Source organism: Macaca fascicularis, chromosome 10 (assembly GCF_037993035.2).
Source record: "Macaca fascicularis isolate 582-1 chromosome 10, T2T-MFA8v1.1".
NCBI classification, from domain to species: Eukaryota; Metazoa; Chordata; class Mammalia; order Primates; family Cercopithecidae; genus Macaca; species Macaca fascicularis.
The window spans coordinates 64,206,420-64,277,032 of NC_088384.1; the positions used below are offsets into that span (position 1 = coordinate 64,206,420).

At 47.9% G+C, this 70,613-nt stretch overlaps 4 protein-coding genes across 4 annotated transcripts; 2 read left to right on the forward strand and 2 right to left on the reverse strand.

Moving 5' to 3' along the window:
* Positions 1–17,239: 17,239 nt before the first annotated feature.
* CD93 (CD93 molecule) lies at positions 17,240–24,216 on the forward strand. Its single transcript, XM_005568189.4, has 2 exons — positions 17,240–19,302; positions 19,593–24,216. Exons 1-2 carry the CDS (start codon positions 17,372–17,374, stop codon positions 19,615–19,617), a joined length of 1,956 nt encoding a protein of 651 aa, XP_005568246.1. The 5' UTR covers positions 17,240–17,371; the 3' UTR covers positions 19,618–24,216.
* A 2,862-nt stretch (positions 24,217–27,078) lies between these two features.
* Positions 27,079–53,497, reverse strand: LOC141407776 (uncharacterized). Its single transcript, XM_074003185.1, has 3 exons — positions 53,447–53,497; positions 51,211–53,088; positions 27,079–28,786 (listed from the first exon to the last, which is right to left on the reverse strand). Exons 1-2 carry the CDS (start codon positions 53,495–53,497, stop codon positions 52,162–52,164), a joined length of 978 nt encoding a protein of 325 aa, XP_073859286.1. The 3' UTR covers positions 27,079–28,786; positions 51,211–52,161.
* A 91-nt stretch (positions 53,498–53,588) lies between these two features.
* THBD (thrombomodulin) lies at positions 53,589–57,264 on the forward strand. The gene has a single exon (XM_005568190.5). The coding sequence runs from the start codon at positions 53,644–53,646 to the stop codon at positions 55,465–55,467; it is 1,824 nt and encodes a 607-aa protein (XP_005568247.3). The 5' UTR covers positions 53,589–53,643; the 3' UTR covers positions 55,468–57,264.
* Positions 57,265–65,802: 8,538 nt separating this feature from the next.
* Positions 65,803–67,784, reverse strand: SSTR4 (somatostatin receptor 4). Its single transcript, XM_005568191.5, has one exon. It carries the CDS (start codon positions 67,682–67,684, stop codon positions 66,518–66,520), a length of 1,167 nt encoding a protein of 388 aa, XP_005568248.3. The 5' UTR covers positions 67,685–67,784; the 3' UTR covers positions 65,803–66,517.
* Positions 67,785–70,613: the final 2,829 nt, after the last annotated feature.

The following is a 70,613-nucleotide window of genomic DNA, read 5'->3' on the forward strand; positions in this document are numbered from 1 at the left end:
TAAAACATCTCGCCCCATTTTTAACTTATTCCCATCTGGCTCTAAAGACCCCTGACAGGGCCAGTGTGGGTGTCCAAGCTGGTCTTCAGCACCCTTCCCAGAACCCCAGGCCCTTATCCGGCCCTCAGCTGCCCCGTGCTTCTCTTCCATTACAGAGGTCCACCTCTGAACCTGCTAAGAGGTATCCACGCACCCTCAGTGGTGGCTGGGGCCGACAAGCCCTGCAAACCACAAAAACATCATATAAAATAATGGGAGGGCTGAGCAAACCGCAGCATGTGGACCAAACCAGCCTGCGACCTGTTTCTGTAAAGAAGGTCTTATTGGAACACAGCCATGCCCATTGCTGTACATATTGTCTATGGTTGCTTTTAAGCCTCAAATATGGACTTAAATAGTTGCAGCAGAGCCCAGTGGCCCACCAAGCTGAGAATATTTACTATATAGCCCGTTACAGGAAGTGCTGGAGATCCCTGATGTTATGATGATTATGATGCTCCTTTGCCTCTGTAGTGTGTTACATTTTAACAGAACTTTCTGGAGACAGTGTCTGCAGAGGACTGGCTGTTGTGTTGACAGTTCCAGTATCTTCTTAGGATGGTGGAGGCTGTGGTGCCCACTGCACCGCCAAAGCCCTGCTTGATGGCTTCCTGCACCTCCTTGGCACAAAGCTGGTCCCCACCCCTCCCAGTGCCCGCAGCTCTGGCCCCACTGAAGACCTCAGCCTTGCAGGGCTGGGCGATGAGCACTGGCTTTTGGTTCATGAGACCCATGAGGATGCTGGTGGCCCTTTGGATGGGTGTGACTTCCCTACAGCAAACAGGTGACAAAGCCACTTGCATCTAGTTCTTATGCAATGTATAAATAAACTTCTGCCCTGAGAATCTCTCCTGTGTTTTTTTTTAATAAATATTTGCAGATTCACATACAACTTATGAGAAATAATACAGAAAGATCCCATGTGTCCTTTACCCAGTTTTTCCTGTGATATTACCTTGTAAAGTTGTGGAACACTATCACCACTAGGAGACTGACCCTGACGCAGGGGCACAGCACATATCTATCACCATGAAGATGCCTCCTGCTGCCACACTCACTTGCCCCCTGACTCCACCTCACCTTAACCCCTGACAACCATTAGTCTGTTCTCCATTGATGGAATTTTATCATTTCAAGATTATTGCATAAATGGAAGCATACAACGTGAACCTTTGGGTATGGCTGCTCCACTCAGCATAATTCTCTGGAGATGCATCCAGGTAGATGTGTGGATCAACCTATTACTTTGTATTACTGAGTAGTAATTCAGGGTATGGATGAGCCACTTTCAACCATTTACCTGTGGAAGGATTATTGGGTTGCTTCTAGGTTTTGGCTATTGTGAATAAGGCTGTCATAGACACTCATGCACAGATGTTTGCGTGAACATGGAATTAATACAGTAAAGCCTGACAAAGAGAAGGCAAAGGACTTTGGCTGTAGATTCCCTTTTCTGGCGGACTCCATTGCTGGAGGTGCATCAGGTCAAAAAAGAACATAAGCACCTTTAGTGGATGCTCCTCCTCGTGTTCCTACTCTTTCTACTCCAGGTCTAGGTTAGGGTCCTAGCTCCTCCATCACTCCTGGCTCCCCCATCACTCCTGGCTCCTCCATCACTCCTGGCTCCTCCCCCATCACTCCTGGCTCCTCCCCAATCACTCCTGGCTACCCCCCCCATCACTCCTGGCTCCCCCATTACTCCTGGCTCCCCCATCATTCGGGGCTCCCCCATCACTCCTGGCTCCCCCATCACTCCTGCCTCCTCCATCACTCCTGGCTCCCCCATCACTCCTGGCTCCTCCATCACTCCTGGCTCCCCCATCACTCCTGGCTCCTCCATCACTCCTGGCTCCTCCCCCATCACTCCTGGCTCCTCCATCACTCCTGGCTCCTCCCCCATCACTCCTGGCTCCTCCCCCATCACTCCTGGCTCCCCCATCACTCCTAGCTCCCCCATCACTCCCAGCTTCTCCCTCATCACTCCTGGCTCCCCCATCACTCCCAGCTCCTCCCTCATCACTCCTGGCTACCCCATCACCCTGTTTCCCCCATCAGTCCTGGCTCCTCCCCCATCACTCCTGGCTCCTCCCTCATCACTCCTGGCTCCTCCCTCATCACTCCTGGCTCCTCCATCACTCCTGGCTCCACCCCCATCACTCCTGGCACCTCCCTCATCACTCCTGGCTTGTCCTCCATCACTCCTGGCTCCTCCCTCATCACTCCTGGCTCCCTTATCACTCCTGGCTCCTCCCCCATCACTCCTGGCACCTCCTTCATCACTCCTAGCTCGTCCCCCATCACTCCTGGCTCCTCCCTCATCACTCCTGGCTCCCTTATCACTCCTGGCACCTCCCTTATCACTCCTGGCTTCTCCCTCATCACTCCTGGCTCCTCCCTCATCACTCCTGGCTCCCTTATCACTCCTGGCACCTCCCTCATCACTCCTGGCTCCTCCCTCATCACTCCTGGCTCCTCCCTCATCACTTCTGGCTCCTCCCTCATCACTCCTGGCTCCCACATCATTCCTGGCTCCTCCCCCATCACTCCTGGCTCCTTCTTCACTCATGACTCTTTCAACACTCCTTACTTCTTCAACATCAGTCTTCCAGGTGTGACCTTGGCAAGGCATCAGTTTGCCTAACAGCTGAGAAAACTGCTGCTACTCATCTCACATGGAATTGTGGAAGGACCTGTCTTGCAGGTCGGTAAGAGGATTAAGGGGACAGGGTAAGGGAAAGCGTTTAGAACTCCTAGTTCCCATACATGCCCATACAAGGATGCTGTACTCAGAATGCCCTGGGCTCAGCCCAAGGCCCGGTACTCCACAGTACACAGAGATCCAGGGAGATGCAAGCTGACCGAAAAGCAGCCTCCATGAAAGATGCAGCTCTGCTCATCCCTGAGGGCAGCTCCACTCAGCACATGTGTGTTGATTCATCAGAAAGCGCCAGGCCCTGTTATTGCTGAGCAGACCATAAGGTGCACGAGACACAGCCCCTGGCTTCAAGAAGCTCGTGGTGTAGTTAAATGATCTAAAGAAGAAACATCCTTTAGGTTGCAGTTATTTAGTAACTCTTATCTCTTCTGCACAGAACTCTGGGCTGAGGGTCAAGGGCCATTCGGGCCTCCCTGAAGTGCCCTGCAGTGCCTGTGCTGTTTCTGTCCTATTCTGGGGATCTAGTGTGCAAGGCACAGTGTACAGGCAGAGCTGAGGCTTGCTCTCCCTGCACAAGGGGGGTGGTGAAGCATTGGCTGTACGTGGCAGAGAAGCTGCAGTTTCCAGATCCTCAGGCATGCTGACCACACACTGACACTTGGGGAAATAAAGCTAGTTAGAACATCTGGGACTCTTTGATTTGGCCTTGGGGAAAGGAACAAAGAACAGTGAAGATTCACGCTGTTACATCAATGTTCATGCTAGCAAGCTCTCCAGTTCTCACTTTTCAACATCAGTGTTTCTCAGGCTGGTGTAAGAATCACCCATGTGTGTGTGTGTGTGCGTGCGCGTGCATGCACAAAAAAAGCACCCCCAGCCCAGGCCTCACCCACAGCAAGTCTGATATACTTGGTCCAGAATGGGGCTTGGTACTATGGTTTGTCCCCCACCCCAGGTGACTCCCATGTATGGCTGGGATAAAGTAGTTACTGATCACTTGCTCCCTATAGCAGGCACTAGGGAGCCAGCAATAGACAAGAGAGATGAGTTTCCAGCTGTGACTCTCTCAGTTTACTGCCAAGAGATCAATTTCACATTTACAAAGTTACCACTATGCTCAGTTCTGGGAGGAAGAGGAGCAAGGTTGAGGGGTTTGCAGCTAGAGTACATACCCAGGAGGCTGGATCTACAGTGGGGAGATGGGCAAAGCTCCCCAATGCCTAATGCAGTTAAAAGAGTTCATAGTCACCTAGTCTACATGCATGTTCACAAGTGTGTGTGTGTGTGTGTGTGTGTTGGCCTTGTAGAAGGACGGGGTGGCCCACAGAACTGTGGCTGGGGAATGTGGACATGAAAATAGGAAGGACCGGCTGGGCATGGTGGCTCACGCCTATAATCCCAGCACTTTGGAAGACTGAGGTTGGCGATCAGAAGGTCAAGACATCAAGACCATCTTGGCTAACATGGTGAAACCTCGTCTCTACTAAAAATACAAAAATTAGCTGGGCTTGGTGGCATGTGCTTGTAGTCCCAGCTACTCGGGAGGCTGAGGCAGGAGAATTGCTTGAACTTGGGAGGTGGAGGTTGCAGTGAACTGAGTTCGTGTCACTGCACTCCAACCTGGCGACAGAGTGGTACTCCACCTCAAAAACAGAAAAAAAAAAAAAAAAAAAAGAAAAGACAAAAGAAAATAGGAAGGATCAAAGTCTCAGGCCTAACAGGGCTGTGTTAGAAATCTGATTTTTGGCCTAGCTCAGTGGCTCACGTCTGTAATCCCAGTATTTTGGGAGGCTGAGGCAGACGGATCATTTGAGGTCAGGAGTTTGAGACCAGCCTGATCAATATGGTGAAACGTCATCTCTACTAAAAACAGAAAAAATTAGCCAGGCATGGTAGTCCATGCCTGTAATCTCAGCTACTTGGGAGGCTGAGGCAGGAGAATTGCTTGAACCCAGGAGGTGGAGGTTGCAATGAGCCAAGATCACACCACTCACTCCAGCCTGAGCAACAGAGTGAGACTCTGTCTCAAAACAAATCTGATTTTTATCCTAAGATCAATGGCAAGCCCCAGCAGCATTTCACTGTGGTACATGTGCTTGTGGGGAAAGAAACGATTAGGCTTCTCTTTCAACATGATCTCACCTTACAGCATGGAGCATAGGGGATGAGGCTGGAGCCAGGGGCTTGTCAGGACACCAGTGCTGTGCCCACCCATGTGAGACATGGTAGAGGTGGGGCATGGGCAGGGAGAAAGAGGACTGGCCCAGGGCTTGGTGCCAGATCATCCCTAGAGGCTGGGAAGGTAGGAGAAAGGATGCTGCCTGCACGCCGTGGATCAGTGGATGGATGGTGGACTGGGGGAGGAAGTGAGAATATTTTGGGTTGGTGACTCTGAGATGTCCTGGGAAACAGCGGGCAGCTGGGTGCTCGGACTGGGAGCTGAAAGGACGGGCCTGATGTGGATAGGCATATCCATGAAACTGCGAGATGGGGCAGTAGGAGACGTGTGGGGAGTGGATGCGACTATGCAGGGGTGAGTGGGGCAGGAGAGAGATGGGGCCCAGGAAGGAACCCTAAGGAGGCCAGAGCAGGAAAGCGGCCCAGGGAATGTAGACCACCTGGTACCCACACACTGGACACTTCCAGGAGGGATGCCTGAGGGTCAGGGAGCAGAGGACTGATGGGGCCCATGTTGTTGGCCTGCGGAGGTCAGAGGAGGCTGACATGAAAGCAGCTCCGAGACACCAGAGAGGCAGAAAGGACAGACATGAATGAAGAAGTGGGGAGATGGAAAGCAGTGGGGGTGAATGCACAGTGCTGAGAGCCTGGCTGCAGCAGGAGGAGAGAACTGGGCTGTGCTGGCCTGGAGGTTGGTGGCTCCTGGACCCGTGCAAGGCTCTGGCAAAGCTGAGGCTGGACCTGTCCTGTGGCTGACCTCCCCTTCCCTGGGCTAAGGAGGGCATTAGTTTGAGTGAACTGCCTACTGTATCTGTTTCTTTAGGAATCAGGTTGCTTTATTACAGGGAGATTTCGACAGTAACCCTCAATCAGAGCAGGACTGCTTTCCAGCTGTCACCCACATCCTTGATGCTTTTATTTGATATACGAGTTGTGCAGTTTCCTAATACTACTGCACCTAATACTACTGGTTCTGCATCCCCTCCAACTGCCCATCACTTGAGGCTGAGTTGAATGGAAATGTGTTTTATTATCTTCTGTGCAATGAATTGATTTTACAGTGTGGCAACCCAACTCCTGAAAGTGGTCATCATTTTCAGTTATAATTTTTTGGCTCAGAGATAAATTATTAAAACACACTGAAATTGCTCCCGAAGATAACAGAAAGCATGCTCACTTGGTGACTTACTCAGGTAAAATGCTGGTAAGCCCTGGGCATTCTGGCTTTGCATTTCTTAGGAAACCATGCGGGACTATCTCTGTATGATGTGGCAGAGTCACGTTTTATCCTGAGTAGGCAAGAGATGCAGCCTCCTCCCCTTGTGGGTCTGAAACGGCTTCTGCAAGTTGGAGCCTGAAATGACCGAGTATCTCACCCTGCTTTTTGCTACCCACTTTGTTCCCACGGGAAAGGAAGGTGAGGGTGCCAGTGCATGGGTGTAGATGCCAGGTTTCCTGACAGCTCCAGCGTGTCTGCCTCACCCTGGCCATGCCATCTACTGCTCCTCACCTCACTGGACCCCAAGGTACGGTGCTGGCTGTTGGAGTATGAACAAGCAGACAAAGAAAAAGGCCAGTCTTCCCCAGGTGTGGCTGTCAGCCGTTCTGAGCCACCACCTGGAATATCTGCAGGTGGAAGTAGCCACGTAGCTGCCTCCCTCAGTATCAGCGCCCAGGAAGGAAGGCGACTCTTTCACCAGAAACAGCTCAGCTAGAAGACTCTTCTGTCTTCCAAGATGAGTGGGTGGGGGTGTGGGAGAGCAGAGTTTGGCCCCTAGAACTGTTATGTAGAAATGAATCTGATTCAGCAAACAGACCAAAGCTCTGCAGGCCTGAGAGGGTCTTCAAGGCCTCTGGACCAGCTCTTGTGTCAAAGAATGAAATTTTTAGGACTCAGAAGTCTGGAGAAAATGCTTTTAGCTGCAAGTAACAACCAAAGTATAACTGCTCAAACAATTAAGAATGCGAATAATTTCATATAAGAAGTCTCAGGTGGGATCATTTCAGGACTGGTGAATCCCACAGTTCCAGGAGGCTTTTGGGGACCCCAGCTCCTGCCCTCTTTTTGCCACCTTTCTGAGCCAGCTTGTCCTGACCACAGCAGCTTTGCACACCACCCCTCAGAAGACCACTCAGAGGACAGGATGGCCATTTCTCCAGTCTCTGTTTAAGAGCAAGGGAGACTTTCCCAGAAGCACCTGGAACTTTCCCTTATGCCACATGGGCCAGTCTGTGTCACGTGTCCCTCCTGAGCCAGGTGTTGGCTGGGGACAGAAATGCCATCATTGACCAGACCTGTCAGGGTTGCCCCTTGAATAGGGGAGTCTCCCAGCACATCCCAACCCTTACTAGCAACAGATGAACAGTGGAGCTGGTCTTAAGAAGAATAAGGGAGAGTAACAGTTGGAGAGTCTTCAAGAATTCACAAGATGCTGTAATTAGAAGGACCCTTCCCACTTTATAAAGAACAGAAATGTCCAATCTTTTGACTTCCCTTGGTCACACTGGGAGAAGAATTATCTTGGGCCACACATAAGATACACTAACACTAATGATAGCTGATAAGCTAAAAAAAAACTCATAATGTTTTGAGAAAGTTTATGAACCTGTGTTGGGCTGCATTCAAAGCCATCTTGGGCCGCATGGGCCCTTGGGTCGCAGGTTGGAGAAACTCGATATAGGGAGAATCCTGGATAGATCCTGGTTAACTTTCATTTGAGTAGCTGTCATGACTTTCGATAGAAGATGTATGGGTTATGGTGTTGATAGGAATTTAGTGATGTTGAGGCTCCCAGGGCTGCCGGAACCAGCCTGGTGGCACTAACGAGGAAGCTAATGCAACCGCTGATTGCCATGTTGGGCTGGGGGCCAGCATGGCAAGACACTTTGATGTTTTTTAGAAAAGCCAGAAATAGAAATCTTTCTGTAAAATCTCACGTCTTAGATATGCACAATTCACTGAAATATTTAAAACACTGTGTGGGTGTAATACTAAATGATGAAGAGCCAGACCCCAACCTGGGAGTTAGCAGCTGACCTTGTCTGGATGAAGACACTGGTATCTGGAAGCTGTCCTGAGGCTTTGCCTTTACTTTCTCCAATGACCAGACACAGCATCCAGCTTGGGAGACACCAGATGTTACAGCGGAGGACTTGAAGACCACTGCCTGTTCTCCCACACTGGGCTCAGGTCACTTTCCAACTTTTATCTTCCAGAAGGAACTGGAATGGAGGGACGAGATGAACCAGGGCTCTCGGGGCAGTAGATAGGAATGTGTCCCGCACGGAGGGGTGCTTTCCTTACAGTGCTGGAGAAAAGCAGGGCGTGGAGAGTGTGATTCATAGTTTCAGAGGAAAACCAGACAACATGCAGAACTTCTATGCGAAATGAAGCTGGATGATGAAATGCAGCCACTGGTAAAATAAAACCAGGTGAAAAAACCCCACTATGGGCAGACAGATACACACACGGGCACCTTCATCAGTGGAACAGGCCAGAAGTGGGGGTGTGGATGGACGCTCATTGGGTGAACAGCTTTCCGTGCTAGGATCTGGCATGGAGATATCAACCACACCTTCGTGTCTTGGGGGATCCAGTCATGATTTGAATGCCTAACTAGGAAGGGCTCTTCTTTGTCATTTCACCAGGGCCAGATGGGGCATGTGCCCTACCCATGCTCCTTGCTCCCCACTATTTTAGTGCACGGGGACCCGATGTCACAGCCAGCACCTACTTCGGGGCACTCTCTGGCTGCTGGGGCCATGACATAGTCATGTTCCTCCCCTCCTGCTGGTCCCCCCACTTCCTAAGAAATAGAGACATCTAGACTGAGAAACAAGGCAGGTTTACACAAAGGCAAGCTATTTGTCATTTTCAACAAAAAGGATATCAAAAAGCAGCTTTGCTTATTTCAAAATGACTGAATCAAACCCAATTCTGTCAGCTCATTCTTTATGAGCTATCAAAACCCGAACACTCTTCATCCACGTATCCAGTGAGGAAACACCATAATCGGGGTGGCATCATGGGTTGCATTCTTAGCTAGCCCTGCTCCTCTCCTTCTCTGCCCGGACTGGCTCTCACCGACGGATGACTAAGGGCCCTGCAGAATTGAATTACTCAGCTGAAGCCACAGAGCATGCGCCAGCAGTGAGAAGAGAGTTCAGAGGGTCTCTATGTCTAAAACACAGGACTTGGCTTCGGACACTTCAGGACAACAGGGGGATTTCCAGGTTTCTGTGGAGCGACTGAATCCTACCATCCAGGCACACAGGGAGCTCCACAGACAGCCCCCTGCAGAGAGGGAGACCCTGTGCTTTGCTGATGGCTCTGAATGCTTCTGGCTCCCCTCCAAAGGGGGCCCAGCTCATGCCCAGTTGGCATGTCTGTGCTTTGGAGGTCAAGGCATATGAGCCCACAGACTGGCATATTTGAGTGAGGGTTACGGAGTGAGTGCACCTGCTGTGTCCTGCACCCCAGGAAGGAGCGTTAGGTCATCAAAGCTGGGAAGTGCTCTTACAAGGAAGCTGCCTTGTGCCCACTGGGAGCTGGCAAGCCCTGAATGCCTCAGACCAACCTGAATGGCTCTAGGACGCCAGCAGCAGGGTGACGGATTGGCATAAAGATGCATGACCAATTGACCACATGGTGCTGAAACCTTCGGGCAACACCTCGATACCAGGATCCCATGGCAGGTAGGGAAAGCTCTCAGGGCTCAGGTCCTGGTGCTGGGCGTGAAAACACACACACGCCACCCTGAGCCCTACACATGTTGCCTGGTTTCTGGGATTAGGGCCACTGTCTCTCTCCTCTGATGACATCTCTCCAGCAGCATTTCCTCTCTGTGTGCAGGTGGGGTCTATCCAGCATTGCTTCATCTCTGGGTCTTTGGAAGGGTGTGGGGACCTAGGACATGCTAGACATTTCTTCCTTCTGGAGTGTTCCTGGTGACTTCCTTGCCAGAGAATCAATTAGGGCAAAAATAATAACCGTAATCATTAGAACTGTTATTCGGTAAACGTGAGACTATATTCATACCACTAATCATGGAACCATGGACTTACCATTTACTATGCAAAGTGCTTTACTGAGTCATCTCATTTAATCCTTGTGCCTCTGTGGATGTGACACCATTTACATGTAAGGAAACTGAAGCCCAGAGAGGAACAGTGTTTGCCCAGGGGCACATGGCTAGTAGGTGGCACATTTTGACTAGTGGTCAAAACTACAGAATATGGGGGTTATTATTCCCATTTTGTGCTAAGTCAGTGGAGCTGGGGGATGCCCACTGAGACCCGGCAAGGCAAAGGCAGCAGTCCTGGCCTCGGGAGACTGGGCTGAGACCGAGTGCTTCCTCCTGCTTCTGGGCAGTCTCGCTGGTTTAAAACCCTCATCCCAAGGGTGCCTGGGTGTGGTCCTAAATACACCCAGCACTGGAAAGTTCTCCACCAGTGCTTGTGAGGTTTTCCTTTCTAGTTCTAGTATATACTTCTCAAGAATCTTCAGAATTCCCCAGTCAGCTTCCCAAAGGAAACTAAATTTTCTCAGAAAAGCAGGCTTATCTATTCAACTTAAATGGCTTCTTTTCAAACAACTGTAATGTCATCATTCTCATTTTTATGAATAATTAAATCTTGGCATGTTAGGCTAAGTTAATCAATTTTATCTCTTCCAAATTATATTGTCTAAATATGGCTAAACTATGACGACAACTTACTGGAATCACCGAGGATGTTGTTAATGTCAAATGGAACCTGAAATCATCCACACCGGCCTTGTGAACATAATTTAGAGACTTGTATTTCATGCTCAGAGCCGTCCCTGGAGATTAAATGTGTGAACCGATCCTGCTGAAAACTCTGTTTCCCTCCATGATCTATCTCGTTCCAAAAGCTGGTGAGCCGGTGAGTAGCCTTTGCTTATCACGGCCAGTGTCAAGAGGTGAGCACAAGTTAACCTTAAAAACAACATTCAGCCCAGCCAAGTTTTCTGTAAATATGGTACACGATTAATTATGTCAGAAGACTATTTACTAAATGTGAAAAAATCAATAACACTCTAGGAAGAATGTTTACCCAGCCTAGGATCCAAACAAAGACTCTAAAGCCAGGGAAGTTTTTGAAAAATACAAGCTCCGTGTCTCCAGCAAACATAAGGGAGGTTTTGCTCCTTTTCATTTTTGCTTTGGCAGGGATGGGCCCTGGGGGTGTGGGCTCTGTCTCTTCTCTGGTCATTGCAATCAGAACGACATGACTTTTGTCCACTGATGGCGGCCACGTGCCAGCCCTTGCAGGAAGCACTTACCACTAGGACCTCATTTAATTTAATGCCACTGACAGGACAGTGGCATCCTGACTCTTACCCTCCCTGTTTTGTAAACTAAGAAACCAAGGCCCCAAGAAGTGAAAGTGTTGGTCCCAATCCCGAAGCCAGCAACTGGCTGAGGCCCTACTTCCAGTTGCAGGAGTAGAGTCCAGGTGGTCTCAGGCCACAGTCTCCTGGTGTGATAGGAATTCACTGTTCCTGCCGGGTGCTTTCCTGAGCTGCTTCTTTTAGGTATGCACTCTCTTAGTCCTCACAAAGCCCTGTGAGAGGTGGAGACAGCTGAGGATGTGGAGTTCCAGATAATCGTACCACATAACAGTGGACAGAGTGGTTCAGTTGTGACCTTAGTCACACAGCTTGTAAGTCACAGAGTGGGACTGTAACCCAGTGCAGACAGGTTCTATCCTTTCTCTCTCTTTTTTTTTTTTTTTTTTTTTTGAGACACGGTCTGGCTCCGTCACCCAGGCTGGAGTGCAATGGCATGATCACTGTAACCTCTGCCTCCCTGGTTCAAGTAATCCTCTTCCTACCTCAGTCTCCTGAGTAGCTAGGACTACAGGCACACGCCACCACAGTCCACTAATTTCTTCTTTCTTTCTTTCTTTCTTTCTTTCTTTCTTTCTTTCTTTCTTTCTTTCTTTCTTTCTTTCTTTCTTTCTTTCTTTCTTTTTTCTTTCTTTCTTTCCTTCTTTCCTTCTTTCTCTTTCTCTTTCTTTCTTTCTTTCTTTCTTTCTTTCTTTCTTTCTTTCTTTCGTTCGTTCGTTTGTGGAGATGGGGAGATGGGGTCTCGAACTCCTGAGCTCCAGTGATCCACCCACCTTGGCCTCCCAAACAGCTGGGATTACAGGCATGAGCTACTGCCCCCCAGCCTCTAACCCTCTCAATGCAGGACAGACTGTCAATCGATGAGCCTCCCCCGAGGGGAGACAGTGTCCTCAAGTGGCGTTGCCTGCAGCAATCCTGGCATCTTGGTGCCCAGAGTGAACCTTGTAGCACCTCTCACCTCTGTACAACACAATGACTTTCAGAAACCATCATGTCATAATCAATATTCATGATTTTTCTAGTTTTTTAAGTTTTAAAGCAAATGATTAATAGAGGACAAATTTCAATTTTACAAAAATGTTATTCAAATTCTGTTAAGCACCTCATGTATGAACTAAAATTTGTACTGACAAGCAAAAACATCAGGTCTCATAGTTTTCACTCTGTTTCTATTTTAAACTTCGGACACAAAATCCCTAAGTGGTCTCATAGAATGACAGGTGGCAGTGACTCCAGTTCTGTTTCATTCCCTTCACCATCTCTGTGCCACTGTTGCTCACTGTGAGTCTAACATATACCGTGTTGTGCCAGGAAATACGCAATGTGCTTTGTTTCCCTTTTTAATTCAATTTTTAGTTAAAAAGAATAAAAGGAAAAAGAGAGGCCAGATGCCTGAATGATCCACAAACCAACTAGTCTGCTCCCAAATAATTGAGATTAAACTGTCCCCATATTTGAGATCAGAACATTCCATTCCAGCATCATGTAAAGTAAATTTTTAAGGCAATTCAAAAAGAAAGCCCAGAGTACTCACAAAGACTGCAGAATACACAGAGAGGATGTGGAACCTTTTGCTCAGGGTACATGTCATGCTGTTAGGCTCGCCATGGTTCTAGAACACCTAACGTGGCTTCCGTCCAAAGATCTGCCGAGAAAAACTCTTTCAATCTCCTTCTGCTGATTCCTGCTGTTTTAAGTATCAGTCCTTGGAGAGGTTTGGTATAATCTGCTCTCTAAATAAAATGGGATAAATCACCATCCATGGGGAATTTAGTATGTGAGGTACAGAATTCCCTCAAAGTTTGCATTCAGACTACCTTAAATTCTTTGTAAAACTCCACCAAATCCCTCCCAGGAAAAGCAAGCTCTTCCTCTTCCCCTGAGTTTGAAGCATCATGCCCTCAGCCTCTAAGAATCCCCTGTACCGCCTCTAAGGAGCATCACCTATAGGTGGGAGCGGACACAGAAGGGCGGGGCTGGAGCTAGAGAACCCAGCTGTAAGTGTCCCGGGTGAATTAACCCACCTGGGCCCAGCAGGCAGCAGCCAAAGGGTGAAGGGACAGAGTGGAAGTCAGATGTGGGGGAGAAGGAACAGAAAACTTGCCCTGTGTCTTGGCAGTCAGCGGGTCAACTTGGGATGAAACTGTGTGTGTGCAGTTTAGACAGAGGCTTGCTTACATGTGCAGCATGTCTAGGGCTCAGCAACGGTCTCAGCGTCCACTCTCTTCCCAACTTGCTTTCTCCCTAATTCCAGAGGGGAGAGTTAAGCATGATTTCACTTTTATTAATGTTAGAGCAAGAAAGTTTCCAGAGGCCCTGTTCCCACCTCTGCATTTATAGATGAGAAGTGGGGCTGAGTTAACCAAGTTACTGAAAATAATAAAATAAAATTCAAGGACCCCCAGGGCAAGGCAGTTCTGCATTTTACATGGCCTTTCTCACTGTTGGTGCTTTACAAATACTTCCAAGGTTGATGGATAAAAAAAGAGTATATGTCTTGCTAGTTCATTTTCTTCTTTAAGATGTCATCACTTGGCTAAGTGAATAGTAATTGGTTTGAAAGTTCCCACATGGAAGATGAATAACTTACAGCTAAAGAAGATATCTTGACAAAGATCTGGGGGTCAGAGTGGCTGACATGCTGAAAGTCACTCATTTAGCCCATATCCTTAAGCACCAACTAAGTAGAATGTGAGGGAATGCTGCAGATCACAATCTACCCCTGAGGAATCCACCTCTGAGCTGCACAAACAGGGACCTAGACCATGAGAAAGGCTTCCTGCTATGAGTGGATGCCAAGGCTGCAGGATCCATTTTGCAGAATGTTAAGAAGTTACCTGCATGAAAATAAACCCTTAGAAATGCAGCTTTTCCCAGGCAGAGAACAAGATTGACCCTTGCCAAGCTCAAATGCATGGCCAGCTATGTTGTCCAGAAGCCAGGGACACCAGCCTTCCCTGGACCCCTCACAGCTGTCTACTCACCCAGCTCTGGCGGCACACTCAGCGTCCCGAGGAGGCAGGTCACAAGGACAGGGGGCTGGGAGATCCTGAGCCCCAGGAGGCAGTCCCCCATGTTCTCAGAGCCAGGTACCTCCAGCGGACACAGCCTTCCACGACCCCATCTCCCCACAGCACAAGCAGGAGCCATGCAATCCTTCTGCGTGCCCAGTGCCCTTCCCCCCACCTCGGCCCAGCCCCGAGAACATCTGACCTGGACCCTCCACAGCTCTTCAATCTTCCTTCTGTAATCTGGGGGCCAGCCTAGTCCAGGTGGTTGTCATCTGGCCTGGAAACCTGTGGCCACCTGCTGAGGGATCCCCACCCCCTGCTTGGGACCACTGGACGAAGCCCCAAGCCTTCATCACTGGGGTTCACAGGCTCCATCTTCCCCTGAATCCTCCCTCCTACTGCCTGGGCCTTGGTCTCCCGGCCCTTCACTCACTCCCTGTCCCCAGGGCTTCTGTACATGCTATACCCCCATTCCGACACCATTCCACATCTGAGCTGCAACTCCTTTAGATTCCGACTTTACTGCCTGTCTTCTGCAGAGGAGCCTCTCCTAACTCCCCTTCCCCCAGCCAGGATGCTACCCCTGTATTGACCATGACCTCCCCCCTCCCCTGTGCTGCCTGAAATAAAGCCATCAGTGCTGTGACTTGTTCGAAGTTGTCCCACTCTAACAGGCCTCAAGGATCACAGAGGCAGGGATCCCCTTCTGGAATCTAGTGCCTCGCTCAGCGCATAGCAGGGTCTTAATCAACAAATGTTTGATGGGTGGATGGACAAACAGATGGATGGATGAAGGGGCACAGGGAGGGTCCGGTGGCTTCTATGGAGAGTTCCCAAAGGGTCTCAAATATCTTTGCCAAAATGCAGGGACTTAAGGCACATTCTTAGGAGGGTATCCAGCTGGAGTCAGAGATAGCCCCTTGTCCCTTAGGGAGCCAGCGAGCTCCCAGGCCCAGGGACACCCCAACATCTCCATGGAGGCCACTGTGGTTGTTGCTGTTGCCAGGTTCACAGGTGTTCCCTGTGTTCTCCACCGTGGCGCGTCCCCTGGGGCCTTCACAGTCAGTGCAGAGCACCAAAGAGTTGCCGCTGTGTGGTGAATTCTTATAATTGTGCATTGCATCCATTTTGAATGTAATTTGGACTTTCTCCTACCAGAAGCAGGGCTTAGTCGCCCTTGACACGGTGTCCAGGGATTCACCCACTCCCGGTCCCTCATTGTGGCCAACCCAAATATCTGCCTTGTACACTCACCTCCTGTGACCACCTCCCTGTGGGACAGGCAGATACAGCCCACTTGATAGCCTCAGTGACTCCACACCCCACAGGGACTTCCCAGACATGCTGCCATGCCCACCTCTCAGCCACAGGGACCACACGGAGCCCATGTCTTGTTGCTCTAAACCCACCAGTGAGAAGTCCCCATGGGAAACCCGCTTGGGAAACGCCCTGGACCCCAATAAAGGCTTAGGTCTCAGGTCCCTCTCTCTCCCTTCACTCCCCCCCCGCCCCAAGTGAGCGTTCGTGACCCGGACATCTCCCACTTTCTGCAGGCCCCGTGAGGCGCGCTGCCGTCTCCCTGGGACACGGTGCTTCTGTTGCTTCCTGTGTCTTCTTGTGCTGCCTCCTGCGTCTCCCCCGACCCACGCCCCAACCCAACTCTCCTCCCATCAGGGCTCTCTTAGGAAGTGGCTGTCTTGATAGGAATAAACTGGACATGGGTCAGATGAGAGTCACAAGGTGTCTGTCCAGAGTAACAAGTTTTGTGTAAGAGAGACTTGTGGTCACTGGACAGGGCTAGAATTTATAGTCAGTCTCTCCAAGTGAGAGATAAAGCCTGCTACCAATGACAGGGGACTTGGAGAACAGCTGAGCCCCTCCCTCAGCTGAGATGGCGCTGAGGTGTGGTCCCCTCAGGCCCCCAGAGTGACCCGGCACCAGCTCCAGCAGCCCAGGGTCACCTTCTCAGCAAGCCATCGTGGGTTGGCTTCCTCCTTGTCTGTTTCACTTCCCCTTCCACATAAACTAGTTTCCCCAAATCCTGTCTCAGGGTCCCCTCCTGGGGGATCCCAACCAATGATCTAAGGTCTGTGGCTGCAAGAAAAGTACCCTGTGAGTCCCGGGCTTTTGCCGAGTGGCGATGTCGCGGGAGGGCCTGCCCGGGCTTGAATTCCCGCTCCCTGCCCAGATTTCCGGCCCTTGCTAGGAATCCTGAGCCAGGGGACGTGAGCCTGCAAGGCCTGCACCACAAGGCCGGACACATTTTCATTTTCTTTCTGATGCTTTTTGTGACCCTGCCACCTCACAATGCAATATTTCCACTGTGAAACCCCCAAAACTGCCAAATTTCACCCATTTTGGATTAACATTATCAAGGAGCTTGGCATTATGTTGAAAACCCAGACATTCCCACGACCCGGCTCCTATTTAAAAAATGTCTGTCTATTTAAAGTTCAGGATGGGAGGATAAAAGAGAAAAGACTCCCAAAGTCAACAGAGAACATGAGCTAGGCAAAAGGAAAGTCCAGTTTGCTTCTAAAAAAGGCTGAAAATTATAACCATCCATGGCCTTGCGTCTTAAGTCTCAGAATTTTTTTTCTTTTTTGATGGTTTGCAAACCAAAGTGGAATTTTATTATGGGTTACTAAGGGAGCTTCCTCGAGTTCCTAGCCCCCAAAGCCTCTGTGCACTCCATAGCATGCCTCCGAGGCTCCTCATGCCATGAGAAAGAGAATGGAGCCAAAATCAAGCCGGCAGTATCTCCAGGCTGTAACGTCTTCCCCACGTCGCTGAGTTTCCACAGTGCTGAGCCAGGGACCCGGCAGAGCTGCCTAGCTCCTTTTATGAACAACAGCACCGTGATGAAGGCAGCAGGAGTCAGAGAACTATTCATGGCAGGAAGCCCCAGCATCCGGTGAGAAATAAGAAGTACAACAGTACAGGATGCGCCTTGGGTCACGGGGACGTGGAAAGCCCGCAGCCTTTGTGTCCTTCTCGGGGCCAGAGTGGCTGCAGCTCACCCCTCAGCTCCCTTCGGGTCCCAGCTGGGAGCCGAGATAGAAGCTACTGTCGCTGCTGGGCTTCTCGCCTCCTGCCGAGGGGCACACGGAGACCGGGATGGCCACCTCTGTGGGCCTGCTGCTGCTGCTGCTGCTGCTCCTGAGGCAGCTCGGGGCCGGGACAGGAGCTGACACAGAGGCGGTGGTCTGCGCGGGGACCGCCTGCTATACGGCCCACTGGGGCAAGCTGAGCGCTGCCGAGGCCCAGAACCTCTGCCTCCAGAACGGGGGCAACCTGGCCACTGTGAAGAGCGAGGAGGAGGCCCAGCACGTCCAGCAAGTACTGGCGCAACTTCTGAGGCGGGAGGCAGCCCTGACGGCAAGGATGGGCAAGTTCTGGATTGGGCTCCAGCGAGAGAAGGGCAAGTGCCTGGACCCCAGTCTGCCGCTGAAGGGCTTCAGTTGGGTGGGCGGCGGGGAGGACACGCCTTACTCTAACTGGCACAAGGAGCTCCGGAACTCGTGCATCTCCAAGCGCTGTGTGTCTCTGCTGCTGGACCTGTCCCAGCCGCTCCTTCCCGGGCGCCTCCCGAAGTGGTCCGAAGGCCCCTGTGGGAGCCCAGGCTCCCCCGGAAGTAACATCGAGGGCTTCGTGTGCAAATTCAGCTTCAAAGGCATGTGCCGGCCACTGGCCCTGGGGGGCCCAGGTCAGGTGACCTACACCACCCCCTTCCAGACCACCAGTTCCTCCTTGGAGGCTGTGCCCTTTGCCTCTGCCGCCAATGTGGCCTGTGGGGAAGGGGACAAAGACGACAGTCAGAGTCATTATTTCCTATGCAAGGAGAAGGCCCCCGATGTGTTCGACTGGGGCAGCTCGGGCCCCCTCTGTGTCAGCCCCAAGTATGGCTGCAACTTCAACAATGGGGGCTGCCACCAGGACTGCTTTGAAGGCGGGGATGGCTCCTTCCTCTGCGGCTGCCGGCCAGGGTTCCGGCTGCTGGACGACCTGGTGACCTGTGCCTCACGAAACCCTTGCAGCTCTAGCCCATGTCGTGGGGGGGCCACATGCATCCCGGGACCCCATGGGAAAAACTACACGTGCCGCTGCCCCCAAGGGTACCAGCTGGACTCGAGTCAGCTGGACTGTGTGGACGTGGACGAATGCCAGGACTCCCCCTGTGCCCAGGAGTGTGTCAACACCCCTGGGAGCTTCCGCTGCGAATGCTGGGTTGGCTATGAGCCGGGCGGTCCTGGAGAGGGGGCCTGTCAGGATGTGGATGAGTGTGCCCTGGGCCGCTCGCCTTGCGCCCAGGGCTGCACCAACACAGAGGGCTCATTCCACTGTTCCTGCGAGGAGGGCTATGTCCTGGCCGGGGAGGACGGCACTCAGTGCCAGGACGTGGATGAGTGTGTGGGCCCGGGGGGCCCCCTCTGCGACAGCTTGTGCTTCAACACACAAGGGTCCTTCCGCTGTGGCTGCCTGCCAGGCTGGGTGCTGGCCCCCAATGGGGTCTCCTGCGCCATGGGGCCTGTGTCTCTGGGACCACCATCTGGGCCCCCCGATGAGGAGTACAAGGGAGAGAGAGAGGGGAGCACTGTGCCTCCCGCTGCAACAGCCAGTCCCACGAGGGGCCCGGAGGGCACCCCCAAGTCTACACCCACCACAAGGAGACCTTTGCTCTCATCTGATGCCCCCATCACCTCTGTCCCACTTGAGGTGCTGGCCCCCAGTGGGTCCCCAGGCCTCTGGAGGGAGCCCAGCATCCATCACACCACAGCTGCCTCTGGTGCCCAGGAGCCTGCAGGTGGGGACTCCTCCGTGGCCACACAAAACGACGACGGCACTGACGGGCAAAAGCTGCTTTTATTCTACATCCTAGGCACCGTGGTGGGCATCCTACTTCTGCTGGCCCTGGCTCTGGGGCTACTGGTCTATCGCAAGCGGAGAGCGAAGAGGGAGGAGAAGAAGGAGAAGCCCCAGAATGCAGCAGACAGTTACTCCTGGGTTCCAGAGCGAGCAGAGAGCAGGGCAATGGAGAACCAGTACAGGTAAAGGGGGCCCTGAGCGACTGGGGGAGGGGATGCGCAGGCAGGGGGACACTGACCACAGTACAAAGAGGTGGCAGCAGGAGCAGGCCCAGGTTCCCTGTGGGCAGACACACCCCGGTCCCGGAAGCTGACCCCTCAACCTCCCCCGACGCCAGGCACACGGGCTCCCTTAGAGCATGCTGCCCGTCTGCAGCGCGGCTGCAGGTAACCTGGGGCTCCCTCCCAAGCTCCAGACGTGCAGGTAGCAGGGGCGCCGTGGCTTCCAACACTGTCTCTTTTGTTTCCCATAGTCCGACACCTGGGACAGACTGCTGAAAGTGAGGTGGCCCTAGAGACACTAGAATCACCGGCCACCATCCTCAGAGCTTTGAACTCCCCATTCCAAAGGGGGACCCACATCTTTCTGAAAGACTGGACTGAAATCTTAGCAAACAATTGTAAGCCTTCTCCTTAAAGCTCCCTTGGAACATGCAGGTATTTTCTACGCGTGTGTGGTGTTCCTGAAGTGGAAGCTGTGCGTTGGCGTGCCGCAGTGGAGATTTTGTGACTCTGTAATGATTCTTACTCCCCCTTCCTTTTCAAATTCCAGTGTGACCAATTCCGGATCAGGGTGTGAGGAGGCCGGGGCTAAGGGGCTCCCCTGAATAGCTTCTCTGCTCACTTCGACCATCTAAGAGGAAAAGGTGGGCTGCTCATGCCGATTAGGATTGAAATGATTTGTTTCTCTTCCTGGGATGAAAACTAAGTCAATTAATTATTCAATTAGATAAGAAGATCTGATTTTTTGGTCAAAGGGAGCATGTTCAGGACTGGAAACATTTCTTTACATTTGCATTCCTGCATTTCCCCAGTCTTGCTAAATGTGAAATTGTTGACATCCTCCAGAACGTCCAGAAGTGCAATTAACCTCTTAGGTGGCAAGGAGGCAGGAAGTGCCTCTTTAGTTCTTACATTTCTAATAGTCTTGGGTTTATTTGCAAAGAGAAGCTTGAAAAGTATGAGAAAAGTTGCTTGAAGTGAGTTACAGGTATTTGTGAAGTCACATAATCTACAGGGCTAGGGCGAGAGAGGCCAGGGATTTGTTCAAAGATACTTGAATTAATTCATCTAAATGTACTGAGGTTATCACACACTTGACTACGGATATGATCCACACTAACAAGGAAACAAAATCAAGGACAACCTGTCTTTGAGCCAGGGCAGGCCTCAGACACCCTGCTTGTGGCCCCGCCTCCACTTCATGCTGCTGGGAATGCCAGTGCTCCGAGCTCAGACGGAGGAAGCCATGGCGGAAACTTCCATCGGGCTGTTTTCTAAAGGATGTGTGAACGGGAGATGATGCACTGTGTTTTGAAAGCTGTCCTTTTAAAGCATTTTAGCACAGTTCATAGTTTACAGTTGATGCAGCATCCTGAGATTTTAAATCCTGAAGTGTGGCTGGGGCACACACCAAGTAGGGAGCTAGTCAGGCAGTTTGCTTAAGGAACTTTTGTTCTGTGTCTCTCTTTTCCTTAAAATTGGGGGTAAGGAGGGAAGAAGAGGACTAACTAAAATCATTTTTATCAGCAAAAACTGCTCAAAGCCATTTACATTTATATCCTCATTTTAAAAGTCACATTTGCAAAGATTTCTCCCTATGATGATAATGTGGTTGATAGTGTGCACTCTCCTTCTCTCTCTCTTTCACACACACACACACACACACACACACACACACACACGGCACCATTCTGCCTGGGGCACTGGAACAGAGCCCTGGGGTCACCAATGGTCAGAGTCACTAGAAGTTACCTGAGTATCTCTGGGAGGCCTCACGTCTCCTGTGGGCTTTTTGCTGTCACTGTGCAGGAGAACAGACAGAGGAAATGTGTCTCCCTCCAAGGCCCCAAAGCCTCAGAGAAAGGGTGTTTCTCGTTTTGCCTTAGCAATGCATCGGTCTCCGAGGTGACACCCTGGAGCAGTTGAAAAACCACCAGGTGCAGGCCCTTAGAGTTAATACTCTTGCTAGTTTTGAAATATAGATGCTATGGTTCAGATTGTTTTTAATGGAAAACTCAAGGGGCAGGGGAGGTGAAAGGAAAGATGGAGGTTTTGTGGGGCTCAGTGGGGCATTTGGAACTTCTTTTTAAAGTCATCTCATGGTCTCCAGTTTTCAGTTGGAACTTTGGTGTTTAACACTTAAGGGAGACAAAGGCTGTGTCCATTTGGCAAAACTTCCTTGGCCACGAGACTCTAGGTGATGTGTGAAGCTGGGCAGCCTGTGGCGTGGAGAGCAGCTTTCTGTCTGGCCATTCAGAGGATTCTAAAGACATGGCTGGATGCGCTGCTGACCAACATCAGCACTTAAATAAATGCAAATACAATACTTTTCCCTCTGGGCATTGAAAATCCTTGCCCTTATCATTTGGGGTGAAGGAGGCATTTCTGTCCTTGGCTTCCCAGAGCCCCAACGCAGTCTGTGTATGAATCCTGGGGTCCAACGAGGCCTCCTATTTCCACAGCGTTCTGATTGCTCTCACAGCCCAGGCCCATTGTCTGGTCTCTGAATTTTTCTGTAGGTGACAACATGCAGCCCCATTCTCAACAACAGGGAGGACACGGACCCTCTCTGTGGAACCCGCAAGGAGAGAAATGGGTAATAAAGAATCCAGTTCCTCAAAACCTCCCCTGGCAGGGCTGGGTCCCCCTCCCGCTGGGTGGTGCTTTCTCTTGCACACCACTCCCACTGCTGGGAAGAGCCAGCAACCCAACCAGATGGCTCAGGAGGTGCGTCTGATGGAAACCACTGGGCTCAAACACGTGCTTTGTTCTCCTGTTTATTTTTGCTGTTACTTTGAGGCATGGAAATTCTTGTTTGGGGGCTCTTGGGGCTACAGTAGTGGGTAAACAAATGCCCACCAGCCAAGGGGACATTAACAAATCATCCTTATCCTGAGGGACCCAAGCTTGCTCTGGCGTGGCACAGTGGGGAATCCAAGGGTCATAGTGTGGGGAGAGGTGCACCCTGCCACCTGCTGACTTCTCACTAGACACAGTGTTTCTCTCCAGGTGACCTGTTCAGCAGCAGAACAAGCCAGGGCCGTGGGGACAGGGGGAAGGTTACACATGGAGATGGACAACAAGGCAATGAAGACTTGTCATCCAAATAGGTCAATAATTCTGGGAGACTCTTGGAAAAAACTGAATATATTGAGGACCAACTCTCTCCCTCCCCTCATCCTATGTCTCAAAGCAGACAATGTAAAGAGAGAACATGTCACACATGCAGCTCACCATACCCACTCGTTCCTGAATTTCAGGTGCTGTCACTGCTCTTTCTTTCTTCTTCGTCATTTGGGAAGGGTGATGCAGGAGGACAATTCCTACAGATAATCTGAGGAAGGCAGAAAAACCAGGGCAGGACAGTTATCGACAATGCATTAAGAGGAACTTGGTGAGCATCCTCTGTAGAGGGACTCCACCCCTGCTCAACAGCTTGGCTTCCAGGCAAGACCAGCCACATCTGGTCTCTGCCTTCGGTGGCCCACACTTCAGCATCATCGTCATTGCCACAGCATCACGATGCAACACATCTGTGTGTAGCACTATGACGTTATGTTTGGGTAATGTGGGGATGAACTGCACGAGGTTCTGATTAAGGATGTGGGGAAGTGGGCTGTGGTCACTGCCGACCTTGTAAGGCCACCTCAAGGCCTGTCTGTTGGTCAGTGGCGGAGGAGCAAAGCTTCAGGAAGGGCCAGCCTCATGTCATCTTCCCCGCAATCAGGCAGAAAAGTGGAGTCAAAAAGTCAAACCTTTATATGCATGTGTTGTGTCCATTTTGCAGGGTGAACTGAGTTTGAAAGAATTTTTTTTTCTCTTCAAATTGCTTTGTCTTTTCCATCTTCATGGGTCTTATCCCTGAGCAATATTTCGATGGATGGAGATGATCATTAGGTACTTTTGTTTCAACCTTTATTCCTATAAATATTTCTGTGAAAACTAGGAGAGCAGAGATGAGATTTGACAAAAAAAATCTGAATTAAAAATAACACTGTCTTTTTAAAACTAACATAGGAAAGCCTTTCCTATTTTTTCTCCTCTTAGCTTCTCCATTGTCTCAATCAGGGAAACAGGAAAACACGGCTTTCTAGCAGCTGCAAAATGGTTTAATGCCCCCTACATATTTCCATCACCTTGAACAATAGCTTTAGCATGGGAATCTGAGATATGATCCCAGAAAACATCTGTCCCTACTTTGGCTGCAAAACCCATGGCTTAAATCTATATGGTTTGTGCATTTTCTCAACCAAAAATGGAGGATGATAATCTGAATTCTCCGTATACTCACTAATCAAAGACACTATTTTCATAATAGATTTCTGAGACAAATACTCACTGAAGGGCTTTAAAAATAAATCGTGTTTTGGTCTGTTCTTGTAGATAAATGCCCTTCTATTTGAAGTAGAAGCTCTGGAATCCCTTTATTGCGCTGTCGCTCTTATCTGCAAGGTGGCAAGCAGTTCTTTTCAGCAGATTTTGCCCACTATTCCCCTGGGCTGAAGTTCTTTGCGTAGATTTGACTTAAACTTGAATTTGATCCTGGAAAAGCCTTGCTCTGTGATGTCAGATGTGATTGTAAATGTCAGTAATCACTTCATGAACGCAAAATGAGAATGTAAGTTTTTTTAAATGTGTGTATTTTAAATGTGTTTGACTAATTCTGAAATTATAAGATTTCTATGCAGGATTTATCTTCATCCTGTGCATGTTTCCCAGACTGTGAGGAGGGAAGGCTCAGAGATCGAGCTTTTCCTCCAAGTTCTAACAAAATGGTGCTTTGAGTGCCATCATGGGTCAACCTTTAGGAAGGTGCAGCTTTGTCGTCCTTTGAGCTTTCTGTTATGTGCCTATCCTAATAAATTCTTACATACATTGGTTGTGAACTTGTTTTAATATATTTCACGACAACTTGAAATACCTGGCAGAACTTGCTTTCAAGGTCATTACATTTATCCATCTCCGTTTTCAAAGAGTTGCTAAAAAGAAGGTACCCTGTGGCTGAGTTTCTGCACCTGCACCTGCTGGACGCGACAGGGGGCGCTGGGCTCTGCCCTCCTTCATTACCTCAGCAAATGTGTTCCCTGCCCCTCAGTGTGCTGCCCTTGGGGACATGGAATACAGAGGGCTGCACTGCGCCCAGTGTCCATGGCAGCTGAATCCACTCATCCATGGTCCCCTCATCACTCTTTAATTCCCTGCATCTTGTAAATTACATGGGTGATGCCTGGCGCAGAATTAAACATGTCCAATGGATGCGATGTGAAAATACTGTCCTATAATTATCATTGGAGCATTTATCACTACTTTGTCAGCAAAGCCCTTTCAGTTTATTTAACTAATTGGACAGGCAGATCAGATTGCTGGTTGTTTGGCTACACAAATCTCATGGTGATTCCAAGTCAGGAACAGCAGATGGTGGTCAATTCTGAGTCAGGCTGCTTTAAGATTGTGCAAAAGGCTGTGGCAAAAGCACAGGACTTAAGAAGAATAAAGGGTTCTGCTCTGTTATGCTGATGGTACAGGACAGTTGCAATAAATATCCATTATTTAGGGTTAAATGCAGCTGATCCTGTTAGAAGTCTAGTCATTCACAACATACACTTGGAAATTATTCCTCAATATGAATAACCATGGCTGTTCTCCCAACACACACACACAAACACACACATGCACGACACAGAGACATGGATCCACAAACACACACAACACACATCCATAAGACACACACCCACAAGCACACACAGTTCTATCATCCTTCTGTCTCGTACACCCGGGGCCAGTGTTTCTCAATTTAGGAAAAGCCTATGAAAGCAAACACCAACTTGTGATGGTTACTTTTCTTGGCGACTTTTGCTATCTCGTTAAAATTTCTTAAATGCTAGGTAAATCATTAGCAAACAAATGATTTGCCAAGAAAAATTATTTTGCACACATATCTATTGCACAATGCAGAGTACATTTGTGTTGCTGTCATCAGACAAAATGCAGATTAAAATGAGAGACTCAGACATGTACTACGCGCCTTCCATGGGGTTGAACATACACTGAGTGAGCCTATCAAGTTCTCGGCTGACTCTTGTGTATATTCAGTAAGAGGCGATACGGAGAGCAGAGATGATAAATTGAAAACCAGAGAAGTCACAGTCAGCCTTTCCCTGAATTATATTTGACATTACAGTTGCTTAGAAAGAGAATGACTAATGGGTTTACCCTTCAGATCCTCTGAGTGCCTCCTAACTCCCCCTTTTCAGAGGAAATTATGGACAGCTCAAGAGTGAAATAGTAAAGAAAGAGGCAGAGAGAGTAAAAGGTGTGGATCAAATGCAGTCATTTTTCCAGAATTGTGATTGACTTAAGGATGCTCAGCGTGTAGCTCAGGCACAGGCCCTCTCCTGAGTCCCCAGGGGAACCACCACCGAATTCCCGTGAGCAGTTGTCCCTCTCTGAGTTCTAGTAGTTGGATTCTATTTGAGGTTTGTCATCATTAACTTGGATGCTGATGTTCTCTTGTGGTTAAAACTGGTTCACAGAATTCAACTGAATGGAAGTAAGGAAGGCAGGGAGGAAGGGAGGGAGAGGGAGGGAGTGAGAGGGAGGGATGGAAGGAGGGAAAGAATGGGAAGGAACGAATGGGAGGGAGGGAAGGAATAAATGGGAGGGAGGGAGAAAACGAATAGGAGGGAACGAATAAATGAGAAAGAGAAGGAAGGAGACATGGGGGAGGGAAGAGAGAGAGAAAACACAAAAGTGGGTAGAGGAATGTCCCAGGTGTGGTGGTCACAATCAGGTCTCACGAAGCTGGGCTTGGAGCCTGAGAAGGAAGGGCTGAGTTTCTCAGGCCGTGCCTGTGCAAATTCCAGGCCACTTTGTTCTGCTGGCCCTGATGAGGCCCAGCACCCTCCTGTCACCTTCCTGCAAAGCCTGCCTGCCTCTGCCACTGGCCTTACACCTGTCTATATAGTTCATATCATAAGGTCTGAAGCCAAGGCCGTGACCTGTCTCTGTGGGGCTCCTCCTGTGTTCAAGTATCAAGAAATAATGAAATTTGTGAGGTGGAAGAAAATAATTGGGATGTCTACCTTCTTTCTCCAGGGTCTGGCTTTCCCAAAAAGGTTATGTCACAAATGTTTTACTTCATTGTTGAAATCGCCACCTCCCGTCCCGTGTGTGTGTCAGGGTGTCACCCGCTTGTCTGTTTTTCTTCTCATCTGTCCTACAAGTCCTCATGCTCTGGCCTTCATCCAGGCCCTCATCCCCCATGGCTGTGGCTTCGTCAGCTTCTCCTCAGATTTCCACCAGTTTTGTCTTCTATTTATAGCCACGTGGTGAAGGGACTAATATGTGTTTGGCAGATTTCATCCTTCACCAATATAAAATATATGTTTTTGAACCTTTTCACTTCAAATTATATTATATATGACTTTACAAGTGATATACCTGATTCATTCTACTGCATCTGATGAATATCTGATTGTTTTTCCCTAAATTCAGCCTTCTGGTGGCACTTCATTTTGTCACTTGTAAACAACAAAGCTGGATTTCACTTTACTTTTTTTCTTTTATTCAATCGAAAGTCTTTGTCTTTTCATGGGAGAATTCAATCTATTCACCTTCATTAAGGTTACTAATAAATTTGTGCTGACTTACTTTATGTATTCCATTTATAATGATTCATTGGGATTTCTAGTCTCTCTCTCGTCAATTATTAGATTGATTAAGTTTTCTTTGATCTACTTTTTCCCTTAATAGTTTGGAACTGATATAGACTATTTGTATTCTTCAAATAGTCTTACTTTTTCATCTCACATACTAAAGCCTATGTCTTCCTATCAATGTCCTCATGTTAATTAATAGCTATCTCCTCTCCCCTCCCCCAAAATACTCAACAATCTGTTATTTCTATTTCTTCTCCTCTCAAGTTACCTGAATTCCCACACCACTGCCCACCTGGATTACATCTGAATTTTATTTTTTGATTGTTATACATTTTTACAGTCAAAGCCTACTTAGATGCCATGAGTTTTTCTTGATTTTTTCTCATCTTCACCTCTGATTCCCAGTACCATTGGATTCAGTTCTCACGGGAGTGTTTTGTTTCGATTTGTGTCTTTTTCTGAGACGGTCATCAATGGGTAGGTTTTCTGCATGCTTGCATGACCAGAAATGCCTTTCCCTTCCACAGGTTGAATGATGCCTCACCTAGACATAGATTTCTAGGCTCTAAACTGTTGTCCCGCAGAACTCTGGACATATCCAGCCTTTCCTTTTTTGCATATGTTGTTACTGATGAGAAGCCTGATGTCAAATAATGTGTTTTCTTTCATGGACCATTTCTTTTTTCTTTTCCTTTTTTCCCCGAGTGCTTTGGTGATTTTCTTGTTCTCTGTTGAGTTCTGAGGTTTCGCTTCAGGTCACAGGTTGGGTTCTTTTCTGGTCCCGCCTGCACTAGGTGAGCTTTTCCCAACACAGGAGGGTGTTTCCTTCTAGCTGTATTTGAACCTGAGCATGTGTCTGAATGCCCTGGAACCTCCTGCAAGGCTCCTTAAAACCAAACCCCTCCCTCAGAGCTTCTGACTTGGCCGATCTGGGGTGGAGCCCAAGACTGCATTTCTGCTGATGTTGCTGGTCCAGGAACCACCCTTGGAGAACCACTGCTTCATTTGATCTCGAGTAGTCTTCTCTTATTCTTGTTAGTATATCTTGTTGTTCATTATCTTGACTCTCTTATTTTGGAAACAATTTTGGATGGTTCTTTCCTTCCTCACTTTCTACCTGTCTATCTTCTCCCAGTGGGCTATAAGGCTGGGCCTTCTCTCCAGCCCTCCCGGCGATCCTTGCTCTGCTCTACTGTTTTTCCAAAACACCAATCATCTTCCACCATGGTATATGATTTCTGTTTGTACACTATGATTATTTAGGACCTGTATTTATTTGCTAGGATGTAAGCGCCACCAGGACACTTTTTTGTCTTTTGGTCTCTGATATGCCCTAGGCGTCTAGACCAGGGTCTGGCATACTGTGGTGCTCAGTAAACACATGTGGAATGCATGACTGAGCTAGGGGTTGGAGCAGTGTATCAGGCAGGGTGGGCCAGTGCACCGTCCTGGTGGGTCTGTGTGAGCCTCGATGCTGCCCAGGGCCTCTTCCTCACCTGCCATCCAAGGCTGTGGGCTCCTTCTTTACCATCTGCTCTCCTGTCCCCCGTCTCCGGCTCATGGCACTGCCTGCACTCAAGTCTTCCCTACTGGTGATCTGAATTGTGGCTGCCATATCCATCTAGTCTGGGGCTCTGCACTCCAGCTCCCAGAAACAGAACCTGAGACAAGGACTCACCTTCCTGTGGTTCACTGGGAAGCGCAGGGGACAGTGGTAGCAGCACTGAGTGGTGACATCACTGTGGAAACCCTGGGAAATGGTGCAAAACGCTCCGGGGTCATCACATCTGAAAGCCAAGGGAGCGGTGTGTAAATACCCATTGGTAATGAGTAGAGGGCTGCCCTGGGGGGTGGTGGTATGTAATTCTAAGCACCTCCAGATGACCACACATGTGGGCAAAGTGGCCTTCAACACTTAGGAGGGGGAAACCTTCAGGTATAGGTGCAGACCCTGGCAGGAGTACTTCACCTGAGCACAGTGAAAAGTGCAAGCTCAATTTGTTGAGCACTGGCAGCCTCCAGCACACAGCTGTCCTCTAAACCCAGTGCAGACAGTCCTCCCTGCCTCTAGAGGTCATGCGTCCGTTTTTCCAGGAGGAGCTGCATCCATGGGGATGGATTTCTCTCTCAGGAGTTTCCTGCTGGCTTTCATCACTTTATTCCTTGCATGATAGGTCAGTGGCTACATGACTTGTGTCTTTGTGAGAGACTGTAAGGCACTCAAGAGTAAGGGGCACATCTGTATTGTGCCTTACTCACAGTCAAGCCTCAAAGATTTTTTAAATACAAGACCGCTGGATATATTATTTTATACCGCATATGTTATTAAAGCAATGAAGAGGAAAAAAAATCACTGACTTTTTACTATGTACCAAATGGGAAAATAGCATTTGCTATTGAGAAATGGGTAGTATTAATATCTCCATTTTATAGTTAAGGAAATTGAGGCAGAGAGAAGATGAGTGGTGAAATAGATGAATGAAATCTTATACTCTCACTCTTAATCACTAGGCTTCCCTGCCTCCCATTAGACATGAATAGGAACTGCAATTGTAAAAGTGTCAACCAGCAAAGAGTGGGGAGATGAGTGGGCCTCTCAGTCAGTTTCAGATAGGCAAAGCAGAGCGTTAAGCAATATGGGTATTTTTAACAATATGTTCAAATAAACGTACCCAGGCTTGTGTATGTACCCCCCAAACACACACATACACACACACACGCACACATGCACATACACTGGGGTAGAATTACTCAAAAGCTCTCTGATCAGAGAGACTGTGCATCCTGAGACCTGCCTTGCCTGCTCTGAGGGCAGATCCCAGGGAACGCACCCTCACGGTCCCCCCGTGTGGCCATCCCCAGTCTGCCTTGGTGAGAGCAATGTATTTGAATGCAGTGGGAGAGGAAGGGAAGTGGGAATGTGCAAACCTCCCCATGGTCCTAACCTGCTCAGAGGCCACTTCCCAACTGGAACTCTTGCACACAGTAATAGAAATATAAGCGGTACAACTTCTTCAAAAACAGATGGTTTCTTTCTTAGAAAGTTAAACATACACTTACCGTACAACCTGACAATTCTGCTCTTAGATATTTATTTAAGGGAATGAAGCCATGATCTACATTGTCTTGGCCACAGATATTCACAAGGTTTATTTATACAGCTTCGATCTGGAAACAACCCAGATATTCATCAGTAGGTGAAGACTGTGGGCCATGCACACAATGGGATATCCCCTATCAAGGAAAAGGAGAAGGTGTTTGAAATACGCAATGAGCAAGAAAGCCAGACACAAAGGAACAAAATTAGCTGGACACCGCATGATTCCATTTCTATGACATTCTAGAAGAGGTAAAACTAATCTGCAGTGATGGAAGGTAGTTCAGTGGTTATGTGAGAGTAGGGGTGAGGGTTGGGAGCAAAAGACCCTGAGGAACCTTCGTGGAATGATGGAAATACTTGTGTCTTGATTGGGCGTTGGTTACGCGAGTGTTTGCATTTGTCAAAACTCCTTAGACCATAAACAGAAAATGGGTACATTTTATTGTATGTAAATTAAACTTCAGTAAAGTTGATTTTTAAATGCTGCTAATCATTGTTATGAATTAAACAAAAGATTTATAAATTGGGACCCAAATATTTTTCTAGAAGTCGGAGACATGATTGCTTTGAACTTCATTATTTTAGTGGTATTAAAAAGTGAATGATTATTGTGGGCTGGAGTTAGTTTTGTGCTTTCTACACTTTACCCACTGCAGGTTACTTCACCAAATCCTCTGCTCAGCACTAGCGACTGCAAAGGCATCGGTCTCTGACTGTCCCCCTCTACCTCCCACCAAAGCACCACAGGGATCATGAATATCTGTAATTATACTGACCTCCATAAAAACACACACACATCACGAAGGAGCAGTCACCCTTTCTGTTCCAAGGCCACTTTCCTCTCATCAATCCTGAGTATTGACTTTTTAAACTTGCAACTTTGGTTTTTTTCTCTTACCCATTTTCCTTTGAATCATCTGACTACATTTCTTTCTTAGAGATGGCTACAGTCAAACCTTGCTTTTTGGCTGTAGGACTTTGGGCTAGAGGCCATTCAGTTTTAGGAAAGCATCTTTTACTATGGAGACAACATTTCATGTTATGTAACTTTATGAGTTAAAAAAAACCTCGGAAAATCTTATGGCAGAGACTGCAGGCACCAAGTTTGAAGTGGAATCGGTGTCAACAATAAAGTCATGGCCTTTCATTAGGAGGTTTTTCCATTGCACAGGAGAGACCAGATGCCCAGTTTGACTTCTTTGATGTTCACAGCTACTGGATTTGATGCTTAATGGGTTTGTGGCTGCAATGAAATGCCATTCATTAACTTTTGTTATGTGTTGAATGGTCTTCAGAATGAGGTATTTATCCTTTTTGAGCAAAGAAAAAAAATTCATTTGGGCCTTATAATTTCAAAATTTGGAGCCACATTGGGATGGAATTAATACATCTATTAGCTTAACGAACAGGAAACAAACCAAAAGAAGAGAAAGAGAGATAAAAGATATGTTGGGGAAATGAGGTTCATAAGATACTTTACCTGTGCTGTTTAGCCTACTAAAAATTCGTCTTGTAGGAGCACTTAGCTCTATATCTATTCATGTAAAGCAGATATGAATTTTAAATGATTACGACATGAATGCAAGAAAATCAGTATCTGTTCTAGGTATCTTATTCTGGTCCTGCTTATATCCAAATATGTTAATAAACTTATAATATTTAGCAGTAAATTTGCCTGTGCATAATAAAGCCTCGTGAACATAATGCTTATTTTTCTCTCATGACAAGAAATTCAGAGGCGGGAAAGCCAGGGCTGCTGCAGCTGCTTTCAGCTGCATTTCTTCTTTCAGTCCTCCGGCACCAGCAAGCATGTGGCTTGCATCCTCGTGCCTACAGCATGGCTGCTGTGCCTACAGGCCTCACACAAAAGTCCCGCTCACCAAGGAAGCATTTTTAATCCTTTTAAAAAAGTTGAAGTAAGATGCAGAGAAAGGTACTAATCCCAACTGTACAATTTAATGCATTTTGATAAATGTATATATCATTGTAACCATCACTTTGGTCAAGATGTGAAACTATCCATCACCCCTAGTAAGTTTTCTATGCTCCTTGCAGTCAAGTCCCACCCCAAAGACAAATACTGTTCTGCTGTCTATCACCACAGATTTGTTTGGCCTGTTTTAGAAGTTCTCATAGATAGAATCAGAGTTTATTGGGGTTAGGCCTGTTATTCGGTTCTTTTTCTACCTTTCCCACCTTCCTCCTCCACCTCCTCCTCCTTCTCTTCTTTCAGTTCTCTTTTCCTGTTTTCTTTGGGATTATTCAAGTATTCTTTTTAAATTGCTATAATTTCATTGTTGAGAAACATTAGATCTACAGATGAATTAGGTAGAAAGTACAGAAAATTCCCATATATGCCTCGTCCAATCCCATCCCATGAGATGCTTTAACAACTTGCAGTTGTGGGAGAGAAAACATAATTCCCTTTCTTTTTCTTTTTACGTTACTAGATGAGAAACTCTCCTGAAAACAAAAGTCAAGTTAACATAAGAAAAACAAGCAGAAGTTTATTAATTTATGTAGTACCCATCACACAGGAGAAGCCTTAGTCCAAAAGTATTTCTCAAGGCAGTGGCTTAGGGAGTCCTTGGTTAAATAGTATTTCAGCAAAGAGACATAAGTCCTGTGTAGTGACAAAACTAAGGGGAGAGCAGTTCTTGTCTTTTAAAAGGCAGGAAGATCTGGGAAGATAGTAAAGCCTGTTTCCAGATGTCTCTTGTGCCTGCTGATGCCCTCTCTGGGCTGAGAAGCGAGTGCTGTCTTCAGTAAGGAAAGACTTAAGTGCTGCTGTCAGCCAAACAGCGGCTGAGGCCAAGTGCTTCCCTGCACTTGTGGCGTTTGTAGCTTAACAGCCCTCAATGTTTCAGGAGAAATAATTTGGTATCCCTCATGTTGGTGTGGTACATTTGTTAAACTTGATGAGCTAATATTGACATATTATTATTAACTAAAGCCCAAAGTTTACATTAGGGTTTATTCTTAGCACATTTCATGGGTTTTGACAAATATGTAATGACTAACGATGTGTTCCACTTTCACAGTGTCATGCAGAATCGTTTCTCTGCCCTCAAAATCCTCTGTGCTCTGCCTCTTCTTCCCTCCCAACTCCCGGCAACCATGATCTTTTTACTGTCTCCATAGTTTTACCTTTTCTAGAATGTCATACCTTTGGAATCATAGAATGTGCAGCCTTCTCAGATTGGCTCTTTCACCTAGTAATATGCATTTAGGTTTCCTTTAAGCATTTTCATGGTTTGATAGCTCATTTCTTTTTTGTGCTGAATAATATTCCATTGTGTGAATAGAGCACTGTTTGTTTATCCATTCACCTTCCAAAGGACATCTTGGTTGCTCCCAAAATTTGGCAATTATGAGTAAAGCTGCTATAAATATTCATGTGCAGATGTTTGCATGGATATAATTTTTCTGCTCATTTGGGTAAATACCTAGGAGTGCAATTTCTGAATGGTAAGAGTATATTTAGATTTGTAGGAAACTGCCAGATGGTCATCCAAAGCGTCTATCATTTTGCATTCCCACCAGCAGTGAATGAGTTCCTGCTGTTCTACATCCTTGCCAACATTTGGAAGTGTCAGTGTTCCGGGTTTTAGCCATTCTAATAGGTATGTAGTGATATCTCATTGCTGTTTTAATTTGCAGCTCCCTAATGACATGTGCTATTGAGCATCTCTTCAATACTTCTTTGCCACCTGTGCCTCTTTTTTGGAGAGGTGTTCATTTAAATCCTTGGCCCATTTTTAAATTGTTTTCTTTTTATTGTTGAGTTTTAGGGTTTCTTTGTATATTTTGGATGTTAGCCCTTCATCAGATAAAGTCATGCACTGCATAATGACATTTCAATCAATGACAAACCATGTATATGAAGGTGATCCCATAAGATTATAATACTGTATTTGTACTATACTTTTTCTATGTTCAGATGTTAAGATATATGAATACTTTCCATTGTGTTACAATTGCCTCCACTGTTCAGTAGAGTAACATACTGTACAGGTTTTTAGCTTAGGAGCAATAGGCCATACCACACAGCCTAGGTGTGTAGTAGGCTATGCCATACATGCTTGTGTAAGTACTCTATGATGTTCACACAATGACATTGCCTAACGATGTATTTCTCAGATGGTATCCCCATCTGAGACTGTATATATTTCACAAATATTTTCTTCTAGTCTGTGGCTTGTCTTTTCATTGTCTCCAGAGGGTCTTTTGCAGAATAGCTGTCTTAAATTTTATGTCTATTTTACTATTGCATCTTAATTCCTCTGTTGGGTGTCAGGAGTTCAGATGAGCAGGAGAGAGACAGCTGAGCTGTCAGGTGTTGGAATAACCAATTAAAGCAACAATGAGCCAAAATGAAAGTACTGGTGAAGATTTAAATCACTTATGGCAATGGTACAAGCAAGAGTCTCAACCAGAGAAAATGCTGACCCCTCTTGTTTCTCTTTGCCCTGGGAACTGTAGTGCACCAATCCAGGGTCAGGTTGTTGGGGTCCTCTCACTATTGACCGAGTCCCAAACAAAAGGCTCCAGTGGCTTTATGGGTCCTGGGGTCAGAGGGAGGGTGAGTGGGGAAAGACCAAGAGTAGGGAAAATGTCTTTAAGCCTCTGTCCCATAAGGAGGCCTTTGGGGATCATGAATATCCATAATTATACCGACCTCCATCAAAACACACACACATAATGAAGGAGTGGTCACCCCTGTCTGTTCCAAGGCCACTTTCCTCTCATCAATCCTGAGAACTGACCTTTTAAACTTGCAACTTTGGTTTTTTTTCTTTTACCCATTTTCCTTTAAATCATCTGACTACATTTCTTTCTTAGAGATGGCCAGAGTCAAACCCTGCTTTTTGGCTGTAGGCCTTTTGGCTAGAGGCCCTTCAGTTTCTAGGAAAAGTACTTGAGCACATTCTGTGGGCCTAGCATTGTGCTAAGGACCTTCCTCCATCCTGTGCCAGCCACTATGCATTGTGCCCATTTCACAGATGGGGAAATAGAAGCTCAGAGATATTTCAGCAAATTGCTTAAAGTCACACAGCAAGCAGTTGTCAGAACCAGGAATGAAACTGAAGTGTATCTGACTCCTCAGAATCATGCTCCTATTCCAAGCTTTCCTCCAGAGAGGACAGTGGTGGGCATCATTCTGCTGGTCAGATGGGCCATGGCCGCCTCCACTGCTCCCCTCAAGGCTTTGTTTCACTATTCCCCAACTGTGACAAGGCTGAATCACTGACTGGCACAGAACACCCGTGGCATTCGCTGTGGCAGCGTCAGATCGGGATCACCGCTGGTCCTTTACAGGGCAAGTGGGTCTCCCCCACATTTGGGAAAATGCAGCTGCACAGAGGAAAGAGCCTGGACTCCACATGCAAAGTCTTTTTCCTAATATTTTGCTACAAAAATTTACAAACGGTGAACAGCTATGTGTATTCTACCTAGAATCCTATCACTTAAATTCGAACACCACCTAGATTCTACACTTCTAATATGTCACTTGACTTGCTCTGTCACATCTTCTTATCTACCCAGCCATCAATACAGCTTATTTGTGATGCATTTGAGTAAGTTGTAGGCATCAGTACACATCCCCCTAAACACGTCAACCAATTTCATTAACTAGAGGCCAATATTTGTTATGTTTTTCTTTTGAGATAAGATTTACACACAATTAAATGTGCAAATTTTAAGTGTGTCATTCCATGAGTTTTGCAAAATGCAGACATCTGTGTAACCAACATCCTGTCAAGATAAGGACATGGATCATCACCCCAGGAAGTTTCCCCATCCCCCTTCTCAATTTCACCTCCTCCCCAGCTAGAGGCAACCACTGTTCTGATTTCCCCCCATCATGGATTATTTAGCCTGTTTAAAAACGTCATATAATTCAAATCAGACAGAATATATTGTTTTATGTAAAGTTGCTTTCATGCGGTGCAATGTTTTTGAGATTTGTCTATGATGGTGTTCACTCTTAATTGCTCCTAGAATTCCCCTGCGCAGCTTCACTAACAATTGTGTATCCATTTACCTGCTGATGAACACCCAAGTGTTACCAGTTTGGGACTATTATCAATACACAGCTGTGTTTCTAAGTCTTTCCGAAGCAACATCTCATAAGACTGTTTCAACGGGGCCTTGACACATCTCAGAGGCAAACCCACACATGGTGCATAAGACTATAAAGAGCACACGTTTCTTCTTATTTGCTTCCTTTTGCTTAAATCATTTCAGGGGTTGAGATGTGGTTACGTGCTGGATGTCAGAGTTACACAGGCTTGCAGTTGAATTCTCGCTTCACTGCTGCCCCATGACCTTGGCCAGGCTAATTTTCTTAAATTGATTTCATCTTCAGTAAAATAGGGATAATAAAAATAATTTGTTGTGAGTATTCCATGTAGTGTGCTTACTATCCTTAATGTGGCACCTAGCACAAAGTAAACAGTCGGAAAATGGCATGGATGAACAAAAAATGACATGCAACCACGTTCCAATAAATAGCCAAAAAATGCAAATGCTGGCACCAAGAAATGTGGTGGAGATTCTAGAGCTTTCCCTTAGACATCTACAGAATAACTGCTTTCATGTTTTATAACTCATCCAAGGAAAGTGGGTCTCTGTATCTTGCTGAAAATGAAAATAATTTTCCAAAACACCTCCAGTTGTCCAGCACGTGGACTATGTATTTACTGTCTTCAAAGGAAACTTTGCTATTTGCCTTGGGGGGTAATACATGGTAACATGAGTTTGGTCAGCCTGGGAATAGCATTCTTGGAAAAGGCATGCTATTGTAGATCTAGCTAAAAATAAGGATCTGAAGAAGAATGAGTTTGAAGGTCACTATTGCCATGAACTCTACATACACACCTCATTTTATCAGAAAATTCAGAGCTTAGGTGACCATACTGTTGATACAAAGCTTCAAGGCAAACAAATCCACATCCAGCTCAGGCTTCACAGGCACTGTGCTATCCACTGTGCTTTCTTTTAAAGGGATACAACATGTGGGTAGCAGAACCTAAAAAGTGTTTTCTTTTAATAACATTATTGGTGCTGGACACTTTTATTACTCGGTACTCTGATGGGTGATGTTCCTGATAACGGGAGTTTTCTTTTCCTTCCATTAGATTGCAAAAGCAAATAAAATCCCTCCGAACATGAAAGATTGTTACTCCTTATGGTGCTTTCCTGCTTCTAATCATTTCTTTTCACCATAAACATTGTTTAAGTTTGACAATAGGGCTTTGTGTGCACTCTGAAACTGAAGGAGGAACTGACAGCAGCTTTTTACATTTTCTGTTTCAGGTTATAACAGGGTTCAAGATGTGTACTTTCATGGAAAATGATGTTTCCATCTTTTCAATGGTAGTTTGGTTCAAAGGGGTGGATCAAGAACAAGGAACATTAATTGGTAAAGAGAAAGAAAAAAGAGTGACCAATAAAGAATCCCCTGATCACTGTGTGGGCTGCAAACAGCTGGGATGAGACCACCCATCCTGCTGTGTCCGAGGCTCCGTGATCATGGAGGCACGGTATAAACCCAGTCTGCAGGGAGCGGCACGTGCACACGTCTTTAATTTCCATTTCCTCATTCTCCTCTCTTATACTCTACTGCTCAACATGGAAAAAAAAAAAAAAAGAGTGTGAGATATTGATAATAAACCTATCCTTTCAAGCTTAGGTTCACAGCCCCAACAATCAGAGTTCTTAAAGTTCTTGCTGCTAAATCCAGGTGAGTTTTGTTTAAATGACCAAGAACTGATGCGATTCTCTACTGTGAGGACGAGAGTGCCAGAAATACAAAAGACCAAGACATTCTTGATGAAGAGGATTTATTACATCATCAGGGCCATCTACCCTAGGAATCAGCAAACAGGACTATAGTTTTAGTGAGATTTTAAAAATTTAATAAAAATCAGAAATGAGTTTCTTAAGTGGAAACACTAAGCTCAGTTCAGTGAGAGATGGTTGACAGTTTTAACTCATTTCATTCACAAGCCATTAAGATTTCATAAGACGCAGCCCAAATGCTGTATTTGCTCATGTGCTAAACCAGAAATGCTAGGGCAATTCTGTCAAAGGATTTTTTTCCCTTTGGTTTTATTATTAATTCTTTATTGTCCTTTGACTCCATGACTTCAGCCTGGTTGGCCCAGTGCAATCACAGGTTCCTTGAAAGATGGAATATCAACGCAGAAGGGTTAGAGATGTGACACAGAAGCAGAGGTCAGAGAGAGAGGTGAGACAATGCTATGTATGCTCTTGGCTTTGAAGATGGAGCTAGGAGCCTCAGGTCAAGAAATAAAGGTGATCTCTGGAACAGATAAGGAAAGGATCCTCCCCCATATTCTCCAGAAGGAGAGCAGCCCTGATGGTGCTCCAAGTTTGGACTTCTTACCTCCAGAACTCTAAGATGATAGGTTTGTGTTGTTTTTAACCACAGCAGCAATGGAAAACTAATATACTCCATCATGGAAAATGCTAAGCTGCTCACTACAAATGACAGATATTTAAAGTTTTTTCAAAGTATAACAATTCTGTAATATAAAAGTAATGACATTCTCACTGAAGAGCAGTCAGAACAAGTGTATGCAAAATGGTGTGTAAATGAGTGAATGTCTATAGGATGGTGACCACAACCCCATTTGCCAGCTTTGTATGAGCTACCAATTTTTGAGATGGAAACACCTTCATAGCAGAACAAAATGACCTGGTTAACTTACTAAAGATGAAAGTTGTTTTTCCTGCCTTGGGAGCTGGGGAGTCTAGAGTGTTGAGGAATGTCAAACACAGACTCATGACTTAATCAGAAGCTGCATGATACCGAATACGAAGAATCCAGTAGGCCTGGTCTCAGCCAAGCCAACTCTGAGATCTGTGGTTCTACTGGGGAGTAAGGTGGAAGCTTTTTTCTCTTTAACTGAAAGAATAGAACCACATTTTTCTCTCTCCTTGTAATACAAAGCCTGTGGTCATTTCAGTCCTTACTCTGCCTTATACAACTTCTTAAATACTCGCTGTATTTTGCTTCTCCTTTGTCTTCTCTTCCTTCTTAACACCCTCTCTTTCACTCACCATAATTGCACAACAGTGATAAGAAACATCCACAATGTACAGAAACAAGACATAAAGGGTTCTTCCCACCGTTGTCTCTTGCATTTGAATACAATGCTTCTTAGTGGTTGGGTTTTTTTTTCTTCTCTCTATAGATCTTCTTTGAAGTAGAGAAAGTTTTCATAAGTAAGGACTGCATCTTCCAAAATTTTTTCTTTTTGAATGGATTTAGGGCAGAGTTTCGAAAACTATGGCCTGCAGGCCCACTCTGGCCCACTGCCCGTTTCTGTATGGTCCGTGAGCTAAAAAGGTTTTTTTTGTTTTTTTTTTTTTTTTTAATGGTCAGAAAAAAAATCAAAAGAAGAAAAATATTTCATGGCATGTAAAATTATGAAAATTTCAAAGTCTGTAAACAAAATTTTATTGGACCACAGCCACATCCATTCATTTATATACGGTCTGCTGCTCCTGTTTCAGCAGCACAGACCAAATGGCCTGCAAAACTTAAAGCACTTATTATCTGTTCCTTCGCAGAAAACAGTATGAGGTTGACAGTCTCATTGGGCTATGAATTCTTAATACTTTTAGCATATTGGATTCCTTCAGTCTTCCTCCTTTCCATCCTATTGCATGACTTTCAGCTTCATGATAACAATGCCCTCTACACCTCTTGTCTTTGTGTAAAAATTCTACAAATTACATTTATCTTGGCTTGAAGGTGGAGTTCCACTGCCCCATCAGGATAAGATTTGTGATACCTGTGCCCATGCAGGTAGAAACTGTAGATTCAGGGTCCAAGGAAGAGTTGGTAGAGCCGGGACCCAAGATGGAAAGCCCAGGAGGAAGAGATGGGGTGGTGAGGATGTGAGCAGAGCCTCAGAGGCCACTTCATTCATGCCTCACATACAATGAGCCAGTGTTTCTCAGACCTGTGCATCAGAACGCTCTGGAGAGCTTGCTAAAACCCAGATGGCTAGGCTCAATCCCCAAAGTTTCTGATTCAGGTTTGAATTAGGGCCCAGGAATCTGCCTTTCTGACAAGGTGGTAAGTGATACATGTGTTCACAGAGAGAAGATAAAAACTGATGCTGACCATCTTGGCCACTCCTTTTTCATACTCCTAGAGAGGATCATTGAAACTGTGGTGGAAGGTAGGGGAAGGCAGGTAGAATCCTGTGCACGTTGGTCTCATTGAGGCCGCCGGGTTGCCCAAGAGAGTGTGTGTGCAGCAAATTCCCCAACACCCTTCCCCCCAAGACGTTGCCAACAGGCAGATTCTGATGCAGAAGGTCAAGGGTGGGGTCAGAAGTTGTACATTTCTCTCTCTCTCTCTCTTTCTTTCTTTCCTCTTTTTGACACGGAGTCTCGCTCTGTTGCCCAGGCTGGAATGCAGTGCCTCGATCTCAGCTCACTGTAGGCTCCACCTCCCAGGTTCACATCATTCTCCCGCCTCAGCCTCCTGACTAGCTGGGACTATAGGCGCTTGCCACCACACTCGGCTAATTTTTTGTATTTTTTTTTTTTTTTTTGAGTAGAGACAGGGTTTCACTGTGTTACCCAGGATGGTCTCGATCTCCTGACCTCGTGATCCGCCCGCCTTGGCCTCCCAGAGTGCTAGGATTACAGGCGTGAGCCACCGCGCCCGGCTGGTTGTGCATTTCTAACAAGCTTCCAGGTGCAGTGACACTGCTGGTCTGGGACCACACACTGAGGGGCAAGGCTGCAGGGGACTGCCTTGGTTTTCATACCCTTCTTCTTCCTCAGCCTGTATCACAGCAGGAACATCCTGTTTTCAATGCCAGCTGCCCTTCAGTCCACCAGAGGCAGTGGTGCTCCAACATTCTGGGGCCGTGTCCACAACTTTATCATTTCTACTGAGCCCGGGGGACTGACTCATTTAAATGACATTTTCAACTCTTTGGAAAAATGTTGGGCCAGAAGTGGAAACAGCAGCAAACACTTTCTGGGAAACAGGAAGCCAAATATTTTGTTCTCGACAACTATTTTCCCCCCAGATTCAGAGCCTGCTTATTTCCCAAAGAAATAAAACTTTTAGATAGCAGGATAAAATATGAAAATGATGTCTATGCTCAAGACCACAGGATGAGAGCAGAAAGAGCGCACACCAGGAGAAAATAGAGGGCTATAAAGTGTCTCTGGCATATTTCAAGTTCTGAATTTACTTATTATCAGCTGTTTGTGTTTATCCTGCTTGCAGTAGAACCAGCTGGAGTTTTAAATGTGAACCGTAGGTGATGCTGCCAAAATTATCCCAGGCAGCTGTTGGCTCCATGCTTCTTCAGTGGCCAGCTGGTTGTCAGAAACATAAATGTAACTACCGGTCCCAAGGAGGAAGCAGTCTGCCCTATTGTCTGCGGAGAGCAGACAATGCGTCCCACTGCCCTTCTTTCCTGCAGGCCCTTTAAGGGACCCGGAGAGCTCCCTCTTGCCGTATGTCCCAAAAGTCCTTTCCAAAGGAAAATAAACCCCAAAGAGGCATTTTTGCCAGTGCCTTGCTGGGATCTGGCTTCGGAATTGTTCCCAGTCAGAAAAGTCTTCTCAATGATTTGGACGTAGACTGAATGTTTCCCAATCCCTCCTTCTACTTTTGAGCACCCATGATGGGTGGGTCAGCTATGGGTGGAGGTAAGTGGGGTCTGAGGCACCCCCAGTGAGAAGAGCCACTCCCTTCCTCTTCTCCCAGTCACTGCCAGGCCTGTGGGTAGAAGAGAGATTTCTGAATGATGGGATGAAATATTGGCCGCCCTTACTTTGGAGTAAAGCCCTCTCCAGCACTCCGCTCTCTGTGATATCTTCACTCCTGGAAGGCTGTTCCGCCCAAGCTGAAGATGTCCCCAGACAGTTTACCCAGAGCTGTCAAGCCATTCTGCGGGCTTGTTCTCAGCCACCAGAAGTCTGGAGTAGCTAGTCTGCAGTTTTCAGTCCTGAGGGAGCTAGATATTGATGAAAATAAGATGTTTGCCTGCACCAGCTTCTGCAAATTACTGAAAGATCTCCGTTCAAATTTATCCAATAATGACTTGGTCAGTTAACGGCGGTTTCAATACTCATTGTTCTCATCACTAAGTTTTGGGGAGGTTTGCTACTGGCAGTAATAACCGATTTTGTGGGGCTCCACCAGCCCTGCTGCTTTCACACAACAAAGGCAGAGTTCAGTGGTTATGACAGAGGCTGAAAGGCCTGCAGCTGAAATGTTTACTCTCTGGCACTTGACAGACACTGCGTGCCAACCTTGCTCTGGGGGATCCACAGAATTCCTCCAGATATCTGGGTCTTAGCAGGTACTTTTGTTTATCTGTCCTTCCACAACTCAAACCAAGAAGCCGAAGATTTAGCGTCTCAGTAGTCCACTGGTAATAACATAGAGTGGGTTGGGATGGCTCTCTACTACACAGCCTGGCTGAATCCATGTGATAAAGTCTGTCCTTTTGTGAAATGTGTTTTTGGGGAAACACTCACTGAACTCAGAGGGTGCAAAGATCCCAGCCTTCTCAAGATGACAGGAGCGGCTCTTTCAGGCAGCAGCCTTTTATTAAGTTCTTGAAAATTAGTGAGCTACAAGGGAGTCAGAATAGCTTCTGTTTTGCAAGAGACTGCAAAAACGTGATTGTGTATTACCAGCCAAATTACTTGAACTGACTAGTTTTCAATTATCAAAAAATAATTTTACCTTTTTTTTAATGGAATGGAGACTTTAACTTATAAAATAAATGCATGTAGAAAATATAAGAAAGACAAGAAAGTAAAAACCGTTCTGCTTCAACCCAGAGATAATGATGTTACCAGCAGCAAATCTGTATGGGTCTGGAGCAGCCTCAATTCTTGCCTCCTCAGAAGAAAGAGTTCAGCTGAGAGGCAGAAGGAGAGACTGAGGCAAGCTTTAGAACAGGAGTGAAAGTTTATTACAGAGCTTTAGAGCAGGAAAGAAACAAGGAAAGTACACTCGGAAAGAAGGCCAAGTGGCCAACTTGAAACACAAGTGCGTGGTTTGACTTTTTGACTTGGGGTTTTATGTGTTGGCATACTTCTGGGGCCTTGCATCCTTTCTCCTCTGATTATTCCCTTGGGGTAGGCGGTCCACATGCTCAGTGGCCTGCCAGCACTAGGGAGGGGAGCATGCACGGTTTGTTTACTGGAGTTGTACACATGCTCACTTCAGGCATTCATCCCTTGCCAGTCAAATGTCCCTAGAAGGTCATATGCCAATTAAACTCTGTCATTTTGCATCTTAATGCACAAGCTTGAGCCCACTCACCCAACTCCTGAGACCTTATCTGGAAGCTGCAGGTCCCCAGTTTCAGGTTTTTTTCTATCGATAGGGAGACTGCTTTCCCTGGGACTGGCTACAATAAATTATTATTAAAGAAAGACAGTTAACAACTGCCTGACCATCACCTGATGGTTGCCTGACATTCCTGGTGGTGGAGGAGCCCTCTCCTGCCCTGCTTAGGCCTGACTAGCTACCTACTGTAACAATTATGTATATATCTCCTATACCATAAGTAGTATTTCTTTCTATATTAGCTGTGTTTACTGCCATAGCTTTCCATCCACTGGATCTATCAGTTATAATTTGATAATAAGTATATTAAATATACTTATTGTGCTAACAAAATGTTCAGATCTTTAATTTTCACAAAAGATTAAAGGCAAGCACTAAATATTTGCAGTTACATTAATGATAGATATTTTCATTGCTCAATTTCTCACATTTAATACATTTAAATAATATATTAAAATATACTTCTGTAAAATAACATTAAAATATATAGTTCCAAGTATCTTATTTTCCTGCCTAAATAAGTTTTGTTCTCTGCACATGCTCACTTTTAAGACTTTTGTCCTGCATACATTTAAGGCCTGAGCTTATCCCACAGGAAATGTGCGCCAGCAGCCGAAGCATAGTTGACGTTTCTCAAATAACAATTGTGGATTTTTTGGCTTCCTTGTGAGGACTGTCTTCAAGGACAGTGTTTCTGAGTGTAAGAGCATTTCTTTCAAATATGCATTGTTTTCAATAAAAATATAATCTGCTGTGAATAAATATTTTGTAGAAAATAAAGGGAGAGGCTAACATGGCACAAATGCACCTTGACACAACAACCTTCTAGAGGCTTCTACTTGACTGACTGAGATAATACTGTGTTCTTTCAAGTGAATAGTTCTTCATTTGGGGGTTTCATCAACTTGAATGGAGAAAACATTACTTCTATATTTTCACTAATCTGCACCTGAAACACCATATCCTTTCCTTCCAAAAAGAAAGAAAAGAAAAGGCAAGGTAAATACCAAGAGTAGTGTTAGCAGGACCTGAGACTGTCATCACTATAAATCACAGACACTTCATTCCACATTACAGTTGTTGCAGATCTCTCAAAATATTGTTTACATTGATCACCACTTTGAAATTATAGCACTTAAGTGATGTACCAAGAGAACTTGTGTTTTAAAATATCCCAAAAGAAGCACTTATATTTGATATCACATATTTGCTTCTTTTTGAGATTTTGATATTTCATTTTAATATGAGTGGATTCCTTTGTAATTCCGTGTGTTTTATTTGACACATTTATTTAAAATATTATTCTAGAAAGGGGTCTGTGGGCTTCAACCAACTGCCGGAGGACCCATGGCCCAAATGCCTGTTCATCTCTTGCTCACCACCTATTGGCCTAAGCAGAGATTACTAGGTCCAGCCAGATACATGTTCCAGAAGGAGACATTGCCCAGCAGGCAGCCTCTGGGGCTCTCTTGCTATTTTCTCTGGTCCTCCACTTTTCTCAGAAAACACCTCTTGAGAGGAGGAGCTATATCAGGACACCTGAGTGAGAAGACCCAGGTAGTGTCCCATGAATCTGCTACACAAAATTCTCTTTGGTCCCAAAGTGGGCCACCCTGGATGACTGATCCCAAACAGATCACTGGGCATATGCGAGCTTCCTTTGGCTCCGTGGAAATCCACTAGATGATAGATCCAAAGCTCTGTGTCAAGGTAGACAGCTATTGATATTTTATCCTCCCTCATACAGTAAGTCCCCGGCTGCAGGAAAAGGTTCAGAGGTGCACCGGCAGTTCTCATGTCCTATCACTTAAGCTCTCATGCTTCATTCACTGGGGGAACGTATGTTCTTCTTAAAAAGAGCTATACTGAGATATAATCCACACATCATATAGTTTACCCCTTTAAAATGTGTAATTCAATGGCTTTTAGCATATGCATAGTTTTGCAAATTAATTCTAGAACATTTTAATCACCCCAGAAAGAAATCCTGCAATCATTTGCAGTCTTTTCCTAATTCCCCCTTACTCCCAATCCCTAGGCAAACAGTAATGGACTCTTCATCTCTCTAGATTTGTTAATTCTGGACATTTCATGGAAATGGAATCATACAATATGTGGCCTTCTGGGACTGGCTTATTTTATTTAGCATAATATTTGCAAGATTGTGCATGAATCAGTACTTCCTGTCTTTTTGTTGCCAAATAACATTTCATTATATGAACAAGACATGCCACATTTCATTCATTCATTCAACAGCTAATGGATATTTGGGTTCTTTCTACTCTTTGGCTATGAAGAATAATGCTACCGGGGCCAGGCGCAGCGGCTCATGCCTATAATCCTAGCACTTTGGCAGGCTGAGGTGGGCAGATTACAAGGTCAAGAGATTGAGATCATCCTGGCCAACATGGTGAAACCCCGTCTCTACTAAAAATATAAAAATTAGTCGGGTGTGGTGGCGTGCAACTGTAGTCTCAGCTACTCAGGAGGCTGAAGCAGGAGAATCGCTTGAACCCAGGAGGCAGAGGTTGCAATGAGCTGAGATTGCACCATTGCACTCCTGCCTGGCGACAGAGTGAGACTCCATCTAAAAAAATATATATGTTTTAATTTTTCTTGAGTATGTATACCTAGGAGTAGAATTACTACATCGTATGGTAACTGTTGTTTAACATTTTGGGGAACTGCCAAAAACTGCTTTCTAAAGTGGTTGCACCACTAAATATCTCCATCGGCACTATCTGAGGGTTCTTCTCTGTCTTTTGATTGTAGCCATCCTGGTGATTGTGTATTGGTATCTCGTTGTGATTTTGATTTGCATTCCCCTAATGGCTAATGATGTTCAGCATCTTTCCATGTGCACAGGATCTCTGTCTTCTCACTCAGGTGTCCTGATGTATTGGCCATTTATATACCTTCTTTTGAGATATATCTATCCAGATTTTTGCCAACATTTTAATTGGGTTGTCTTTAATTATTGACTTGTAATAGTTCCTTATATATTCTAGAGAGACCTTATCAGGTATATAATTTGTAAATGTCTCCTACCATTCTGTCTCCACTTTTTTTTTGAAGCATAAAAGTTTTAAATTTTGATAATGTCCAACTTATCTACATTTTCTTGGATTGCTTGTGCTTTTTGTACCATATTTAAGAAACCAGTGCCTTATTGAAGGCCACAGAGATTTACACCTATATTTTATTCTAAGGAGTTTCTAGTTTTAGTCTTACATTTAAGTGTTTTGACCATTTTTAGTTAATTTTTTATTTGATGTGAGGTAGAGGTCCTACCCTACCACATGTAGATATGCAGTTGTTCCAGAATCATTTGTGGAAGAGACTGTTCTTTCAATTGCCTTGGCACTTTTGTGGAAATCAATTAACCACAAATGTGAGGGTTATTTTTAGATTCTCAATTCTATTTCGTTGATTCATGTCTGTCTTTATCCCAGCACCATATTGGTTTGGTTCTGGTGCTTTGTGGCAAGTTTTGAAATCAGGAAGTAAGCATTCATATTTTTTTCTTTTCCAAGTTTTCTTTGGCTTTTTGGAATCCCTTGAATGTCCATGTGAATGCTAGGATAAATACGTAAATTTCTGCAAAGAAAAAGTCTGAGATTTTGACAGGGATTGCATCAAATTTGTAGATAAATTGTGAGGATATTTCCACCTTAATCACATTAAGTCTTCCAATTCATGAGCATGGGGTGTCTTTCCATTTATTTAAGCCTTTTAAAGTTTCTTTCAGCAATGTTTTGTAGTTTTAAGAGCAAATGTTTTGCATTTATTTTGTTACATCTATCCCCAAGTATGTTATTCTTTTTGATGCTATTATAAATGGAATTGTTTTCATAATTTTCACTTTTTCATTGTTATACAGAAATACAATTTCTTTTTATGTATTGATCTTGTATCCTGCAACTGCTGAACTCCTTTATTAGTTCTTAGTTTTTTAAAAAAAAAGTGTTTTCCTTAGGATTTTCCGTATACAAAAAAGATAATATCATCCACAAATATAGATAGTTTTATTTGTTCCTTTCCAGCCTGGACTTTTAAATTTCCTTTTCATAGCTAACTGTTCTGGAATCACCAGCATAATGTTAAACGGAAGTGGTAAGAGCAGCCATTCTTGTTTTGTTCCTGACCTTAGGGAGGAGGCTTTCCATGTTTTACCGTTGAGTATGATATTAGCAGTATGGTTTTTTGGATATGCAACATATTTTCTTTTACAAGTAACAGACAAATAAAGTTTATTCTGAAGAATGGACCAACAAAGAATTGTCCACTTTTACCCTATTTCTTTAAGAAAGCCTGAGTAAGTGCCAAAATTTAGCAAAATACTTGTTTTGCTCTAACATGCTGCAGTTATTAGACAACGTTTGCTTAACAGTTATTTGTCCATCCTTGAATTTATATACTGCTACATAGCCATAGAGACTTAATTTTTACATTTGCATTTTAGTATTTTTAGTGTATTATAAATACGACTAAGGTATGTATGGGGTCAGCACAATGCCACTGGGGCCCCCTTCTGTCTGTGGACTCCTTTTCATCTCTGTTCTAACAACATTCACATAGGTTTGCTTTCAATAAAAATGGCTGAAGTCTGTTCACTGCCCAGGTAGTTGGTCCAGCATCCTCCACAGACATCAAGCAGAAACTTCCTTCTAAAAAGCCAGACTTGGCTGGGCACAGTGGCTCATGCATGTGATCTCAGCACTTTCAGAGGCTGAGGTGGAGGATTGTTTGAGCCCAGGATTTCAAGATAAGCCTGGACAACATAGTGAGACCCCATTTCTACACATACACACAAAAGAAAAAAATCAGCTGGGTGTGGTGGCATATACCTGTAGTCCTAGCTACTCTGGAGGCTGAGATAGGAGGATCACTTGAACTGGGACGTTAAGACCGCAGTGAGCCATGATTACACTGCTGCACTCTAGTCTGGGCTACAGATTTTGAGGCTGTCTCAAAAGTCAATATCAGTCTGTAAATAAATAAAAAGTCAGACTTCCTGGATGGATACCAGTGACCACAGGGGTCTTTGATAAAGCTTTTCTTTTTTCTTTTTTTTTTTTTTTTTTTGCCAGTAGTAACAACTGTATGTGTTAAACAGCTGCTGTGTTCCAAGAAAAGTAATAGTCACTCTGTGTGCATTTTCTGTTTTGATTTTACACTAATCCTATATATTAAATATTATATTTCCAGTTTTGGGGAAAGAACACCAGAGATTGAAATAACTCAGCCAAGTTGGGCAATATGTGGCAAAACGGGGGCTCAGACATACTCTACATTGTACTTATTTCATCCTTACCATGGGCTAGTGAATCTTTGTTTCACCGCTTACAAGTGGCTTTGGAGAGTCACTAATTCTCTCTGGCCTTCGGCTTCCACACCTGGGCAATGGGGAGTCACTATGGATGTCTCTGGGGCAGATGGGAAGCCTGAGACAGGACATGCTTCAATTTCTTCCCTATGCCTCCATCCCCGATTTTTTCACAATTGCTTATTGTTATTATCTTGGCTGGAACAAATTAAATCCAACAGACATCTGGTGAGTCCCTACCATGGACAAGAAACCATGCTGGATATTGAATACAATCAGAGGAAGAATCCAAATTCTAGGGACTTGAGTGCTTTCTCTTTTGCTAAAATGTATTGTGAGTTGACTACGGCTCCTCTGTTCTAAATGCTTTACGCGTATAACCCATTTAATCTTCATCCTAACACTTTGAAGGAGGGACTATTCCCATTACACAGTCAAGGAAACTGAGCTACAAAGGGGAGAGGTTATCAGTCAAATCTTAAAACAAATAAAAACTTGTGAATGCTGGAGCTGGGTCTCCAATGCAGCCAAGTTGGCTCCAAAGTTCACACTTTTAATTCACCCTGAGACTCTGAGGGCCCCCATCCTCGTCTTTGCTGGTGAATGTGAGAAAATCACCCTGGGGAGGACAAAGAAACATCTACCACAGGTGCTCTAATAAGCCCTGGGCACTGTCTGGTTACAAAGTGTGCTGTTAGGTGCAAGGGGATACAAAGATGTGTGGGAATCTGGACTGCATCAAAAAGCGTGGTATGTGCATGATTAGGTACAGAGCAGGGAGGGAGTAGTGAGTATTAAATTGCTCAGAAAACGACCTGTCTATGGGAGTCACAGACAGATCAGTTCTGGTTGGGTTATTCAGAAAACTTGCTGATGAGGAAGCTTGAACTGGGACTTGAAAGAAGGAAAAGATTTCAGTGGCTGAAGAGCCTGGCAGACGAGAATGTCGCTGGCACAGGCAGAGATATGGACCACAGGGTGGAGGTGAGTGGACAAGGTGCTTCTCTGACAGCGAGCAGGAGCCTCCCTTGCCAGGATGTTTCCGCATTCGTGGGGACCAGTAGGACACTGGTCCTTGAAGCCTTGTGAGGTGGAAGGGGTGCAGGCTCTGGGTCCAAATTCCAGCACAGCCCCTTGCGTGCAAATTTCCTCATCTGTGGCCACAGAGTAGAGAGGCACTATCGCGAGCATCTTCAGTGCAGAGGGGAAAGAGCATAGGCTCTTCCAGTGGGCAGGTGCAGCACTGAGGCAGTATGAGGATCAGGGTGACCTCAGCCACAGTGGAGAGCTGGAGAGAAAAGCAGGAAGGAAAAGAGCTGGAGACCCAGCTGTCTTAGCATAAATTGAGAAGGCAGGAGCAGTGATCAGGGGAAACAAGACACAAAAACTGGGCAGACGATGAAGGAGAGCAGAAAGTCAAAGGCAAATGCATGGTTTAAAACCTCAGTGGACCAACTATTGATACTGGGAAAGATGGAGTAGGGGTCCCTTCTAGAATACCCCCTCCCCAATCTCCTTGGACACTGCTATCACTGCCAGGAGAACGGGTAAGTTCACCAAAAGGTGGATTGTGAAGAGATGATGAAGACCACCAGCAGAACCTTGAGAATGACCACGCTAGTGGGTGGGACAAGGGGATCCCAGGGACCTCCTCAAGGCTCACAAGAGAGGAGGGGAGGAAAACATGTGTCTCAAAAGTAATTGGAGGAGGAGCCCTGAGAATGGTGAAGGGTCACAAGTGCAAATGGCACCAAGGCTTCTAGAAAGATGGCTGAAAACAAGATTTTGGCAACAGTATTTAGGACCAGATGAGTGTTCTTCAAGAGAGGTGTTTCAGGAGTAAAGCAATGCTGCTGGTGGGCCAGAGTGAGGGTGCTGGGCCAGGAACTGGGACAAAGAGTGGGAAGTGGATGTGTTACCTGCAAAGGGGTGGGAGGGAGTGGCCCACCCTGGTGTGCAGGGGGCACAGATAGGAAGATAAGGATGGGGCAAGAACAGAGACAGGGGGCCTTCAGTCACCAGAAGGTAGTTTAAAATATGCAAAGCCTCCAAGGTGTTGGCTGGAGAGGAAAAACGAAGCGGCTGAAGGTAGGCACCAAAAGGCGAAGGTATCCTGAGGGCCAGGGGTAAAGCCCTGACAGGTGGGAAAGCCAAGTGGGTCATGTCCACCCATCCTTCTGCAGGGCAACCCAGACACTGTGGTGCCACCCATGGGGCAATGCTCTGCTCCTATCTGTTGTTGCTCTAGTTTCTTTGTAATACAGAAACATCCAACATCTGCACCTCCTCATATAGGGTTGATCCAAGTTTCACAGACATCACTGAGTTCTTAGTGGACTCAGTTACTGGGGCTGTTTTCACACTGGTTTTTTTTTTTCTTCTTTCCAAGAATGTGTAATGGGTGCAAGTGTACCTGTATAGGACGTCCAGTGAAACACTGTGGTGGTGAATCAGCTAGAATCCATCCAAGAATGCAACCAGCCTGGTGTGGGGTGAGATCGATCCTTCAGTGTCCCTCAGTCCCTTTTAGGGCTGGCAGGTTCAGAAGGGCCTTGCTCATCAGCCCCCCAGGGCCCCACTCCTTGTTTAACGCTTTGCTATCACAGTCTTGAAATCCTTGTAATTGAACAAGGGACCCCACATTTTCACTTTGCACTGGTCTCTGATTCTGTAACTGATCCGGTCCCCTCTCTTGTCTCATTCACTCTGGGAATTGTCCCCATATTCGGAGACCTTTCGGCAGTGCCTCAACGAGGTTCCTGCCCCTGAGGCTCCGCCCTCACCCCCACGGCGGCACCCCAGGCAGCCTTGCTTTTGCGTCCCGCTAGGCAAGCTGTGCACCGGAGTCACGACCCCCTGATTCAGCCCGGGCAGCCACCGCTTGCCTGCTCCCGCCGAGGACAGCCCTACTGTCCTATCTGCTGCTCTTCCCTTCCTCTTCCCAGGGAGTCCGCATCAGGGGAGGTGCAGCTGTGTGTATTCCGGGAGCTTCAGAACCCCGTATCCAGCAGCTCCTTGGTTTCTGGGAGCTGGGGCGGCCTTCCCAGCGCAGAGCTCAGCTCAGCGGGATGTTTTGAGGCTCTCTGCCCCAAGGCGCTGGGGAGTATGGGGCGGAATAGTGGTGCTAGCCCCTTTCAATTTCAGAGTGTCCACGCCCCACCCGTTTGGTCACTGCGGGTCAGTCCAGTCCAGCCGGGTCCACCCCACCGGTGCGTGTCTGTCGCACGTGCAGAGGCCATACTCTCTGTTCTTGTTTAAAGTCCGGGATCTACGGGGCCCTGGAGGCAAGAGGTGAACGCCGCGGAATCCACGCGGAACCGCCCGGGAACGCAGCTTCCAACCCCAGAGGGAGGCCTATGTGCTCCTACACCTTAACCCTTTTTAGACCGAAACTTCTCCAACTTCCTTGGCTTTGTTTAGAGCTCGACAGCGCTGCCCCCTGGCGCTCGTTGTGAGGACAGTAGAGGAGAGAGGCAAGGGTGTTTTTTTTTGTTTGTTTGTTTGTTTGTTTTTTTGAGAAGGAGTCTTGCTCTGTCCCCCAGGCTGGAGTGCAGTGGCGCGATCTCGGCTCAAGGGTGTTTTTAAACCGTTTGTCTCTCACCATTATGGGGGCGACCTGAGGGGGAGACACACTCTTCCGCATTCCCGGTAAGTGTACTACCTGATGAGGTCGAAAGCGACAGATTCCCATCTCCTCCTCCAGCCCTCCCCACCCTGCCCATCCACAGGACCGTGGCTCTTCAGTGCCCTTTGCCGAGCAAGTGATATTTCTATGCACCTCGGTATCAATTCGGCCTCTGGACGAAATGGAAACCTCCTTAGCCGACCCGGGTGGGATCCGCTGGGATCCCGCAGCGCCTCCCCCGGGGGCACTGCCAGCCACTCTGTTGAGGTGAGAGAAGCACGTCCCTCGGAAGCTGGACCGAAACTGGCCAGGATGACTTGCTCCCACGCGCCTGCTCCTACCCGGCGCCGCAGCAATCCACCTGCCACGGCCTCTGAGCGGGGTCCGGACCTCGGCGCCCTGACGGTGTCCCCGCGGCTTCCCCACCCGACGAAATGGAGTCTGGCGTTGACTCGTGCGTGCCCAGGGACTTGCGGGTCCCTGGCCAGCCACAGGGCAGAGGGCGCTGGTGTTAGGCCAGTCTTCCCCGCCCTGCCCCTTCACCCCAGCCACACCCACTGTCCTGTGAGGCCAAACGCTCCGCTGGTTTCCTGAGCCAGGCACCCAGGCCGGCGATGGGATCCAGCTGTTTCTCCTTGCGATCCTGTCTTTGGGGAAGTCCACGTCCTAGGCAGTTCCTGCCAAAGTTCCCTTGGTGCCGATCACCCCTCCCAGCGTCCTGCAGGTCCTGTGCACCATCTCCCCCACGCTCCATTCAAAGCCCTCTTCTCTGAAGTCTCCGGTTCCCAGAGCTCTGCAATCCAGGCTTTCCTTGGAAGTGGCCGTAACATATATGAAAAGAAAGAAAGGAGAACCAAGAGATGAAAGAGGTTGCACGCATGGGGGCCCGAGTGGTGGGGGCGGGGACAGTCGTGTCTCTACAGGGGTGCTGGCCTTCCCTGGCGCCTGCCCCTACCGGCCCCGCCCGAGAACTTCCCTGCGCCAGGGCAGAGTTTACTCATCCCCGCGAGGTGATCCCATGCACGAGGGCGGGCGCAGGGCGGCCAGAGAACCCAGCAATCCGAGTATGCGGCATCAGCCCTTCCCACTAGGCACTTCCTTCCTTTTCCCGAACGTCCAGGGAGGGAGGGCCGCGCACTTATAAACTCGTGCCCCGGCCGATCCTCATGTCAGAGGCTGCCTCGCAGGGGCTGCGCGCCGCGGCTAGAAGTGTCTGGGCTGATGGACAGGAGCGGCTGTCGTCATCCGCGTCCTGCGCTCCTCTGCTCCGGCACGGCCCAGTCTCAGTGCCAGCGCTTTCCTCGGCGCCTGCACGCTGTGCGCCTGGGTAACATGCTCGGGGTCCTGCTCCTTGGCGTGCTGACCCTGGCCGGCCCGGGGTTCCCCGCACCCGTAGAACCGCAGCCCGGTGGCAGCCAGTGCGTGGAGCACGACTGCTTCGCGCTCTACCCGGGCCCCGCGACTTTCCTCGATGCCAGTCAGATCTGCAATAGACTGCGGGGCCACCTAATGACAGTGCGCTCCTCAGTGGCTGCCGATGTCATTTCATTGCTACTGAGCGGCGACCGCGGCGTTAGCCGGCGCCTCTGGATCGGCCTTCAGCTGCCACCCGGCTGCGGCGACCCCAAGCCCCTCGGGCCCCTGCGCGGTTTCGAGTGGGTTACGCGAGACAACAACACCAGCTACAGCAGGTGGGCGCGGCTCGACCTCAATGGGGCTCCCCCCTGCGGCCCGTTGTGCGTCGCTGTCTCCGCTGCTGGGGCCACTGCGCCCGGCGAGCCGGTCTGGGAGGAGCAGCAGTGCGATGTGAAGGCCGATGGCTTCCTCTGCGAGTTCTACTTCCCAGCTACCTGCAGGCCCCTGGCTGTGAAGCCCGGCGCCGCGACTGCTGCTGTCTCCATCACCTACGGCACCCCGTTTGCGGCCCGCGGAGCGGACTTCCAGGCGCTGCCGGTGGGCAGCTCCGCCGCGGTGGCGCCCCTCGGCTTAGAGCTGATGTGCGCCGCGCCGCCCAAAGCGGTCCAGGGGCACTGGGCTAGGGAGGCGCCGGGCGCTTGGGACTGCAGCGTGGAGAACGGCGGCTGCGAGCACGCGTGCAGTACGATCGCAGGGGCTCCCCGCTGCCTGTGCCCAGCCGGCGCCGCCCTGCAGGCAGACGGCCGCTCCTGCACGCACTCCTGCAACAACCTCTGTGAGCACTTCTGCGTTCCCAACCCGGACAAGCCGGACTCCTACTCGTGCATGTGCGAGACGGGCTACCGGCTGGCGGCCGACCAACACCGGTGCGAGGACGTGGATGACTGCTTGCTGGTGCCCAGTCCGTGCCCACAGCGCTGTGTCAACAAACAGGGTGGCTTCGAGTGCCACTGCAAACCTGGCTACGACCTGGTGGACGGCGAGTGTGTGGAGCCCGTGGACCCGTGCTTCAAAGCCAACTGCGAGTACCAGTGCCAGCCCTTGAACCAAACAAGCTACCTCTGCGTCTGCGCGGAGGGCTTCGCGCCCATTCCCCACGAGCCGCACAGGTGTCAGATGTTTTGCAACCAGACTGCCTGTCCAGCCGACTGCGACCCCAACACCCGGGGTAACTGTGAGTGCCCTGACGGCTACATCCTGGACGACGGTTTCATGTGCTCGGACATCGACGAGTGTGAAAACGGCGGCTACTGCTCTGGGGTGTGCCTCAATCTCCCCGGTACCTTCGAGTGCATCTGCGGGCCCGACTCGGCCCGTGTCCGCCTGATTGGCAAAGACTGTGACTCCGCCGAGGTGGATGGTGGTGACGACGGCTCTGGGGAGCCCCCCCGAGGCCCGACGCCCGGCTGCACCTCGAGTCCCCCGGCCGTGGGGCGCGTGCATTCGGGCGTGCTCATAGGCATTTCCATCGCGAGCCTGTGCCTGGTGGTGGCGCTTTTGGCGCTCCTCTGCCACCTGCGCAAGAAGCAGGGCGCCGCCAGGGCCAAGATGGAGTACAAGTGCGCGGCCCCTTCCAAGGAGGTAGTGCTGCAGTCCGTGCGGACCGAGCGGAAGCCGCAGAGACTCTGAGCGGCCTCCGTCCAGGAGCCCGGCTTTGGCGTGGCCTTTCTCTCCCTCCTGGGCCTCCTCACCCCCAGCTTTGCTACCCAAAGCACCTTAGTTGGCATTACAGCTGGAGAAGACCCTCCTCGCACCCCCAAGCTGTTTTCTTCGATTCCATGGCTAACTGGGGAGGGAGTGATTAGAGAGAGGAGAATGAGCCTCGGCCTCTTCCTTGACGTCACTGGACCACTGGGCAGAGATGGCAATTTTGCAACGAAGACACAGACTGCGATGTGTCCCAGGTCCTCATCACTGGGCGCAGGAGGGTGAGCGTTATTGGTCGAGAGCCTTTTGGGCAGACCTTGACCTCGTGGGCTAGGGATGACCAAAATATTTATTTATTTTTTTAAGTATCTAGGTTTTTGTTTGTATCCTTTGTTCCTACCTGTATGTCTCCAGTATCCACTTTGCACGGCTCTCCGGTCTCTCTCTCTCTCTCTCTCCAGACTCCCACTTGTCATGTGACAGCTAAACTATCTTGGTGAATTTGTTTTTTTCCTAGCCCTCTCACATTTATGAAGCAAGCCCCATTTATTCCCCATTCTTCCTAGTTTTCTCAGCCCAGGAACTGGGCCAACTCACTTGAGTCACCCTACCTGTGCCTGACCCTACTTCTTTTGCTCTTAGCTATCTGCTCAGACAGAACGCCTATGTGAAACAGAAACAAAAACACTAAAAGTAAAAATGGTCATTTGCTTTTTCACCAGATTTGCTAATTTATCCTGAAATTTCAGGTTCCCAGAGCGAAATAATTTTAAACAAACGTTGAGATGTAACAGGTATTAAATTGATGTTGCTGGACTGTCGTAGAAATTACACCCAAAGAGGTTTTTAATCTTTATTTTTAAACAGTGAGCCTGAATTTTGTTGCTGTTTTGATTTGTACTGAAAAATGGTAATTGTTGCTAATCTTCTTATGCAGTTTCCTTTTTTGTTGTTATTACTTGTTTTTGACAGTGTTGAAAATGTTGAGAAGGTTGCTCTAGATTGAGAGAAGAGATAAGCACCTCCCAGGAAACAGTTTAAGAAAGTTTTGAACTGCAAGATTCATGTCAATTAGCAATTGACTCTCACTGTTCTTGTCACTGGTAGACCAAAATAAAACCAGCTCTACTGGTCTCGTGGAATTGGGAGCTTGGGAATAGATACTGGAGGATGCCCAATTAGGGCCTAGCCTTAATCAGGTCCTCAGAGAATTTCTACCATTTCAGAGAGGCCTTTTGGAATGTGGCCCCTGAGCAAGAATTGGAAGCTGCCCATGGGAGCTGGTTAGAAATGCAGAATCCTAGGCTCCACCCCATCTAGTTCATGAGAATCTATATTTAACAAGATCAGCAGGGGGTGTGTCTACTCAGTAATTTGAGGACAACTGTTCCAGACTGCTTCCAATTTTTCTGGAACACATTAAATATGGATCAGTTATAAGTAGCAGGCCAAGTCAGGCCCTTATTGTCAAGAAACTGAGGAATTTTCATTGTGTAGCTTTGCTCTTTGGTAGAAAAGACTAGGCACACAGCTCTAGACACTGCCACACAGGATCTGCAAGGTCTTTGGTTCAACTAAGCCAGGAATGAAATCCTGCTTCAGTATATGGAAATAAATGTATCATAGAAATGTATCTTTTGTAAGACAAAGGTTTTCCTCTTCTATTTTGTAAACTCAATATATTTGTACATAGTTATTTATTTATTGGAGAAAAACTAGAACACAGGCAAAATCCTTGCTTATGACATCACTTGTGCAAAATAAACAAATGACAGTGTGCTCTCGGGTTGTGTGTCTGTTCCCTTTTCCTCCCCCAGTGCCCTCATTGTATGTCATTAAATGGGACTCACAAACCATGCAAATGCTATGAGAAGCAGGGAGGCCTGCCCTGCACCCCAGCACTTGTGTTGTCTGGTGATGGCACCATCTCTGATTTTCAAAGCTTTTTCTAGAGGCTATGATTTTCACTGTAGAATGATTTCATACTATCTCTGTGTGCACAGATATTTATTTATTTTCCTTCTGTAACCATAACAACTTCATATATGAGGACTTGGGTCTCTGTGCTTTTAAACACATTATAGGATTATTTGTTGGAATGAATTAAATAAACCCTTCCTGGGGCATCTGGCGAATCCCAGCTGTGTGTCCTGTGTATGGTTTGGCGTTATCTCCTCTGCGAGATATCCAAATTCACTGTAGTCATGAAGGGTCTCAGTTTGTGGCTCTAATTCAAGTATTCATTTCTAAATGTCTCATCCAGTATGCAATCATTCTCATCTCTGTTGGAGATTTAAAAACTTCGCCTTTTCAATGCACACATTTCTTCGGCTCACTTTTCTAGGATGGTAGGACTGGCTGAATGCAATATGCAGGGCCCAGAAAGATTTTTTAAAGAAGAAATTAAAGTAGAGTCCAGGCAAATATTCAAATGCTTTATATATCTGGATAATGCCAAACTCGTGAGTTTTAGTTTGAGTGGTTATTGTGAAGACAGGGTTGGAGATTTTGACATCCATTGCAGATGAAGTGATGGCTGTAGTGTGTGTGCTGGGGCAGCTGCCATGCACCATGCCCTATGGAGAAAACAAGCTGAGCCATGCTCTCCCTAAGGAGTAGACTAAATCTTTGTGAAGAGCTACACAAGTGGGGGCAGGACAGGTGCAGGTAAATGGGGCTGGGAGACCAGAGAAGACAGTGATACCTTATAGTTTGCCCCTGTTACACAGCCTTCTGTTTTTCAAAAGGGTCTGCTCCTAGTCACTGTCAAATCGACTTGTAGGACCTCATTGCGTTAGGATTTCTTGTTATTCCAGAAGAAGGGCATTTTCTTAAGGAACACTGGAAGACCAAAACACACTTTCAAAACCCAGAGGCAAAAACCTTCATGCGGCATCTTGGCCCCAGGACATTAGTTGTGTGGGGCCCTGAGCTTCCCTGTCCTCCTCACTTCCTGCTGCCTGGGGGATCAGCAGCTCTGTTTACCGGTCTCATCTGAACTTGAGATTCTCAAAACGCTAAATAGCCACAGTGCCTCTCAGGGAAAGACACCAGGACCACATAAACAAATCAGTTAGCTTTAAAAACTGTCCCTGAGCATTTAAAATCAGGACAGACCTTATGAAACCAGTGCCATGGGTCAACCTGTGTGGTCTCTGCTTTCTGTTCACATCATTGGACATCCAGGTCTGACGGAGACTCCCAGGGACCAGATGCTGGTGGTATTTCACAGCATGAAAGGCTGGGGCAAGAAAGCCAAGGTGGTATTTCTGGATAAGCCAGCATTCAAGTTTTTTTTTTTTTGTTTTCTTAGCCTGCTGTTATAAAGCAAACAGAATTCATTGTTTAAGTCAAATGACTTTGTTATCCTTTTTTCCCCCAATTCTCACCTCTTTTCTTAGATTAGTTCAGCAGTTATCCACTGAGCACTTACTCTGTGCCTTTCATGGTGATAGGTACAATGACTAGTCCCTGCCATATAAGCTAGACTCTGGCAGGGGAGAAAGACGTGAAACAACTGATCATCCCCAAATTGCACTTAACTTAGAAACAGTGATAAGTGCAGGGGAAGAAAAGCACAGCACACTCTGAAAAGGCACACCAGGGAGGCAGGATTTAGAGTGGAGGACTAGAGGGAACGTCCTGGACAAGCTGACACTTAACACCAGACCTGAAGGAGAAGGAGGGGCTTGTCAAATGCAAACTGGAGGGGGAGGCAGTCCAGGCGGGAAGAATCACACCGCGAAGGCCTTGCACCAGGAAGAGGCCTGGTGGAGCCCACTGAGCATAGTGAATGAGGTGAGATGGGCTGCAAGGGAGCTGAAGAGGTGGAAAGAGAGATACAAGCAGTGGGAGATGACTGTAGAGGCTGTAGGTCAAAGACACTGAAAGAAAGACTGAAAGAATGACATTGAAAAATGTTCTAGGTGCAAGTGGGTGTACTCAAGGAGTTTTGATAAGAGTGCGCTGGGATTCAATTTATGTACTGCATTGTTTGGGAAGATAACCAGTACTTCTAGATGTATTTACATGTCCCTCTTGGGCAGGAGCCTGCACAATTTCTGCTGTAAGCACCCCGCAGGGCTAATACGTGGTGTGAGCAGCATACACACCTGGGTGTGATCCCAGCCTGACACCTGCTGGTCACATGGCCACGGGCACCACATCACCCTTCAAAGGCTATAAGACGGGTGCAAGCAGTGCCATCTCACGAGGTTTCCAAGAAGATTAGGTGAGGCAATAAGCTCAGTTTCTGGCCCATAGTAGATGTCCAATAACTGTTTACTTGTGTGCCAGTGAACTGGTAGATGCATAAATGAGTACAGAAAAAAGCTGTGTTGGAATCATGAGTGTCTTAGGAGCAAACTCAAGGTTGCACAAAGTGGAGACTGTTCCATCAAGGGAAGATGCAGTTGCTTGGAGTGATGTTGTCAATGCCAGAGGAAGTGTAATGTTGGATTTGCAGGCATCTCTCATGGCTTAAACGGGAAGACTTTTGTGCCAGTTAAGAAGTGAGCTCCAACACTCAGTCACTTTAAAATCTAGCTTTGAAGGCTTCAGCTTATTTTCCCTTCTCACAAGGCCTAGTCAAGTACAGGGGGCAAAGACTCCCTCTGCTGTTCTCCCAGGGCGGCTCAGAGGAGGAAGAACATGTTCCAGAGTGCCCTTCTCCATTTCTCAGGGCCCAAAGGAGAAAGAGACACACAGATCTGGCCCCGGCAGAGCCAGGCCTCCTATCAGAGGTACGGAGGGAGGTTCCTACAGGTGACATTCCTTCGAAAGACATTATGGTTGTGGATGGGGCCAGGGGCCAGAAGAACCCCCACCTCCTACCTTCTGGAGACAGTTGCTGTTCTCTGTTGAATGCGATTCCTTATTATATCATCTATTCAAGGAAAACTGAGGTTGCAAATAATGCATGAAAACACATTTTCTTCATGGTTATAGCTCAGTAGGGGTACCCAAAATACATTGCCTGACCTTTAGAGGCATTTCTTCATAAAACAATGCGGGCAATGCCCAGTTCTTTCTTTCTTTCTTTCTTTTCCAGAATGAATGCCCTGGGCTCAGCGTTATCTCTTTTTGTTTTGAGTGTTCCCTTCCTCCTTTTTTTTTTTTGGTTAGCAGGTTCAGATGTAGGCAAACAACTGATTTCCTCTTACAAGAGAAACTAAATATTGTTTTAACATCAGATTCTAATAGAATTGAAATCCTTTTCAGGGTATTTTGAAAGTGTGATTGCAAAAGACAAAAGAACCCTGGGGATGGGTTAACTCAAGGTCACGCCCACTGGAGATGGGGAGCAGACAGCAGAGGGTTTCAGGGATCCAATGAGAAACACCAAGAGTCAAAGCTGGGGTCTGTGACAATTATGCGACCTGGGCCACAGGCCAGATATTTCCTTGTATCTCTGCCTGAAGGAAATCTTCTGTTAAAATAGCAAATTTTAATACGGATATTATCCTGAGACAAAACCCACTTATCTTCTGCATATTCAACACCTGGCAATATAACCTCTGTACTTGCCTGTCTCAAATCTTCTTTCTGGCTTCTCATTAATGCTTTCCCTAAATGTTAAGTTACCCCCACTGTTGTCTAGCAAAGCTTTGCTCTACTTGGCAAAGAGGAGAGGGGCTTTTCAACATTCTCCCTAATTCCTCCCCTTTTCCCTCTGCCTCCTGCCTTATTTTGATTTAATTCTTTTGAGAACATGGATCCCACCTTCCACAAACTCTCTGGAGATCCTTCGCCTTGTTCATTGTCCCCCTCTTTTGATAAATTTGTTCTGAAATGCTCATATAATCCCAAATCACCATTTTCAGTGAGCCGTTGCCAGGGTTTGACTACAGTCTTTCTTCATGTATTTTCCCCCTCCTCCAAAAAGGTAGTACTGCAGAAACCCAATGGTAGTGCCAGGAGAATGGAAAGTCTGAGAAGGGCATGGGGCAAGTCCCAGTTTCACTGTTTAATTTGTCTATGACTCTCCAGAGCACAGGATACAGCCATGATAAACATGAACTAAAATGAAGAGCAAACTCAACAGCAAGCTGCCTGGAGGCCTGCGACAAATGGAAATGGTGGTTTTTGGATGGGGCTGGGTCTTGAGGAACACTCTGCTCTGTTTGGCTGGAAGGGAGCTTGGAGTGGAATCCATACCCTGTCTCCAGTCCTTGGAGTAAAGGATCACGAAGTCATTATGGAATTAGCAGCTTGCCCAGGGACATATTCAACCCTCTAGTTTCTCCAGGTGGTATCTGGAGTCCAGGACACTTCTTTTCAGATCCATAAGGTCAAGAGGGTCTCCTAGTCTGGGGGAAGGAGCTTGGGAAATGGTATAACCGGGTGGCTTTCCTGGATTTGGGGATAGCACCATCTCCAATTCTGTACTTCCTCAGATCCTTCCCATGCTACTTGTGTCCTCCTTCCTTGGCCATAAATCACAGCCACTAAGAGGGAAGTGGATGTTGACCAAAACAGTCCCAATCTTGACTAGGGCAATAGTTAGTCAAATGTAAAAATTTGCATGTCAAAATTCATAGAACCATACAACTAAAAAGAGAACACTCTACCATATGTAAATTATACTTCAATTAAAAATAGATTAAAAAGAAATTACAGCCTCCTCAGAACACTAATGAAAGTCTGATTTAAAAAAAAAGAAAAAAAGACACCCAACTCTGCACCAGCTCCCTCTTCCTCCTTCTGTGTCATGAAGCAGTCACCATTTGAATGGTAAACCTTCCTCCCCTGGGCCAGGAACAGGGACTTTGTGTGTCACTGTGCACCTGCAGGTGGATACTGTCGCTCTGTCCTCTCCACACAGGAATGCAGCCTTCCCTGGGCCACTGTGGGCTGGAAGCGGGAGAGCCGGGACTAGGCCCTGGTCTGCATGCCTCTCAATCTGTCCTCTCTCCCCTTCTACACACATCCACATTGGGTGAGTTTTGACCTTTGGAAGCCCCACTCTCTAGGCAGATAGAGCCCCAGGAATCCAGTCATTTCAAGTGCTATGTTGCAGCAGGTGGATGCTCATGGTGTCTTTTGACAATAGGAAGCCACATGTTTTTATTTGTAGAAAGTCAATACTCTCATTCTAGGCATTTTTTTACATAAGTTCTCCCTCATTTCAGAAAGTGTCCCCATTGTTAAGCACTAAAGTCCATTCCTTCACAGGATTGAGGACCCTGCCTTTCAGTTGATATAAAGTTGATGAAAGTTGGAAAGAAGGACATGATCAACCCCTCCCTGAAGAGCAGAGGCATGTGAGCCTCAATTTCACAAGGACCCCAGAGCTTTTGATAGGCTTCTTTTACTAGGCAGACCCAAGCCCCTCATTAGAGCTTGCCACCACTGACCCCTGGCTCTTAGGGCAAAGTCCTCATCCTTGAGGTGGCATAGAAGGCGTTGGGCTGGGCTCCTGCTCATGTGCCTGCCAGTGCCTCACATGCCCTTGTGGTCTGTAGGTCACATTGAGCCCTTCGGTGCCTTCCACTGCAGGCCCTTTGCACATGCTGTTCCCTTTGCTTAGAGCTTACAGGAACACCCTGTGCCCCGCCGCTTCCTTTCCTAGTTAATGCCCAGGTACCCTTCAGCGGAGGTCATCTCCAGCCATTTTCCTGGGGGAAGCCTGCTCTGAGTCAAGGGCAGCTTCTTTTATCATCTCTTAGAAAGCATATTCCTTTCCCGTATAGTGCTTATTTAGGTTTAGAACTGTACTCTCATTTCTGTGCTTATTTGATTAATGCATATCTTTTGCCACTAAACCTCCAAGCTCCATGAAGGCAGAAGCTGCCTTTGTAGATTCATCATTTTGTCTCAAAACCTATTGCACTGCCTGAGAGAAGCACTCAGCAAACTGTCCGCATGTATACTCCCCTGCATGCTAGTCAGCAAGACAGTTTCCAGGGTGTGCTGCTGGTTGATGGCGTACACCATGGTGGAGCTGTCTCAGAAAACACAGCTCTAGGATTCTAACATTTGTCCTTAAGGAATCCGAGGCTATGCTGTCATCTACTTATGGAATGAGAATGTGGGAGACAGCGGTCATTCACTACCGCCATCTTCTCAGAGAAGAGTGTCAATGCCCACATCTGCTAGGATTCATGTCTGGTTTCTGAGGCAGTGCGGCCGAAACATGCTGCATTTAGTTGATCCTTTTCATCCACCTCTAGCACCTAAGGAATGCTAACTATGATGCCTTTAACGAAAGTGAAGCTAATATTTCACAGACGAGTGCGAAAGTCATATGCATCTTTGCTCACAGATCAGAGCTGACAAACTGGGCAAGTATCCTGTTGAGTGAGAGCCTGTCATGTCATAATACCACCTTCCCTGACCATCTGGGAAAACGGAACACCTGACTTGTCATGGAACGGTAAATTAAAGACAATTTTTAAAAGAAAAAGCAAGATCTCTGATGGATGGAGGGATGAGAAAAGGCTTTTTCCACCTGTGGCAGAAAATGTTTTTATTCACAACGATGTCAATAGCTATGACTCCTGGCCTTAGTAGGTAGAACAAGATGACCATCGGAGCAAGTCTCCCAGGCAGGTGACGTAAGTCAGTGGCTTTCAGGATCCTGGCTGTATGGCTCATGACTTCAATTCATTGCAATCTTCTGTACACAAACTACAAGGGAGGGTTTCATGCAACCAGTTGTTACAAAAGTCTGGGATTGATGGAAGTAAAGCTGGCAGCACTGTTGATGGGCTCTAAACACAACCCCGACAAGTGTTCAGGGTGCCTTGCTGCTGCCAGGGAATTGAAAAGGACTTGAAGCTGAAGAAGAGAGCAGTGGGTGGGCTCACCCCCCACCTCCACCCCGCCGCCATCCTCATGACTTATGACTGCAGAGTCAAGGGCAGTGTTCACGTTCATTTTCCAGCGGTGATGGAAAGAGGACTAAGCAGAGAAGTGTGCTATCTCCCACCCCTCCAGCATCCGATTCGCGTGTCTCCCCGGTATCTCTGCCAGCAGAGTTTACAGCTGGGAAGAGCTCAAAACTCGAAACCTCCCTTGGTGCATATTTCAAGTGGGAAACTGAGGCTTAGAGAAGTTAAATCACTGCTCACGGGGTAGCTGAGGCTAAAGTGTCCTGCCTCTCAGAGACTTTTCTTTCTATCACCTGTAGCTGCCTCTGCTTCAACCTTCATCAACTAAGTTAAAAGGTTGACGTTGCTAAATAGAATGTGTCTTATTCCATGCTAATCTGGGCAGCCACACACTAGTGTTGCCAAGACTCCCGATAGGTGCCACGCCTTGCTTATCAGAGAGTTTGCCCAGTCTGATCACTGGGACACTAAAGAAAGGATCCCCCAACCCCACATACAAGCTGGGAAGAAGCTCTGGTGACCACTGCCAGTGCTGTGAACCCCTCACCTCACTGCTATCAACCTGGGTGGTCCTCGGAGTTCCGTTTAACCACATTTATCATGTGCCCATCCTGGCAGGCATTGTCAGACACTGAGGAGCAAAGAAATGGTGCAGTTTAAAAAACCTCCAAGTAGTTATGGTTACACAAGACCCACAGACATGGAGACTGACTTACTCCAGATGCCTGAGGTATCCCTGGTGGGTACCAACAAATTAGGGAAGGTTGATAGCTCTGTGTGTGTGCATGTGTGTTTGCAGGATCAGAGGGTTCTGTGACTTAGTTTTGAAACTTCCATTCCACAGTCATGCCTCTAGTATGTAGTACAGACATGGTTACTCATTCTCTCAGAGTGGTCTGTGAGGCTGACCACTCTGAACGGCACAGGGTGTTGCCCTTTGGCTGTCTCTTCCCGTCCCCACACCATCTTCCCCATAGCACCAGAATGATTGTCCAGAATCAGGCTGGCTAAACTCAGAGGTAGTCTCTGAGTGCTAAGCCAGGTGGGCCCCCCCAAACTTCATACATGTTCTTATGTTGTCACACCAGATGCTAACATAAGTGTTCCAAGTTCTCCTTTGTCCCCTCCCCTGCTTTTATCAGAAAGCAGAATTAAAGCTCCTCTTGAGCTCTTTCCGTGTGGGAAAGATAATTTATCCTTTGGTTAACACATCATGCAACAAAGATACAGCCTTTTATTGTGTTCAGCTTACATGTTAATGTCTAATGTGGCTGATGTTTTACTGAACGATGATATTCTAAAATAGGGGGTCATGAAGCTGCCTCCTCTATCCAAAACCTGGGCTAGTTCCCATCCCTCACTGCTCTCTGGTCGGCTTTTCCCGCCCGTGGCTTCTCTCCCACTCACCACCACAGTATAAATTGCTGCCTTAATGAGTTCTTATGTTCCCACATCAAAGGATCAGGGACAAAAAAATTACATCATAGGAGCTAGATGAGGTTTTTATTATCTCTGCTTTGTTATTACTGACCTGGTTTTGTCTTGCAATAAACCCCATGTCATGCCTCTCCAAACCTTTTCTACTCATAGGAAGACTGCACCCCGCTCGGAGCAACCCAGGGAGACAGCTGTGACAGCAAGCAGGTGTTCCCAAGTGAGGGGTGAGGGGGGAGGGAAGCAAGTGCCCCTGGCTGTTAACATAAGTCTCACTTAACAAGAGCCCAGGAAGAGATATAGAGGGCAGGTGCTTGGGGGCATCTTCCTTCCTCCTCTCTCCTGTACAAGCTGTGCTCCCACCACAAGGCAGAGTGTCTGCAGAGAGGAAGGGTGCTACCTCCCTCCACCCTCTTGAGTCCTCTCCCAAGCAGTGGTTGTAACGAGTCACACACAGGGGCCATTCATTTCTCACCACCTCCTGCTTCCCAGTCCTTGAAGAACAGCCAGAGATGCAGGAATGATTAATATCCTAGCCCAGTTCCCAGAGGAGTCCTACCCATATGGAAGCATCCTTCCGAAAGCCAGAGTGCAGGGGAGAGGAGAGCAGCAGAAGAGTTCTGACACTCTCTGGCAGGTACATGGGCTGCTGGAAGGAAAAGATGGTGGAGCTTAGGTGAGCATCCAGGAGATGCAGTCTTTGGGCTGTAGGAATGGTGCCGACATCTTGGGAGGTGGCCACACAGGGCGGGTAGGGGAAGGGCTCTTCAGAAGGTGGTGGTCCTGGTGAGGGGGATGCGCTTGCGGCTGGGCTCTGGTTGCAGGGGTTCCTGCTGGCAGGGGAGCGGGGGGCACATCCACCCTGCCCCACCTCTGCTCTTGAGAGCAGTGGCATAGTAGTCCAGGGGCTCCTCCTCAGCACCGCCAGTACCTTCCAGGAGGCAGCAGCGCAGGCAGAGAACCCGCTGGAAGGATCGGCGGAAGTTGTCGGAGAGGAAACCATAGAGTACGGGGTTGGCGCAGCTGTTGGCATAGCTGAGGATGAGGGACACGTGGTTGATGGTGGCATCAAGGCTGGTCACAAAGAGGTTCAGCAGCTGCACTACGTAGAAAGGCATCCAGCAGAGCACAAAGACGGCCACGACCATCAGCACCAGCCTGGTGATTTTCTTCTCCGAGCGCCTGCGCTGCTGCCAGCCAGCGCGCAGGGCCACGGCCCGCATCTTGCCCACGATGAGCAGATAGCACAGGCCGATGGCCAGCACCGGCAGCAGGAAGCCCAGCAGGAAAGTGTAGACCACGAAGACTGCCGACCAGGCCGGGTGTGGCCAGTGCAGGTTGCAGGCCACGGCCTGGCCGCCGCGAGCCGGTCTGGTGTCTGCGAAAATGGCGATGGGGAGAGTGACCAGCAGGGACGCTAGCCACACGCCCAAGTTGATGAGCTTGGCCACGCTGGGCCGCCGGTAGGTAGCGGCGCGCAGAGGGTGCACCACCGCCACGTAGCGGTCCACGCTGAGCACGGTGAGACAGAAGACGCTGGTGAACATGTTGAGGCCGTCGACGCTCAGCACCGTGCGGCACAGCACTGAGCCGAAAGGCCAGTGGCGCAGGGCGGCCGACGAGGCCACGAAGGGCACGCTCAGCATGAAGAGCTCGTCGGCGACGGCCAGGTTGAGCAGGTAGATGTTGGTAGCCGTCTTCATCTTGGCGTAGCGAAGGATCACGAAGATGACCAGGGCGTTGCCCACCAGCCCCACCAGGCACACCAGAGCGTAAATACACTGGATGGCGACCATGCCCGCCGCCCCCGCATCCCCGCACCCCGCCACCGCCTCCTCCTCCTCCGCAGGAGCGCTGCTGGCATTGGCTGCGGGTGGCCAGGCCGTCTCCAGCCCTTCTTCGCCCCCGGGGGGCAGCGTCGAGGGGGCGTTCATGCCCAGGGGTGCCGGCGCCGGGCGGCCGGGCGCGGCGGAGCTGGCGCTGCGAGAGAGAGCGCGGGCGCCGGACCCGGGGCGGGGGCTGGCGCGCAGACTCGCGGCTCTTCCCGGCTCCGCTGAAGAGCTGCAGGCACCGCGGAGCGCCGGCCAATCCCCGCACCCCGCGCCCTGCCGCTGCGGGGGCCCGCCTGGCTCGCACCGCTGTGGCCAGCGCCCCTAGGCACCCCAGCTCCTGGGCGCCTGGCCTCACACAGCCCTGGAGTCCTCTCCGGCCAGGCTCCGTTTTCCCACCTTCGCAGCCCCTTCCCTGCTGCCTACTCTGCCCCAGGTTCCCGGGTATCCAGTCCGGCTCCAGGGCCAACAGTAATCCCCGCCCCGTACGGCCCTCTCGGGGTCCCCCGCCTGGCCTCTTTCCTTCACACCTCTATTCAGATTCCGTCTTCCCCAGCAGCCCTTTGAGGTTCAATTCCCTGCTTTGGTACAGGGGGTCTGCAGCGGCGGGACTGGGGGTCCTGGAGTCCTCCCTTTGGGTAAAGATGTGCCCGGAATTGGTCAGGGACCACCTGGAACCTCGGAGCCACTTGCCTTGCACTTGACATCCCCTCACCCTGCCCTTTAATCCTCGCGACGACCCATCCTGGCCCATGGCTGGGTCCATTTGACAGAGGCGGAACCTGAGGCTTCCACTGGCCTCTTGGTGAATTTCAGGTCTGTCAGGATGTTTGCCCCACCGCTCACCATTCCTTTCCCTGCTCCCCAACTCACCCCGGACAACTGCAGATGCCGGACCTTTTAACTTCTGTCTCCGAGCAGTTGAGGTGGGGTGGGCACAAGGAATGGAGACGGACAGGTGGAGGCAGAGATGCCACCAAAGAAGGCCAAACCTGTGCTAGCTCCCTCAGGAACTGGCAGAAGCTACGGGAGCCGGACATCTTGGAAACTTCACCCTGTGACTGCGTCTCCATCCCTGGCCTCTGAAATGTGCCTGGGGAGGACTGCGGTTGAGAGGTCGGGAAAGAAAGTGGTTCCGGCCTGGAATTCCCCTTCTCCAGCTAAACTCTAGAGACAGTGAGTTCACTCACCCCTGGGCTGGACACCCAGGAGCAGCCGCCAGCTCCAGCCCTAGTCCCTCTAGCTGGCACAGGGCGCAGCAACGTTCCTGAACTGGGGATCGGCCTGGGAAAGTTATTCTTAAAGTAGCGCTGACTTTTAGGAGGCTGGCTGTCTTTGGCCCCATCTCTGTGGGATGGTGGCCCCCTTTAGTCCCCAGCACAGCCCAGAAGGGCTTTTGGTGGGTCTAGAATTGGCTACCTGGGGGATGGGGCCTCAGCTTTCCGCTGGGTAGCTGGGACAGTGATGGAGAGGAGGGAGTCGGGATGCAACTGGAGGAGGCCTTTCCAAGGCTGCGGGGGTGGGGGAGCTGCCGATTGCTGTTTGTCCAGGCGTGGGATGGGAGCATGGGCTGATCAGCGACAGTGCAGCTCCATGGTTGACCTCAACCACTGTCCCCGTTCTCTGTCACTCAAATAGATGTATTGGGAGGATTTGGTCTAGCACTCCTCCACTCTGTAGGTTGGTCTGTCCTTTCCTCTTTGTCCCTAAGAGAGAGACTCTTCGCATCTTTGTCCTTAAGAGAGAGACCCTTCCCTCAGAAAGAGGAAGGAGATGGCACCTTTGTCATTCTACTTGGCAACATCCTTTGGTGGAAGGGAACAAGGGCAACCTCAGATTTGGGAGGGAAGAGGAGTTTAGGGGCTTTTCCCTTTAACCCTGGTCTTGGGAAAACCCTTATGTGGCTCCTCTGCAGGTAGCCTTTCCAGGGCTTAGTGTGGAAGTGCTGGGGGTATCTTGTCCTCCTGGTCTCCTCTCTTCTGCTGTCTTCTCGGCCCATTGAACACTTGGCCCCTTCCCTTTCCTGAGAAAGTACTTCTTCTTGTCCTGCCTCATGTCTGAGCCCCTGGAATCCTTCCCATGTCTACTTTAGGTTTTTCTCCTAATGCTTCCTGATTCTGCCCTCCTCTCCCCATACACCTGTGTATACCTCCAAGCATAGTAAGCTAGCATCTAAGAAGAGAAGCATGCACAACGGTCCCCAGGGTTATTAGCCCTATGTGGCAAAAAACTAGTGCTTCCAGGAACTCACTTCACTGTGCTGTAGGCCCCCTCTGCAGCATGAGGGCCTCAACCTCAATACAGAGTTTTCCAGTACACGCTGCCTGCTGGCATTACCTGAAAGCCTCACACATGCATGCCTGGGCCCTGTCTTCAGAGACTGTAACTGAATTATCTGGAGTGGCGTCCAGGCATCCATATATTTTGAAGGCTCCCTGGTACTTCTAAAGTGCACAGATGCAACAGTAGATGGAGAGACAGAGAGGCAACAGCTTGGGGACCAGCTACGATGTACAGGGATTACTGTGCATTCAGGAAGGCTAGCGGAAGAGGTCAGGAGAAATGTCAGGAAGGCCAAAAAGAGAGGCCCCTGCTCACAGGAGTGGGAAGCTGGAGACTGCTGAGGGGCAACCTGGGAGCCCTCGGACAGGAAAAGGCTGGGGCAGCTGGGTGTTCATAGCTGTTCTCTCTCAGGACACTAAAGAAGCACCGGAACAGGAAAGAAGCCACTACCTTTCTCCCCCAGGAGAGGAGACCTAGAGGAACTTTCACGCTGAGTTAAAACACGGGAAAACAAAGTCTGTTTGTGAGATGCTTTTCAGCACACCCATCCCGTCCTTTTGCCCAGTACACACGGGGGCCTGTTCCTTGTCTGTTGATGAAATTCCAGCATCAGGCCCAAGTGGCTTCCCTGTACATTGTGAGAGTGGCATGGAGCCAAAGATAGACTGAGTCTAAGGGACTTTCTCCTCCAAGTGCTGAAAGCATGGCCCGCAGGCCTAACTGATTCCTGTGGAGCTTCCAGCCCAGTGAT

Bases quoted from the DNA above. Each gene is read 5' to 3' on its own strand.
- CD93 (XM_005568189.4), top strand. From the start codon at position 17,372: ATGGCCACCTCTGTGGGCCTGCTGCTGCTGCTGCTGCTGCTCCTGAGG. The intron at 19,303-19,592 runs GTAAAGGGGGCC...TGTTTCCCATAG, and splicing joins GCAATGGAGAACCAGTACAG to TCCGACACCTGGGACAGACT.
- LOC141407776 (XM_074003185.1), bottom strand. From the start codon at position 53,497: ATGCCGCATACTCGGATTGCTGGGTTCTCTGGCCGCCCTGCGCCCGCC. The intron at 53,089-53,446 runs GTGCATGGGATC...GGAACTGCCTAG, and splicing joins GCCGCCCTGCGCCCGCCCTC to GACGTGGACTTCCCCAAAGA.
- THBD (XM_005568190.5), top strand. From the start codon at position 53,644: ATGGACAGGAGCGGCTGTCGTCATCCGCGTCCTGCGCTCCTCTGCTCC.
- SSTR4 (XM_005568191.5), bottom strand. From the start codon at position 67,684: ATGAACGCCCCCTCGACGCTGCCCCCCGGGGGCGAAGAAGGGCTGGAG.